The 72,089-nt window shown below is 29.1% G+C and overlaps 6 protein-coding genes across 9 annotated transcripts in view; 3 read left to right on the top strand and 3 right to left on the bottom strand.

The window, feature by feature from the left end:
* The first annotated feature begins 10,565 nt into the window (after positions 1-10,565).
* On the top strand, positions 10,566-14,765 carry LOC114186007 (pentatricopeptide repeat-containing protein At3g18970). Of its 3 annotated transcripts, XR_003604956.1 has the most exons (4): positions 10,566-11,088; positions 11,989-13,752; positions 13,846-13,946; positions 14,027-14,765. XR_003604956.1 is itself a non-coding variant. In XM_028073998.1 (3 exons), the coding sequence occupies exons 2-3, from the start codon at positions 12,341-12,343 to the stop codon at positions 13,850-13,852; spliced, it is 1,419 nt and encodes a 472-aa protein (XP_027929799.1). In that variant the 5' UTR covers positions 10,566-11,088; positions 11,989-12,340; the 3' UTR covers positions 13,853-14,765. The 3 variants fall into 3 exon arrangements, 2 of the variants coding, with proteins under 2 accessions (XP_027929799.1, XP_027929800.1); XM_028073998.1 differs by having other exon boundaries at positions 13,846-14,765; XM_028073999.1 differs by having other exon boundaries at positions 10,566-10,917; positions 10,999-13,752; positions 13,846-14,765.
* Positions 13,995-14,551, top strand: LOC114184737 (E3 ubiquitin-protein ligase PUB23-like). The gene is made up of 2 exons (XM_028072047.1): positions 13,995-14,041; positions 14,119-14,551. Exons 1-2 carry the CDS (start codon positions 13,995-13,997, stop codon positions 14,549-14,551), a joined length of 480 nt encoding a protein of 159 aa, XP_027927848.1.
* A 5,522-nt stretch (positions 14,766-20,287) lies between the features above and the next one.
* On the top strand, positions 20,288-22,146 carry LOC114185660 (E3 ubiquitin-protein ligase PUB23-like). The gene has a single exon (XM_028073523.1). The coding sequence runs from the start codon at positions 20,725-20,727 to the stop codon at positions 21,931-21,933; it is 1,209 nt and encodes a 402-aa protein (XP_027929324.1). The 5' UTR covers positions 20,288-20,724; the 3' UTR covers positions 21,934-22,146.
* A 6,940-nt stretch (positions 22,147-29,086) lies between these two features.
* LOC114185840 (E3 ubiquitin-protein ligase PUB23-like) lies at positions 29,087-30,710 on the bottom strand. Its single transcript, XM_028073774.1, has one exon. It carries the CDS (start codon positions 30,492-30,494, stop codon positions 29,253-29,255), a length of 1,242 nt encoding a protein of 413 aa, XP_027929575.1. The 5' UTR covers positions 30,495-30,710; the 3' UTR covers positions 29,087-29,252.
* A 6,954-nt stretch (positions 30,711-37,664) lies between these two features.
* LOC114184919 (BEL1-like homeodomain protein 1) lies at positions 37,665-42,941 on the bottom strand. Of its 2 annotated transcripts, none has more exons than XM_028072319.1 (5): positions 42,671-42,941; positions 41,244-42,134; positions 40,274-40,647; positions 40,096-40,156; positions 37,665-38,848 (listed from the first exon to the last, which is right to left on the bottom strand). In XM_028072319.1, exons 2-5 carry the CDS (start codon positions 42,084-42,086, stop codon positions 38,024-38,026), a joined length of 2,103 nt encoding a protein of 700 aa, XP_027928120.1. In that variant the 5' UTR covers positions 42,087-42,134; positions 42,671-42,941; the 3' UTR covers positions 37,665-38,023. The 2 variants fall into 2 exon arrangements, with proteins under 2 accessions (XP_027928120.1, XP_027928121.1); XM_028072320.1 differs by having other exon boundaries at positions 42,785-42,855.
* A 25,193-nt stretch (positions 42,942-68,134) lies between these two features.
* LOC114186022 (alpha-soluble NSF attachment protein 2-like) overlaps positions 68,135-72,089 on the bottom strand; it is a 4,263-nt gene continuing 308 nt past the window's right edge. The window contains exons 2-10 of the mRNA XM_028074015.1: positions 71,616-71,777; positions 71,110-71,159; positions 70,922-70,994; positions 70,413-70,492; positions 69,999-70,150; positions 69,400-69,559; positions 69,269-69,316; positions 68,960-69,040; positions 68,135-68,434 (exon numbers count right to left, since the gene is read on the bottom strand). Coding sequence (XP_027929816.1) covers positions 68,354-68,434; positions 68,960-69,040; positions 69,269-69,316; positions 69,400-69,559; positions 69,999-70,150; positions 70,413-70,492; positions 70,922-70,994; positions 71,110-71,159; positions 71,616-71,760 — 870 coding nt within the window. The 5' untranslated portion in view covers positions 71,761-71,777 and the 3' untranslated portion in view covers positions 68,135-68,353. The remainder of the gene's footprint in view (positions 68,435-68,959; positions 69,041-69,268; positions 69,317-69,399; positions 69,560-69,998; positions 70,151-70,412; positions 70,493-70,921; positions 70,995-71,109; positions 71,160-71,615; positions 71,778-72,089) is intronic.

The raw sequence follows: 72,089 nt of genomic DNA on the forward strand, positions 1-72,089 counted from the left end.
ACCTATCACCGTTCTTATAAAATTGATTTAATGAATTTAACAGAAATGATATAAGAAATTATAGATTCATATCATTCCGATAAGAAAAAAAACTTTTTTCTCCTTATTATTTAGTTTCTCTCTCATTTTTGTGTGACTGTAGGAAATCCACATCTGATATAGGAATTAGGTAAGAGAGGGAGTGAGATTTAATGGGTGAAAATGGCTTAAGCAGGAAGCAAAGGAATCAACTTTGGAAGAGAGCAATATGATTGGGTGGCAAGAAACCCACAATTCCACTGTCTGAGAGAGAATCTGACACTTATATCTATATTAATTTTAAACTCACATAGTTTAATCACAACGAATAATGTATGTGGAAACGAATGAACCAGCGTCATGTCTTTCTTTTTCCACCTCCTTTTCGTTACAATACTTGCTTCATTTGTCTATCATTCTGTTTCGAGTATGGATTTTTTTTTTTTTTTATTATTTAACTTTAAAATATTCTGATTTTGATATTTCAAAAGGTATTAAAAGTTTCGTTAATATGTTAATATTGAAAAGTTTTTTTTTTCTAATCTTTATAATTTTGCACTAAAATCCCTGCTCGTGGAAAAGTCTTTTGTCCAATAATCTAATATACAGATAATGATGCCAATACGTCCACAAATTAATAATAGACATAAAAGGTGCTGACGTTGATCAAGGCTTCATCAGAATAAAATAATACGCTATAAAATGACAAATAAAAATAACGTAAGAAAAATGAAGAATTACTTCTATTATTTGCGAGAGAATTTTTTTTAAAGGACCAGCCCGAAAGATGGCTGAAATAAATCAATGATATTAATAAAAACAAGAATGATTTTTCAGGAACGGGAAATATATATATATATAATTATATTAAATATTATAAGAAAATAAAATTTGATCTTTAAAATTAAATATTATAATTATAGTATTAAATAAAAAATAGTTAAAATACTAGGAAAATCATATTATATTTTACAAATGATATAGTAAATAAATTACAAAAAGTAGGATGATGATGAGCTTTTGACCATCCCACTCCCTCACCCACCCTAATTATTGATATCCAAAATGTATTTTTTATATGAATTTAGTTTATTTATTTTTAATTGTATCAATTCAATTTTTTAACTTTTATCACTTATAATTAAGTTTACGTGCCTGTGATCTTAATTTACTATTTATTTTAGAGTGTTAACGGTTTTTAGTCCAGTATCGAAGTTTTGAAAAAATAAAAATTGTATAAAATAAATTTGAAAGACGAAGGACTAAATTGATTAAAAATTTTAAAATAAACTAATTTTAAAATTCATAAATTAAAAAACTAAAAATATATTTAATCTTTATAAATTTGACTCTTTAGTTATCCTACAAGTTGTACTTTTATTGTGAAAACATATTTGTTTGTTAAGTACTCAAGAAATCAGATCTTATGCTTATTCTATAAAAAATTGGAATTTGAATAAACTTTAATTTGATTTTAAAGTATATATTGAAAATGACTTTCCATGTCATTTTTAATCTTTTCCACTTATTAAAGACTAAATCACTAACACAAAAAAGGCCTTTAACGTCATTCCAATAACGTCTGCCTAAAAAAAGTCCAACGTTAAAAATGCGTGGTGGCATTTTTGTAAATAACGAGACATTTTTAACGTCTGACGTGGAGCGGGCAGACGTTACTTAACGTCTGTTAAAAAATACCCCGACGTCACTCAAAAAAGGACGTCGGCCCCAGCTCAACAGACGTCCCTTGACGTCGGACCAGCGCGCGCCAGACGTCCCTTTACGTCGGCCCCTCCCCCCCCCCCCCGACGTCACTTAACGTCGGCCATAACACCCCCGACGTTAAGTTTCAGTTTATCTTTGCGCGAAATGCAGAAACCCTCGCGCTGTTCATCGTTTCCGCGAGAGTTCCCGCCGGCGACGCCATTTCCGACCCCCTCCAGGTGAGTTTCGAAAGGTTTTCGCCATCAAACTTGTTAGGGTTTGATTATGGGTTGATTTTACGCGTTTTGAACCGATTATTTTCCGTTTTCATCCCCATTTGCAAGCTTTGTTGTACGTGTAAGCACTGTGCCTGTACCCAGATTGAAATCCAGCCCAAACGAAAAATCTGACGCCCAATAGAGGTTGCTTGGGATGACATGAGTTGAGGACTTCAATGACACATTGAGAATCGAGATGTGGATGGTGAGGAGGGCAAAGCCGTCATTTCCGGCGGAGAGCAGGACGAGCTTCTCGTCGTAGAGGGATTCCGTGGAGGGGCAGGCGCTGGAGAGGCGGAACTCGCAGCCAAGGTCGAGAACGTGGAGGCGGAGGAGGTCGAGCGCGAAACGCGGTCGTTTTGGCTGGGAGCGGGAAAGCGTATGGAGGGTGGCGTGAGGAGGAGGAGGGAGCGGTGGTAGACGTCTGTGTTACCAGCCCCGACGTTGGATAACGTCGGACTCCCTAAAGACCGACGTCAAGTGACGTCTGCTATTTTTCCGACGTTATTTTGACGTCACCCGATACGACATCGGTGTTTGGGTAGACGTCAAAGGTTGAAAATGTCGGACGTTAAAATGCTTTTTTGTGTTAGTGAATTAAACACTAGTAGTTAAGATCAATTTAGATTCTAATTCATAAATCAATTATAATTTTATATTTATAATAAATACTATTTTAGATAAAATAATTTATAATTCATAAATTAGCATCTAAATTAGTTATATAACTAATTATTTTATGTATCTAGAATAAGTTAATATTTAATAATTTTTTTGTGGTCTTTACGTTTTAAAACCTGTATGACATTTAATAAATAGGACTAACTTATATATTATACATACTCTATCTTAAATAACATCATGTTTAGTATCAAATTTTACGATCTTATATAAATATTTTTTTGTTGTATAAAATTTTTACTTTGATAATTTCTAATTTATATAAATTTTTAGAAATTTGGGTAACATAACACTCAACATACCAACTTCCAAAATTAAAACAATACAATTTGCTGGCAATTGGAGTTCCTCAAACTCAAAATCAATATGTTAAAGAAACTAATCATTGAAAAAAAAATCAATATAAATCAAAATATATTTAGAAACTATAGAACAAACAATATTAAGGCACAATGTAAACTAAAAGTTTAAAAAATATAAAATTAAAAATTAAAGAGAATACAAGAGAACTTACTTTTGTACAAAGATAAACAAAGGAAGACATTGATGGTAGTGACACAAATTAAAGGATAGACATAAGTAGGAATAATATAAATCAAAGGTAAGTACGATGATGACAACATAATCCATGATAAAAGTGAAGAACAACAATGTTAGTTCAATGACAACCCATAATTATTAATAATGATGTGACTTATGGATATAGAATAACCTGATTGGAAAAAATAAAAGAAAGAAGAAATAAAACACACTGTTTTACAACTATATTTTCATTTTCATGTATAGTATAGATATTGAAACTATCATCGTAAATTTTATCTTAATTTAAAAAAAAAGCTTTGTACAATTATCAATAATGAATTTTATAACCATTGTGATATGATATTATTTATAAGATTTTTTTAACTAAATGTGAATTGAAATTCTAAAATACCATATTTAACTAAAAGTGAAGGATTAATTTAAAAGATCATTATTAATTTTCAATAATATTTTTAAAAAATTAAAAATCCAATAAATATAATTATTTTTAGAAACCAACAACTAAATATAAGAGATAAATTAATATTTTACCAAACAATCCCACAAACCCACAACTTTTTCTTCTTCATTCACCCTTCATTATCTTTTTCAAAACTTTCCATACAAATTATCCGAAATCACCTAAATAAAATATACATAAATAGTGACTAATGATTTCAAATCAATACCAAAGAAACCATTTGTGAGTATAGCTTGAAATGGATGGATTTGGACTTCACTTGTCAGTTTGTTCATTTTAACATTCTGGGAATTCGAATTTTTGGTTTTCAAGATATTCCTTGTATATAGTTTTTAAAATGATCGATTGATTCCGATAGCAATTATTTAGCAACTTAGCTTTCATATTTTTGCAAAAGTATAATGTATTTATTATTCACTATTCACCCTCTATAAGGTTCGTGGCGCTAATCAAACGTCCTAATTAATTAATTAATCAGTAACCAATTAGAGGGTGGAAATTAATTAATTAATTAAATTAACACCATTCGCGATAATTGGATTATTTTACATTAAGATTCCGTCAACCAAAGTGCTATCTTACTTAAACCTGAAAAACAGCTTAATTCACCCATGGAATTTTCAGCAATTATTTTTTAACCTATAAAAGTTGGAAATAGCATATTGTTTGACCTAGTCTTGTTTTGAAATTGCTATTCGTTATGGAAGTATAAAGCTAAAGTAGCATATTGGTCTTATGATTTGTTGTATTTTGTATCTTAACTTTCTTTTTGTTTTAATAATTTTGGTTGTTCTAGAAGTCAATAAACCACTCAATGCAAATTTGTGGTTGTTTTTGTATTATAAGTTATAAAAAATGTTTTTTTTTAAGAATCAAGATGTCCTTACAAGATTGTAATGTTTTTCTTTCTTCCTTCTAATAGTCTTTACTTATTTTTAGGTGATAATTTCGAGATGTATCTTATTAAAGTTGAGTAAAATATCATATCATATTATATATATATATATATATATAATATAAAATAAATACTAATAAGAAAAATTAAAGGAAAAATTACTTGATGTTTGCCTAAATGAAAGGAAAAGTTAAAGGAATAGAGACAATGAAAGATTATCTAAAGAGTATTTGTTTGAGTTATATTTAAGGATGTGATTGGGAATCCATAACAATGACCTTATATACCTTAAGGATCTTAGCCACAAACTTTAGTTGTATGTTTCCCGTTGCATTATTAAACATTATATATAAATGTTAGTTAGTTTTATTTAGGTAAATGCTTATATATTTTATTTTAAGTTAAAGAATTAATTACGAGTTTCAAATTATATATATAATTAATCCATGTCTTTTTATGATGAAAAAATATGTAAAATTGTTTAAAGTGATTCTAATTATAATTATTATATTTGTTATTCTTTTCAACTTTTTATTATTTTAAAATTTTGTGCTAATACATAACAAATATTTTTATTATTGTATTATATTTGTATATAATGTAATTTCTTATTTTAAAATCTAATTATTATATAGCCCTTCAGTAAAATATAAATTTTTATCATTCAATAATTTTTACGTAAGTCAACATGTTTAATAATTTAAAAAGATGAATAAATATGTGATTTTATACTATGTATTGAAATAAAATATATAATTTTTAATTGAAAATAACATGAACAGCACACTTTTAGAAAATAGAGCTAAAATTTAGTGAGTCCATTAAAATAAGTTTGTATAGAATTAAATTTCCGAGACTATAATTGAATGAAGACCTTTCAATAATTAATTAATTACTACAGGCAGATTGAAAAAGTCAACCTCCTATATTCTTATTCTCATTTTTAGTAAGAATATGCATAACTCCATTTTGATGCAATTATCTTTACTGTATTGTATTGTAATACTATAGCACGTATTGCGTAAGATGCACTCAGGAGTTGCAAGAGTATCGAAAGAAGGAACCAACAAGAAAGAGGCACATAACATAAGAACATGAAAAGTTTAGCCACAGAGCATGCATTACCTTATAATAAACAATTGCCATAAAAAGAGAGACCAATCGTTTTGGAAAATTGGTAATTGGAGAGCATCGGGTTCTGTCTCTGATTCCCACTTGCTCTCACTCTACACACACAAAAACATATTTAATCTATCTGTTGTAACATTAGTACCTACTTTCGGTGTCTTTACAATTTCTTTTGTTAATTTTCTTTTCCTCTTTATGCTTATTTTTTCATTTCCTCTCCCAATATCATGCATGATAAGACATTTCTTGTTATTACTAGTATGTATATGTGCACACTTTTATAGTAGGATAAGTACCTTTGCACAAAACAATAATCTTTTGTGTTCTTATAAACACCATGTATTGGTAGAATAGGTAGTGAAAGGGATGAGAGCCGAATCGATAGGATTGGTCATAACAAGAAAAAGCTTCGACGCAATGGCCACCTGTCAACATTTCATAGCTCTTCATATTCATGATTTTTTTAAAGAAAAGTTATCGAAGAAATATAATATATTAAAATATAAGTCAAACTCACACATAAATAATTGATATAATTTTCAACTCAAAATCGTACACAAAACATTTCAAATCATGAATATTTTTATTTGAACCGCCTTTTGTGTGATATTCTATCAAGAAAATTTTTATTATATATAGACTTGTCTCGGTTGATAATCAAAATTAATTATCAATTTTGATATCACTAATGAGTTTTTCGAGATAGGATTACCAAGGAGATACAATATCAACGAAACATGAGTTCAATCTACATACAAGGGATTGACACCATTTCCAATCCAAAATCTTAAAGACAATAAATTTATGAGTTTTTATCTTTGTATGATGCTCAACTTTTTCATTTTTACTTAATATAAACTTAGACCCACGCTTAAATTTCCAACACATATATATGTTTTGTTTAATCAAAGATTCAGGGTTAGTAGTGAATTGAACATGTTAAAGATCTAACTTAATTAAAGATAAGATCAATTTAATATATATAAGTGAAAATATTTCTCATCTTACATATAAACTTTTACGGGATGAGTTTGACTTAAATCCACTTTCTAATATTTTGGTGTCTATTATGTCACATGTTTCAATTAACTACAAATATTTAGTTTTACAAACGATAGATAGATATATACATAAGCGTGAAGTGAAAATTTTGTATATTATTAAAAAGTAGACTTTAAATCTAATTCAATTTCATAAAATTGATTTGTAAGATGAAGTTTGCACGCAATTGTATATTGTGAATTGACCTATACATTATACCAGATATAAATAGAGGTGGTTGTTAGTGTTTGATAAAACACAAATAAAAAAAAAGTTTAAGAGAAACACTTTATTAAAAATATGAGAATAAGAGTTTGTATACCGATTTATTATAAATTTGTATAATATATAGAATATAATATCATATTATATAAGGAAAAAAATAAAATCTAATATAATCATAAAATAAAATATCTCTGATAATAATAAAAAAAATAAAATATATAATATGTTTATAAATAAAATCAAAATCAGAAGAGTAACTCGATTTAAGCCGGACTATTGAACCCGAGGTGCAATGTCGTACATTGTTGGAGAATTGGTTTGGTGTAACCGTAGTATCTTTCGTACTCACTTATCAATAACAATATCTTTGATTACTTAGAGAGAGAGAATACATATAGAGATGTCATTAAAAAGTTTAACATGCAAGGATGCTATACTTCTGTATACACTTACGCGAGTCTGCATCCACTTTGTGGATATCTAGATTCACTAATTTCACTCACGTTTCATTATTTTGTTACACATAAACGTTTTTATTCAGAAAAGGTGGCCGACATTAAGAATGAATGCTTTTACCAAACATTATTTTATTTATTTTTACTTTTTGGGGTAACCAAACATATGCTCCAGTAAGCAATATATGAGGGCCTTGTCTTGTACGTGGAAAAAAAAGAAAACGAAAAAAGAAAATCAACAAATTTGTGGCTGAAACAGAGTATTATCCATAAATGCAACGTCGATTTTCCACCGAATAACAAGTATAAGACGTACCATATTCCGATATACTACTATGGTCTTACCTTCTTACACTCGCTGAAATGGTGGTGGATATGACCAATTGTCCACGGCAAAATCTAACAAAAATCTTGAACCTATTATATGTGTGTCTCTCAAAAATTATTCCAAACAATGATGTGCATGAAATGAGCAATTGACAAGGAACAATATATTTGGTAGCTGACTATGGATTGGACAAATGAAAATGGGTAAAGTTATGGATGGTACGAAGAGCAACATGAGGATGTGAACAGATTTGGTTGGATACTTGTCCTCTTAGTTAGGGTTGACTCAATATGGTTTTTTCAATGTCAAAATTTTTTCTTAGTGTTGTTGTAGTTTGTTTTTAGGGAAATTCAAATTTTTAAAACATAAAGTACATCTATACAATGGAGTTCTGTTGACACATTTATCTTCTATATCAAAAAATGCCTTTTAAAAGATCGAGTACAACTCTAATTTTTTGTTGAAATATTATATATAAAACAAATTTACATTATATAAATTATATAAATAGGTAAAAATTTCATAAACAATTTTATAAGATTAAGTTAAGTTTAAAATTTACTCCTAAATAAAAAAAGTAAAAGGACCCATCACTATAGAAAAATAAATCACAGATTTTTAAGGTAAAATAAGAATATTTAAAGTAATAAATATACTACTAGAAATTCATATATTACATGAAATTTTTCTTGCAAATTTGTTAAAAAAATTTGCAAGTTTTTCTGTCATTTTTTCTAAGAATCTTAATTTGCATATAATTCTTTCGTGGATAATTATTTTCTACAAAATTATAAAATTGATAAATATTTCTTACAAAATTTGTTACAAAAAGTGTTTTATATAAAATATTTTGCAAAAAAATTGGTAGTAATTTATTGGAAAATTTTTTTCACAACAAAATTTGTAAGTATTTTCTACGAATTTTTTTTTAAAATAAATTGACAGGAAATATTATTTTTTTAGTAGTGATATATATTTTTATAATATTTATTATAGAGTTTATTTGTCACTAAAACAATTTAACTAAAAAATATTTCTTGAGTTGTTGTCAAAAAATATTATCGCAGTTCATGATGACAAAACTAAACTTCACACTACGTGTTTATACGTGAAAGTATTTGTTATGGAATAAATAAACATTTTTACCTAATATTATACCATGTGAAATTTGTGGTTATGTTTATTTATCATATCTAGACTGTACTGTTAATAATATAAATTTATTCTGTAAATTTTGAATTTTTATTATTTAGAAAAACATAGAAATCTTTTACACGGATCTTTTTATTAATACAACACAGTTTATTTTTTGTTTAATATAATTACATATTCATTACTCAAATCAAGATAAGTAATTGAGTCAATTTACTACTAACATATGTGGTATAGTTTTTTGTTAAGTGGTTATATCTTTTACATCTATAAAATATATGTTTACTAAATTCATAGATTGGACATAGTTCAACTTTTTAATATTTATAAAAAAGAAAAATACATAACTTTTACGTGTTGTCATATGAAAATTTAGCATGAAAGGATTCATATTCATTTGTATAATGCTGGATTGCTGAGATTAGACATCACTTTTCTTTGTCTGGTGCAGTTTCTGTCTCTCATTATGTATGTCTGTTGCATGTTGGATACTCCTTAATCTTACAAGATCATTATTTTGGTTATAGCCCAAGACACGATGAGGATGTTGCAGGAATTTGGTTGAAGCTAAACCTAGACCATGCACTCAAGAACCTATTTTCTTATTATTGTGGTGGTAAAAAACTTTTTCATAAAGATTTTCAAACGAGGAATCTAAAGAAATTATATGATTTTTTTACAAATTAATTTTAATTTATAGAAAAATTAGTTTTATTTTTTCTAAAAGTGGTTTTGAGAAAAATCTTTAAAAACAAATCCCGGATATGACGAAAAAAAAAAAACCAACAAATTAATCATTATTGTCCGAAAGATGAGAATAATTAGTTACTACAAAAAGTTAAGAGTCCCAAGGTAAACAAATTTACTGATACAATACAAGTGTTTTTAAACCAATATGTCAATTTTCATATTTGATTATAAATTATTTAAACAATAAAAAACATTAATATCAAATAAATAGTTTAGATTAATAATAATAATAATAAATTTTAATAATTATTCAATTATACAAAATAAAATAGATGTTTTAAATTTTAATTATATCTTTATAAGCTTAAATTTATACAGTAAACATATTCTATTTTTGAAAAAAATATCATGAGTTTGTTTTTTTTTTATGAATTACTTTTAATTATTATCTTATTACGTAATTGTTACGTAACTGTATATGTCATAACGGTAGTATTGGTTAGTTAATATAAATAAATTTATAATAGGAAGATTTTTTAAATATATAATTGTATTCTTGTATTAAAAATCACAGTGCACTATTTGAATTCTCAGTCTCCTATTATCTTAATCAGACACTAATATTTTCTCCTTTCTCCTATTTCTAGAAGTGCACCTCACTCTCTATATTCACAATTACAAAAAAAAAAAAATCTCTCAATTATCTTGTTCATTTTAATATACTTTATTTATCTTTTTCTTTAATTTAATTTCAATAGTCTTTTTTTTTTTAAAATGAATAGTTAAAAATTGAGCATTATCGACTAAGTTAGAAATTGGGTCATAAGTTCATGAGAAGTGGAAAACGTACAGAGATTAGCCTAGCCCATTCTTCAATCTTCGCAAGAGTTTTGCTTTCTGCACCCAATAATGGCTACTGCACCCCATGGTAAAGGCGAAAAATGTCAGATTCTACCCTTCTCCTTGTCGCTGGTTCTGTGGGTGTGCACGAAGGAGCTGCTGTCCACTACTGCCGCCGCCGCTGAAATGCCACCGCTGGACCACAAATCGCCACTGCATTGCCACCGCTGACCGCTGAATCACCGCCGCCGCCCACCCCTGACCGTTGAATCGCCACTTCCCCCGCTGCATTGTTCTTGCCCAAAAACAGGTGAGTTTGTATTTCTTTTTGAGTTCTGGAATGTACGTTCCGGGAACTTTCCGGATTGATTAGTACGGAAGGACGAGTCGGGAACACTTTAGAAGCTACGATGTGCAGTTAGTAATTATGGAGGTGTAGAAAGCAAAAGCGTCTCGCAATGATCAAGCTCAAAAGTTCAGTAGGTTCTTCTGTTACCACCTCATTGTTGCAAGCCAAAACCCTTGTTATGTCTCTCCCCTGAATCTCAATTCTCGAACAGGTTTTAGTTCCTTTGCATCGTCTTCTTCATCCATTGCAATTCCTTGCGGTAACTAGCGAATTCTCATTAGGTACTTTGTACCTGACAGAGGTACTTTTTCTCTCTTTCTCCAATGCTTCTTTGCAATCCGTTGTTATTAATTACCACCTACATTAATAGTTCATTGATATGTGTGGGCTTGTTGATTTAATTCATCTGCGTTTCATAGTTAGTTAATATGCTTAATTTGATGTGTCATGATTAGGATTTGAAAGCATTCGTTTCCTTAGGTTTTCTTTATTTTCGTGATGGTAATGAGTCATAGAGTATAATATAGCAAAATCGGAAGCATTTTGAGTGCGGTGGAGTGTAGAGATATGTCTAAATATTGTCATTTGTTCTCATGTGAGGAACGAGTTATAATGTATTTAGCCGCGTGTGTTTTTTGAATAGAATAGTAAGTTATTGAGGGAAGTTAAAAGTTCATGGTAAAGTATCATAAAATAAGACTGCAAAATTACCTAGACAAGAGTATACGCAAATTTAATGTATATGGACAGAAGTGCAAGGCCCAAAAAGGCTGGGAAAAAGCACGTGCGATGTTCACTGCTTGAGTGATGGAAATTGCTTATTTGAATCTTTTTTGCTCTGGCTTGTCCTTTTGATTCATAATTAACTTGTATTGGGTTTGTGTTACGAGTTCAAGTGAGTTGGAGTCCTATGTTAGTTAGAAAGTAAGATGGACAATATATAAGTAGAAAGGCCGGTAACCTTATCATTTAAAGGTTTTGGATTGAAGACTGTCTCCTAAACTCTTATATGTGTTTGTTCATGACTCATTGGTGTCAAACCTCCTTACTATCCTCTCTCGAAAAACTTAATAGTTGGGGATGTTCTACATTAATTTGTTTGAATGGTAAAGAAATTTCAATTTGTGCTTTATTGAATTGTATATGGCACTAACTACTATGATCTGATTCTGGGGGTTTTTATGTTATTACTTGTGATTAGTTTGCTTACAAATGAAGAAATGACTGAGAAGCCTCTCAGCATTCAACTAATTTGAGTTAAGGATATTCTTGGACGAATGAGGATGAACTCCATATAGAAGCTTTTTATCAGAATTGGATAGACGGCCAGAGTGTTTGGGTACGGGGATGGTGATACCATATTTTTAGGGTTCTAAATCGTCGTCGTCATCTTCCTTTTAGTGATCTGCACATTAAACTTCTGAAGTTTAATGTTTGGCGTCAAATGAAGGTGAAAGGTTCAAAGGTGATACATATAAGGCTGAACTCTAACATCAAAATTCATCGCCTGAGCTGAGATTTTTAATATTCTTTTATGGGCCATAATTTACCTCATGCTGAACTGCCTTCCAAGGTTTAGATGTATTTCTTTCTTACATTCTTTTCCTAAAGTGTCCAAAAATATAAAGCAAATTCATGCCCAGTTAGTTACTAATGGACTGAAATCACCTGCCTTCTTGGCTAAATTAATTGAGCATTATTGTGGCTCACCAGACTCACACATAGCTAATAATGCACATTTGGTTTTCCAGCACTTTGACAAGCCAGACCTGTTTCTCTTTAATACTTTGATAAGATGTGTTAAACCCAATGATTCTATTATACTTTTCCGAGACGAGTTTTCTCGAGGACTCGTGTTTTTTGATGATTACACTTACAATTTTGTTCTTGGAGCCTGTGCTCGCTCTCCGTCAGCTTCAACGTTGTGGGTAGGTAGACAACTACATTCCTTGATAGTAAAACATGGGGTTGGGTCAAATATTTTGGTTTCGACTACCAAAATATACTTTTATTCTAGCAACAAAGATATTATCTCAGCCCGACAAGTGTTTGATGAAATGTCAATGAGAACCAGTGTTACGTGGAATGCTATGATAACAGGTTATTCTTCCCTTAAAGAAGGGAACAGGCAATATGCTTTCAATGCATTGTCATTGTTTAAGGACATGTTGGTTGATGTATGTGGAATTAAACCAACAGATACAACAGTAGTTGCTGTCCTTTCAGCAGTTTCTCAGATGGGTTTGCTGGAAACTGGTGCTTCTGTACATGCTTTTGCTGAAAAGACGTTGTGTACTGAAGATGATGTGTTTATCGGGACTGGTCTGGTTGATATGTACTCAAAATGTGGATGCATTGATAGTGCCTTGTCTGTCTTCTGGCGCATGAACCAGAAGAATATCTTGACTTGGACGGCAATGACTACTGGTCTAGCTATCCATGGGAAAGGAAAACAAGCCTTGGAGGTTTTATACAAGATGGGAGATTACGGTGTGAAGCCGAATGAAGCAACTTTTACTAGCTTTTTGTCTGCTTGTTGTCATGGTGGACTTATCGAAGAAGGCCTTCAATTATTCCATGAAATGAAGAGAACATTTAGTGTGACACCTCAGGTAAAACATTACGGTTGCATTGTTGACCTTCTTGGCCGTGCTGGAAAGTTAAAAGAAGCGTATGAATTTATCATGCGGATGCCAATTAATCCTGATGATGTAATATGGAGGATTCTGCTAAGTGCATGCAAGCTTCATGAGGATGTTGTGATGGGAGAGAAGGTGGGAAAATTTCTCCTCCAGTTAGAAGAATGGAGTCGTCCAGAGTCGGCTTTAAAGAGCGAAGACTATGTATCTCTGTCAAATGTTTATGCTTTAGCAGAAAGGTGGGTCGATGTTGAAGCTGTAAGGAAACAAATGAGAGCTAAGAGTATCTCGAATAACGCTGGTTGTAGCGCTGTTCAAATTGTCAGGTATGATACTAGTATAACTGTTATTATTGACTTATTTCTCAGTTTTATTGCTTTATTAGTTACTGATTTTGCTTCAAAATTCACATGATTCAGTCTGTAGAACAAAGACCACAGAAGGAGAATTTTGAGGCTGAGCATTTGAGTAAACCAACAGAGATTAACTGTTGAGCGGGATAATAGTACATTTCCTTCCCGTAAGTCTTCTCTTTTTGTGCAAGTATTTTCGAAGATGCCCTTGCAAAATGGAGGTGGCTGATCCTGTCCAATTACTCAGTGCCAAAACAGTGCTGTTTGTGTAAAACAGATTTTACAACAGGCTTCAAAGGCTGCATTGTAGCTGATTGTGGAGCTCTTTCCCTGGGGCAGAAACAGGATCAAAGAGGTTGAGCGTGGTGCAGTTTCGGTCCTCATTGAGCTACTTCTTTGTGCCTCGGAAAGAAGAACTTGTGAACTCATTTTAATAGCTTCGGATCAACTTTGTGGGTGTGCAGAAGGGCGTGCAGATTTGTTGAACCATGGTGCAGAAGTGGTCATTGTGTCAAAGAAAATTCTAAGGGTCTCTCTCGTGGCAAGTGATAGAGGGTTTAGAATTTTGGCCTCCATTTGTAGATATTCCGCCAATGCTAGAGTGCTCCATGAAATGTTGCAGGTTGGGGCTGTGTCAAAGTTGTGTTTGGTTCTTCAAGAGAATTGCAGTTTCAAGACCAAAGAGAGGGCCAAGGAAATACTCAGATTGCACTCCTCAGTTTGGAAGAATTCTCCATGTATTCCTGTACCTTTGTTATCTTCTTTTCCTTGATCTAATTTCATCATAGTTTCTAAGCTTTTCATTTTTTGTGTGTAGATGCATCTGATGATAGTGTCTGGTCCAGAGGTTTTGGAGTTATACAAATGAATCACTTAGTTATATGAGAAAAAAAAAAATCCTTAGATAAATTTTGTTAAACATTGTACTGATGTAAACAGTAGTATTAGTTAACTATAACTTTTTTTTTAACATGGGTATTCTTTGATTCAAAGTTAGAGATAATGTCTTTTGCACGAAAGAAGTTGACTTGATCTAATAACTTTTTTTTTTATGCAAACAGACTTCAAAGAGGAATTTTGTTTTCAATTTTAAAAGAAAATATTATTTGTTATCTCAATGTAATGTTGATATAGTACTTAACCATAAGTTGCTGTCAATTATTAGATTTCATATTTCATTGCCTAAAGGTTGGGTAGGGTAATACATTATATTTTCGTTAATATACTACATACCAATGCCACAATCAAAGGTAAAAATTTTACATTTATGTATAATTTTGTTGAATAATATCATTAACTTGGGCCTAGAAATGTCCTTACAAGTATCTTGTTCATTGTTTCTGCAATTTGGTTTCCTAAGAAGTCTTGCATATTTTTTTATTTGTGAATTATTATTGCTAAATGAAGCTCTCAGCTGTTATTGTTTCAAAACCCCTCTTGAATGTTAAAAAAATATGTCGAAATGTGGTTACGAGACCAACTCTTGTTCTCCTATCAAATGTAAGGACAAATACTGATTTTTTTTTTCTTTTCTGGTGAGATTTAAAGTTCAAAACAATAAATTCAATATTTTTTTACTAAATATATGGTCTAAGTGAAATATCTTGGACATAATAGATAAGTTGAATATAGCATAATTTAAGTCCATGATGTAGGACATGAAGATGGGCTTTTCTTCCGCATCCTTTTTTTTCTTCCTGCACCCCATAAAATTGGTAATTCTCAAATTAGTCTTTATTAAAAATATAATAAAAATCTTGCACGTTTTTTTTTGAATTACGAAAGTATTTTCGAAAAGTATCTTTTGAAACTCAACCCAAAAATACAAAATCATATTTTCAAGTATTTTAAAATATATTTTTTAATTCAGAAATACTTTAACGATATCTGATCCAAAAAAATATTTTTATATTCAAACAAGAGATATTTACTTAAAAAGATAAGTGTAACCAAAAACGAAATATTCAACTCCTAAGTGTTTACAAAAGTAGAATTGTTTTTTTTATCAAACTTGTCATTTTTAAAGATAAAAACATTACTTATTATATATCTATCTATAGAAAAAACTTAAGTGTGGTAAGGAAGGGACATCATCATTCATTTATTGCAAACTTGACTTTAACTCGTACTTTCTAGTTAAAATGAGAGGTTTTAAATCATCTGACTCAAGTTTAGTCTAATCGAATCTTTAATTTAATTTAATTGAATTAAACTTAGAGTTTATTCTAAAAGGACCTCTTAGAAGAAAAAATAAAAATATTTTTTTGCCTATTAATTTTTATATAAACCAATTTTATCTTTTGAAATTTAATTTTGTTATTTTTTAATATTTTTTCCCTGTGAAATTATTTTTAAAAATGTACTTAATTATATCATAATAGAGTTTAATGGCTTGTTTACTGTCTTCATACAGTAGTACCTTTATTATGTTGTGAAATAGTTGATGAAAAAAGCAGTTGTGTTGGATTGTCATTGTTTTGAGTTGCAACATTTATAGATAAGGTCATAACCATTTGAACTTTTCATCATGGTGAATATTTGAAAAAGTCCTAAAAAATAGAGTATTCTTTAGATGAAAGTGATGAGTTCGAAATTTGTAAAAAATATTGTATTTATGTGTGTTTAAAAATTCATAATTGTTCAATTGGTATTGTAAACTTAGTATAAAGTTCTATTATCGTAGTTAGACCAATTACTAAAATCAGTAAAAGTGTTTTTCGGCTCATCCATTATGAGGCAACATTTTATCAAATTTGGATTCTTTATTTGTTGTATATTGTTTTACTTTTTTACTGTATCTTTAACATCTTCTGATTGACACTAATGTGTATGCAAATGATAATTTTAGGCTTTCATTTTCAATTGAGCAATAAATCTATAGAAACAAGAACACAATTAGTAAAAGACTGTTGTCATATACTATTGTATTTTCTTCTTAATATCCATGTTGGATTTTGTAAAACTATAGCATTTTATTAATTTTGAATGCATGTTTTATCAAAATATTTTAGGCTTCTATTCTAAATATCATAACATCATAATAAGCTCATCCAAAAAAAAAAAAATGGGAGCAAACATCACATCATAATCCGAGATGTTAACTATTTAACAAGGAACTCAATAAAGTTAGGTCAGAGTAGGGCAAATTAAGCATGAAACAAACAAATAAGCGAGCATTCTAATTTTTCAATGTTTGCATTTCTATACTCAAATATGTAACCTCTTTTTATACGTATAGCTTGTGAGGGAATCAAATATAATTTAGAGTTTATATTAATTAGAATTTATTATGTTAAAAATTAAGTTCTCTTAAACCACACTAATCAAGTCTATTTTTTAGTTGTATAATATGATGATCAAAGAGTGATTGGATTGGTAGATAAAAAATGAGTCAAAAAAGTGGGTCAAAATATCATTATATTTTAATATTGTTGGAAAAACACATAAACAACACACTCATATTCTTTGATCTCGAGTATTAACAAATTTAAAGAGTCAGATATAAGTTTGAAATGTTTTTGACTCGGGACAAAGATTATCATACACTTAGAGCTCATCATATAGTTACTAACACCCACTTCCTTAATTGTTTTAGACGATATGAAACTTTTCAAGATATATTATTTTCATCGGTTAAACAAATATTTAGACTGCATTCACAATAACTAGATGACAAACTTTCAAGAAGGAGTTATTGGCCACCCTTTTAAGTGTTCATCCTGATTTTACGTACGAAAATAAATAAGAAAAGTAATATTTTAAAAATATAAAGAAATTCAACGGCTGTTATATGCAGCTGCAGGTAGGTTCCGATAGTTCTGACAGTGTTAATGCGTGTATTAATTTGTTAGCTTTCTATAAAATAATAAAAGAATGAAATTGTGGTGATTACGATCACGAGGTACACAGCTCACAGCAAATTCAGCAGAAACTGGAATATATAATTTTTGTTTCCTCATACACTTAGCTTAATCGCTGTTCTTTTTGACCATTCCCTCTTTCAATTTGCTTAAATTTCTTTCAATTTACACACAGTTCAACGTACCTATCAAATAAAATCACCTTAACACAAACAAACTGTCTCTATTCATTGCTTCACCCAATAACATCCACTACTTACACACATTTAATATTTCAGTTTCGGTTCACTTCAATATTTTTAGGACTGGGTTTTAAACTTAACTTAGCTCCACAAAATTGACTTATAAAATAAGATTTGCACCTCACTTATATATTATAAAGTTATTTTATCTTTAATCGACGTGAAACTTCCAACTATTATTATATCTTCAAAATATTATGATAAATGTTATCATAGTTCAATTTGTTTACAACAATCTAGTAAAAGTAAATGACAGTACTTGTAAAAACTCATTATTTAACAGTTTGTTCGTTGATTTTTTCTTATTTCGTAGCTGTGTGAAACTGGTAATCATCTTTGAAATGGTTTAGTCCAACGCTGCGCGAAGTTTCCAATGCCATGTGAATGAGGATAATCATAATTTAGCAGCACATGGATTTCTAGATCTGATCTTCAATTTTGACTTGTATAATGTCATAAACTTGTTTACGAAAAGAAAGAAAAAAAAAACTAAGAACGAGCAATCTTATGGTTTCTTTAATCCTCACCTTTTTCGAAAAGATGATGGGAAAATATTTTTGGTAGAAAAAGTTCATGCAGTTGTATCAATGCAAGCGACAACTTTATTAAAATATGCTATAACCTTATTAAGGAGTTTTCGTACCTAGAAAACGATAATGTGTGGTTTCTCATGTTTTTATTGAGGAGTGCGTGATTACAGTGTTTACGTGTTCATTTTTGCCGTTTTCTGTGTAAATGTTCGCTGCATTATCGTTATCTCCTTGAGTTAGGAAAATAATTGTCCAAATTCAAATCTTAGTTGTACATGTTGTATCTGCAAAAAAAAAAACAAAGTGTAAGCACTTTTGTTTATATAACTATTTTCTGTCTTGTGTGGATGCGAGTCTTTGACTGTATTTGGAGGCATTCACTGCCATCGATTTAATAATAAGACCAGATGATAGCAGTTGGGGCCTGCAAATTGCAAAAGGAACACCATGTTTGAAAACTAGTACAAAAAATAACATTTTTCTTTTGTACATGCGTGTGATTTAACAGATCGGTTAACTCATTATTTAATAAATTTTTACTACATTAGATTTTTTTTTTATATAAATTGATTGTGGAAATGTTGAATTTCTTTTCTAAAGAAGATTTGATTAGGAGAGATTATATATTTATGTGATCATTATCTAACTTATATTAAAAATTGACACCAATTTTGATCTAAAAACAATAAATTATTTGATTTTTTATATATTGTACTCAATTTTTTCATTTATATTTTATTAAAGATAAGTCTATTTTATATCGGTATACTTTTTTTGGTGAAAGTTCATTTTATATGGGTTTTATATAGTTTTTGTTGTTGTTATTATTGTTTTTATCATAAGTATGTGAAAAAAATGAATTAAAGATTCTCATTAGGTTTTTTAAAGATCATAGAAATATAAGAGATATGAAATATATATTTTGTATGGAGGAGGTTTTTTTCTTTTTATGTATATATAGATTAGAATGTGACAAAATATCAAATGTTTACATATATTTTATTTTTGATTTTCTAAATTTAAATAATAATTAAATATATTTTATCTTTATATAAAATATATTTCCAAAAAAAAGTTACTAAAAACTAATTTAAATAAAAAAATATTAACTAAATGTTTTTAATAAAAAATTATTAAATAAGTTAAAACAATTTAAACTGATATGATATGTTGCACACAAAAAATTATTAAAAACAAATTAAAAAAAAAAAACTATTAGAGTCAAACAATTCTCATGAGTTTGAACAAATTTCTACAATCTCTCTTAAATACTTCCTTTTTTTTTCAGCAAAGAATAAATTAAAAACTATCACTACCTTAATAAAGAATGAACAATAATTGTCTTGCTATTTGTACAAACAACAATTTTTTAGACAAATTCATATTTGATAATGCATTTGTAGTCAATTATATATTTTAAAGCCTGTAGTGTTAATATCTTACCCAACAATAAGACATTTCTCTATCTACAAGATCCTCCAAACAGTGACAGTTGAAAGCAAGATGTTAACTAACATCCTTTAGCTTTGGGCAATGATTTCTAATAACATTGTTTTTTGTTCTCTCACAATGAAACTAACTGTACAATAAATTTAAGAAATTTATGGTAGATGGATAAAGTAAGGGTAAAAAGGGTGTGAAGAAAAGTAAAAGTAACCCTTAGAGCTAAAGCAATTCCCAGAATCCCAGTTCCCAACACGTTTATGAGGAAACAATGAAGCAAAGCATTAATGGATGGAACCGAGAAAAGCGTGAGAAAGCATCCAATCATGGCAAAATGCATGAGCCTGATCAGAAGTTGTCGGCAACAACCATGCAAACATTAAGGTATTCTCAGAGATGTTAACTAATCTACCTAAATAATAATGCATCAGTGGAAGTCAAAACCCTCCATCTCAGGCTTTTTTTCTTAGCATTGCAATTTGCAACACCGACGTTAACTCCCTCAACACCTTACAAATACACCAATTCATCATTTATATATCACCCACATTTCGAACCTAATCGAAGTCTCTACCAATATTATAACACCTTTTCTCCTTCCCAAACATCGGAAACACACCCTTTTATTAATTCACTCTCAATTTCCGTGTGTTGACTTTATCGTTTATAACAACATCTATTAAAATTCGCATCTTCCTCTACCACAATTTTCATGACACAACTAAATGTGCCACAACCACAAGCAACTACTTCTTCTTCTTCTTCTTCTCACCGTTTCACAGACTAATACTGTCTCATCCTTCTTCTGACTTAACCAAAACATCAAAAACCCAACTTTTCTTTTTTCTTAGTTTTGCAGATTCCGTTTCCATGGATGAAATTGAAATCCCTGCTCATTTTCTCTGCCCCATTTCGCTCCAACTCATGAGGGACCCTGTAACTGTTTGCACAGGAATCACTTACGATAGAGAGAACATAGAAAAGTGGTTGTTTTCATGCAAGAACAGCACATGCCCCGTTACCAAGCAGTGTTTATTGGACCATGATCTCACCCCAAACCACACTCTACGCAGGTTGATCCAATCTTGGTGCACCCTCAATGCCTCATTTGGAGTTGAACGCATTCCAACTCCAAAGTCACCGATCGACAGAACCCAGATTGTGAAACTCCTCACAGAAGCAAAGAGGTTCCCCGAGAAGCAACTCAAATGCCTCACGAGGCTTCGATCCATTGCCTTCGAGGGTCAAAGGAACAAGGCTTGTTTAGAGTCTGCAGGAGTTGTTGAATTCTTGGCCTCAACCATGAAGCACAAGACAGAAGAAAACTCAATTGTTCTCTCTGAAGCAGCTATAGAAGTCTTGTTCCACCTTACCCCTTCCGAGGCTCAGCTCAAAGCCCTCATATACAACGAGGGGTTTCAGTTTATTGAGTCATTGTTGCACGTGTTGAGGCTTGGAAACTACCAATCCAGAGCTTATGCCACCATGCTTCTTAGATCGGCATTGGAGGTGGCTGATCCTATCCAATTGATCAGTGTGAAAACAGTGCTGTTTGTGGAAATCTTGCGCGTGCTGCGTGACCAGATTTCGCAACAGGCTTCAAAGGCTGCATTGAAGCTGATTGTGGAGCTTTTTCCGTGGGGCAGAAACAGGATCAAAGGGGTTGAGGGTGGTGCAGTTTCGGTCCTCATTGAGCTTCTTCTTTGTACCTCGGAAAGAAGAACCTGTGAACTCATTTTAATAGCTTTGGATCAACTTTGCGGGTGTGCAGAAGGGCGTGCAGAGTTGTTGAACCATGGTGCAGGAGTGGCCATTGTGTCAAAGAAAATTCTAAGGGTCTCTCTGGTGGCGAGTGATAGAGGGGTCAGAATTTTGGCCTCCATTTGTAGGTATTCCGCCAATGCAAGAGTGCTCCATGAAATGTTGCAGGTTGGGGCTGTGTCAAAGTTGTGTTTGGTTCTTCAAGTGAATTGCAGTTTCAAGACCAAAGAGAGGGCCAAGGAAATACTCAGATTGCACTCCTCAGTTTGGAAGAATTCTCCATGTATTCCTGTTCCATTGTTATCTTCTTTTCCTTGATCTAGTTTGATCATAGTTTCTATTTTTTTTTTTTCTTTTTTTGTGTAGATGCATCTGATGAAAGTGTCTGGTGCCAGAGGTTTTGGGATTATACAAATGAATCACTTAGTTATAAGAAGGAGAAAAAAAAATCCTTGGATAAATTTTTGTTAAACATTGTACTGTACTGATCTAAACATAGTAGTATTAGTTAACTTTAACTTTTTCTTTTAACATTGGTGTTCCTTGATTGAAAGTTAGAGATTAATGTCTTTTGAACCGAAGAAGTTGACTTGATCTAATAATAATTACTTTTTTAAGCAGAAAAACTTCAAAGAGAAATTTTGATTTCAGTTTTAGCAGAAAAATATTATTTGCAAGTTATCTCAATGTAATGTTAGTATAATATATAACCATAAGTTGCTGTCAATTATGGATTTCATATTTTGTTGCCTAAAGGTCGGGTAATACGTTATATTTGTGTTATTATTCTACAGTGATATTTTAACTACTAAATTTTCACATCTTTCTCTTATAATATGAGGTAACCTTTTCTAAGTAGTTTTGGAATATTGAGAATGAGATAATGAAAAAATGAAAAATCACTTAAAAAATAACACCTAAAATTATAAGAGAAAATTATCAAAATTTAATAGTCAAAAAATCATTTTCCATATTTTGCATACCAATGCCAGAAACAGAGGTAAAAAAATGCATCTATTATGTATAATTTTGTTGAATAATATCATGAGCCTTGAAATGTCCTTATAAGTAAGTATCTTGTTCATTGTTTCTCCAAATTGGTTTCCTAAGAAGTCTTGCATATTTTTTTATTGGTGAATTGTTATTGCTAAATGAAGCTCCCAGGTGGTATAATTGTTTCAAAACCCCTCTTGAATAGTAATATTAACAAAACATGTTGAAATGTGGTTAGGAGAGCAACTCTTGTTCTCCTATCAAATGAAAGGAAATACTGTTTTTTTTTTCTTTTCTGGTGGCGTTTAAAGTTCGAAATAATGATAAATAAATTGTAAAAGAAAAATCAATATTTGTTTTACTAAATATATGCTCTAAGTGAAATATGTTGAACAGATAGATGAGTTGAATATAACATGATATAAGTCCATGATGTAGGACAGGAGGATTTGAATAAAGCCCAAAACTTGATTGGTAGATTATTGGGCCCCAACTTAGTCAACCACGGGTCGGATTCGGAAAAGTATTTGGGCCCATAAATTGACCCATTCAAGCTAACCGGCCGTGATACAAAAGAGAAGAGAACCATTAGATACAGTTATTACAAGGATAACTTTCAAAATCTTCTTCTTCATTTTCATTATTTCTTCTTATCTAACAGACAATGATATTTTAGTCGTTAGAATCATTAAATTAAGGAAAAATAAATTATAAAAATAAAAATATCTTCTAATAGCTAGATCTAAAAGTAATTCTAATTTAAATACTCTTTATTTTTGTATTTTATTTTTCTTAATCGAGCTATCACAAATTAATTTTTTTTATATTTATTGGAAATTTTGAATTAAAATATGAAAAATGAAGAAGATGTAGGGTAATATTTCAAAATTATTATTGGAATAACTTTATTATTGTATATCATTTTTAAAAATTAATAGTATTTCATCTCTGAGATTAGATTGAAATAAAATAAAAAAGTCAGGATATGAAGTAACTCTTTTTTGTTTATGTCGTTAGGGGATTGATTGAGTTAATCTTATGTAAATATATTTTAACAAAAATAATAATAAAGGATATTTATGTACAAAACAATTATATATCAAGGGAAGCTTAAATGTAAAAACACGAAATATTCAACTCCTAAGGAACGTATAAAAACATTATTCTCTTGAATAAAAAAAAATTCCTTTCTCCTTAATGTTATGATCACAATAGCACATTTTTTAGGACGAGTGTTATAGAGAGGAATATAGGAGTTTTGATTGGGAATTTTAGTTAAATATAAACTGAATAAGGCATTCACTTTATGGATTTTTAAGATTTTCGATAATTTTAATAATTAGTGAAGTAATTACTTTGTGATTTATGTGATAATCTAGTTGGTAGTTATTTTTCATTTACAAATTTGAGGAAATAAAAATGCTTAACTTTTTGAAAAGGGTTTTGAAAAGTACATTTCTTTTTGATAAAATTTGTCATTTTAAAAATTTTTAAAGATAAAAATTTGAATCAAACATTACTTATCAAATATCTAGTAGAAAAATTCAAGGGTTGTGATATATGGTCTCATAAGGAATATGTTGTACTCTTAGTCCAAATTTCTGGAGGATGGGGTTAGAAAAGAGAGAAAAATAATAATAATGAATGATTATAACAAAAAAGAAACGAAAATTTAACAATTCTTAATATGGTTTTGTAAGAACAGCAATGCATTAAAGAAAAGTAAGATGCAAGAGATCGTCCATGGTTTGAATGGTGCAACCAAACGTTGACTAAGAAGTGTAAAAATATAATTTCTTCCTTTTTATATAATGGGACAAAAGTAAAGAAAGGGATATCATCATTTATTCCAAACTTGACTTTAAGTAGTACTTTCCAGAGAAAATTAGAAGTCTAAATGATCTTGTTTAGGTTTTCTTTAATCTAAATTTTAATTTAATTAAATTTTGAGTTTATTCTAAAAGAATATTTAGAAGAAAAAAATATTTAAAGAAAACATAACCATAAAACTAATTTATACGTGAACCAATTTTAACTTGTACAGAAATCAATTTTGTTATTTTGTTCTCCCAAAATTTATTTCAAAACTATTTCCTTGAACAATTGAGTTGATTATGAGTTAATCAGTTTATCAATTTTTTAATAACAATCAAACTTAATATAGGCTGAGTAATAAAAAAAAAATTATTGGACAAACCACTTTAAAACAAATATTTTTTAATAACTATAAAGTAAAAAAAAATATGACTACACATACATAGTATTTATATGATAAAATATTAATTATTTTTATTCAGAGTGGAGATAAGTAGGGTTTATCGTACTTGAAAATGTATGCATATGTTACTGAATCTAATTCTAATTGAGTATAATGAATAAAACACAATTTTAAAAAATATATAATTGGATTGAGTCTTTAAAATTGAGTGGTAGCAGCTCCCCTACATTAATTATGATTGGTTTGGAGTAATTTGAAAATCAAGAAAATAAAAAGTGGGAATATTTTGTTTAATGTAAACACGATGAATTTGAATAGGAATTAGTATAGTGACAAAATTGTCTTTTAAAAGTAATTTTTAAAAATATTAGTAAGACATTCTTAAAATAATCCAAATAAGACATTTATTCAATGAAATTTTTTAGATTCGAGATCATTTCAATAATTAATGAAGTAATTTGTTGCTATATTCGTGTGATAAAGTAGTTAATAGTTATTGTTGATTTTGACAAATATGAGGGAATAAAAATGCATAACTTAAAAGAAATGTTTTCAAAAAGTACGTTTTTTATCTAACTTTCATTTTTAAAGATAAAGTATTTGAATATATATATATATATATATATATATATAGAGAGAGAGAGAGAGAGAAAAAAACTTAAGTGTGGTAAAGAAAGGGCCATCATCATTCATTTATTGCAAACTTGACTTTAACTCGTAGTTTCTAGTGAAAATAAGAGGTTTAAATTATCTGGCTCAGGTTTCGTCTGACCAAATCTTTAATTTAATTTAATTTAAATTTTATTCTAAAAGGACCTTTTAGAGAATTTTTTTCTATAAATTAAAATTATTTTATGTATTAGTTAGTTTGTATATACAGTCCTTTTAATTTTTTTAATTTTAATATGTACACATAAACCAATTTTACCGCATAAAAACTATTTTTATCTACTTTTATAATATTTTTTCTTTGAGAATTTAAATTACTTTTCGAAAATTACTTAATTTTATCATAATTGAGTTGGATATCAAAATTATGTTGGAAGGTCAAGTTTATTATCATTGCTTATCTAGCAATCAAACTCAATATAACGGGATGATTAATTTAAAATAAAATCATTTATTAAAAAGTCTACCTCCAAACAAATAATTATAATATGTATTAATAATTATTAAGTAACGGCCATGTTACACAGTACATAACATGAAATAAAATATACAGATTTTTCGAAAATAAAAACATCAAATAAACATTTTGTATTATTCATATATTATGTAATCTAAGTTAAAGTTGGATTCATTGTACTTGAAAAAATAATGAACATGTTATTTAATCTAATTCTAATTAAGTATGATGAATAAAACAAAACTTACAAAAAATATAATTGGATTGAGCTTTAAGATCTGGGCACTACGAAGCTGTATGCATTTCTAAATAAGGCCATTTTTTTCATGCGGAAAATAAATACTAAGTGCTTATTAGAAATTTTATTTGCACAATATTTGTAGACTTTTAAAATAAAAAATCATTTAATTCTAAAATCTATTGCATATATGAAATACAGTATCTCATACTCATCCGTTTGGGATATATAGGTCAATTTGTTGTATTCCATAAAACAAAAAGTTTAGCTTGAATTGGCTATTTAAATTCATGATAATTTCCGTAAACGTTAATAGTTGAGTTAAAAGTATTATAAAAATAAGTAAGAAAACTAATATATCAATAAAAATAATTATATTATTTTAAAGGATGAAAATTATGTCATAATTTTTTATATAAATTTGTTTATATATTCGTATTAAATTTTTAGTGTCTCTTCCTATAAAAGTCTCACGGTGTGTATATATATATATATATATATATATATATATATATATATATATATATATATATATAGATTTGGTGAAGTCAAAAAAAGAAGTTCGAGTGTTTTATGATTCTGTCTACGAATCACCAGCCTCAGAATTGGCGTCGAATAAGAGCCATTAAAATTGTTGCAGATATCAATTCATTGACTACTTATAACAATACATCTATTTACATATATTATAATATATTTCAATTATTTCTCTCATACAACTCATCTATTTACATATAATGTAATATATTTAATTTAAATATTCTTTAACTTCATGCAATATCTTTACACTTATAACAATACATGTAATTGTTGAGAGATTTTTTTTCAAGTTCCAGTAGAAACTTTTTCACTTCCTTCTTAAAAGCTAGAGTACATGCAAAAATTATATATTTCGATGTTCAGGTGATTGAAGTTCAAGATGCATGTTATGGAAAAATAAAGGCGTATAAAAATGTATTTATTGGTACATGCTTTTTTATAAGAAGAAATACTTATCATAATAATTATTTCGAAGGGATTCAGTTTGTAAAATTCATTACATATCATTATCTTACAAAATATGTTTATGGGTTCTTTTTTCATATATATGCATCCGATACCATTTTCCTTATGCAATTGTGTTTGATAAGTCACAGTGATTATAAGAAAGTACAAGAGTAGGAACATCCCAGATTTCACCCTAGCCACTACAAAATAAGAGGTCATATAATTAAAGTACATATAAAACGCCACCGCATAATTGTTGAATATTAGAGTCAGATTTTGGTTCTGTCTTCCAAACAATTTATTAAACTTTAGCCACCATCTTTGTCATAGTTGTCGGCTTCCCATCATCCACCCTTAACATACTCAATCAATGAATAAAACAGAAAAGTCACGACTGTATCCAATTACTACCAAGTAACATAACAGAAATTATTGAACCATTATTATGATTCCGACTAATTATGTCATGTATCATTGTTTTTTTTATATATATATATATATTAGTTGAGAAATGGACTAATGTTGCTATAAGGACAATCCCGCAATGACATCCATTGATTGTCTCATGACGAAGATTAAGTGGGTTCAGTCACAATCGTAATGTTTGAACGGTTAGCAAAAATTACATAATGGTTAACAATTATAACTTTTTTACTAGTGATAAGCGTTCAATTCAACAATTGGTATCAGAGTTAAGATTTTGTGTGACAATTACTAAAGAAAAGATTATTGAAGGCCAAGTCGGTCGAATCACAATCAAATCGTTATGTTTGGATTGTTACACTCTTAAATAGAAAGAGGTATACCTTCATCAAATCGTGGTGATCACTAACAACTACAATTTCTGATCTAGTACTAAATGCTTGATCTAACGTATTCTGGATTCTAAAACAACATATTTGGATAACTTACATTGAACTTTACATGTATCCAAGGACCAACTAAACCATACTTGTACATATATAACATTTTAAAATTACAAAAAAAGATATCAATGGATTCAATCAGATAACAACACTTGCATATTAATCTTCAACAACTTAAAGACTCTTATGTATGTTGCATTTTTTTATCAATGAAAACAAATTAAATTAATAAGATAACTGTGTTACCTCAACCCATATACACAACATAAAAGAAAACAAAAAAATGTTAGCACTTATGGTCTCCTCTCCTATACCAAGTCTATTGTGCATAAACCTTACATTCTCATATATCACAAAAGTTAAAAACATTATGTGTCCATACATACAAAGCAATTCCAGATTTGACCACAAAAAGAAAAACATGAAAAAACAGATGAGACATCCAAAATCTAAGTCACTTTTGATCCAATACTGACAATTATTTCTTTATGTATCAACCAGTAGATACTTCATTCATACTTATTTCTTGGATTGGCTACCTAAAAGCCATGTTCCAACACCCTTGGAAGCTACCGCATACATATTACAGAACATAAAACCAAATCCACAATACCTCTATTTGAATTGAACCTACACGCACAAGTATGTGAGTCCAACTTACTTGATTAAACATATCATAACTTGAATAAACCTAACCTTCTACAAACAGATGAGCAAGTTTTAGCTTAAACATGGACATCTAAAAGACATATTGTTAGAATAGTTTATCCCATAAGACTCAAATAACTTATAAGTGCATTGTTTGAAGGCATGTGATTCGGTTAAAACACCAATCAGAGTATAAGAACATTGTTATTTTTGGATACTTAGTTGTAATCCATGCCCAAATCGTTATTTGAATTAGGATAAACACTTCTTCCTCATCAATTCTACCGTGCCTAAACATAGAGTTATTCTTATAATTCCATATATTTCTTTATATATGTTGCATTCATTAAGGTCACCAGAATTTGACAACAGTTCAAAATTTGTTCCAAAAATGATCTATCATTCTACAATTAAACTGGGTTACCACAAATGATCGATTCAAAATATGTACACTTGACTTGATACAAGCTATGTATATAGATTATCGAGGCATAAAGGGGGTATGAAAACAAGCCAGAAATACTTTTTAGAACAAAAAAGGATTTGAAGCTTCAATATCTATCACCTTCGGAATCTGGTTAACAAATATACTTGAATACAGGGAGAATTATTCCATGTTTTGGAGTGTAGCCTGAGTACACCTCTTGCCTTTTCTTTCAAATGGGAAGCACAATCTGCTTGCAGCACCATGCAAAGCTTTGACACAGCACCAACCCTCAGCATCTCTTGCACGACTTCGTTAGACGCTGAGAACTTTGAAATCAAGGAAAATATATGAAGAGCTCGATCATCGGTGGTTGGAGAAACCCTAAGGATCCTTTTGGAAACCACAGCAATTCCTGCAGCATGCTGCAGAAACTGGTCTCTCCCATCAGCACAAGAACACAGATGCGCCAAAAGTATGAACACCAGTTCTGTTAGATTCTTTTCTGGGTTTTCAAGTGCAAGTTCAACGAGCTCCTCCACCGCACCAGCTTCCACTATCTTCGTTCTATTTCTCCCCAAAGGACACGTTTCTATAAGCACATGCAATGCAGATTTAACAGCTTGCTGAGAGAGTTCTCTATTTTTCATCACATTCACAACCACTCTGAAGAATTCAAACCCTAAGTTCCCTAAAGGGGTTGAATCTTTGGCTTCAATTGTCAATTTCAATATAGGTAATGCTTCGTTTATTACCTTGAGGTTGTTCTTAGTTTGAAGCTGCAAAACCCAAGTCAACGAGTTCAGAAAGTCAAAGTTCTGACATACCAAGCGCTTCATGTGGTTATTGTCCACCACATTGGCACTGCTCCAAAGCAAACGAAGAATCCTCAGAGCCTCCTCAACGCACGACGTCGTTTTTCCCTGCGTGAAACTCTTCGTGATGACGTGCACCATAGCTTCTGCAACACCCGCTGAAGCCATACACCTTCTGTTCCTCTCGTTCTCCACTGCAAGGTTATGCAACTTCTCCATTGCGCTTTGAAATCGTGGAGAAACTTCGAGATCCTTCACGAGCTTCTCAACGTTGGCATTGCTAAGAGGGGATTTGGGTGTCGGAATCTGATCAACACCGTTTGCTTCATTCGCTGAACACCACGCTTGGATTAGCCTCCGAAGCGTGTGGTTTGGGGTTAAGAACTCTGCGTTTCGCGGCAATGGTTGCTTTGTGATTGGACACGTGCAATCTTTGGCTTTCAGCAACCAGTACTCTATGCTTTCTCTGTCGTAGGTTATGCCCGTAACGGTTGTGACAGGGTCCTTCATGATCTGAAGCGAAATGGGACAAGCATAAAACTGAGGAATTTCAATTTCTGTCATCGTATATCAGATACACAGTATAAGAAATATGATATGTTTATTTCTTTCTGGTATATTGATAATCGAAGAAAGAAAAAGAAGTAGAAGAAGAAAAGGGTTTGTTTTCTTGGGTAAGACAAATCGGCTCTGTTGAATATAATGTTCAGAATGAATGATTCTAGCTAGTTGTTGATATGTGTTGGCCAGCACAGTATTAGACACTTTTTGATGACTGTGTTTTTTGTGTGGATGAAACTTTATGACTTTGTTTTGTTATCTTATATTATGTATATATAATTTGGTTTGTGTTTAATTTTCTTTCTTTTACTGGTCTAGATGCTTGAACATTTTCAATGGTGGGTTGGGTGGTCAAACCTAGCAGTAATCGTTTGAAAAAATACACTATGACGGTGTTCGAATTTTAGACGCATCAACATTTTGTCTTTCTCCCTAGAAACTATATATTAGATAATTTTAAATTATTATTATATGAAATTAGATACTACTAGAAGTTTAATAAAGAGTATTCATTCCTTAACAAATTTCTTGAAATAATATTGTATATTGACCATGAGTCAGTGATCCATTAGCGGTTCAATTGCGGGTGAAACATAATGTTCAAAAGATTTTGTTAGGATAAATTTTAACCTAATTCTGATACCATGTTAGAAGTGTATTTTAAATCTAATTCAACTTCATAAAATCAGTTTGTAAGATAAGAATTACACTCACTTTTATATCATAAATTGACCTTATCTCTAATTGACGTGGGATTTCCAACGGTATTAGGTTTTACATTTTTATACTTTTCCGTTAAACATTACATTTTAGAATGAGCATTTTCATGTGTGTGTTGTAAGAGACTTGGTTACAGATATGATATTAAAAATCAATTAATATATTATGTTGTGATGTCAAATGATGCTACGAATGAAGTTGGAGGCCACTTGTTAACGTTGGCGGCTTTAATAGTGCAGCTTGATGGGTTGATTTTGATAGTGACATAATTTTCAAAGGAGGAAGAGATCTACAGAAAAAAAGAAAAAAAAACGAGGAAAAAATAAGTTTGAATAAAATAATATGCATGAATCATAATATTTATTTATTTATTTATTTTATTTGGACCCAACTTGCAGAGTGAGCTATAAATAACGCCGGCTTGCAACTAAAATTAGTGAATGGAACTTTCAAAGATGCGCAAGATTGAGTTTGAATTCAAACTTACGTTAGCACGATTCTTTGTCTTAAATATTCAATATTTTATTTTTTATTTAATTAAAAGTTTATTATAATTTATCGGTATGCGTGATTGTTCGTCTTAACTATTCATTCATTTAAGTTTAATATCAAGTTCTATTTATAATTTATCAGTACGATTATTTTTCTTAAATATTCAATCATTTAATTTTTATTTATTTACTATTCAATATAACATTTTATTATTATTATTATTCTTATTATCATGATATTTGTTCTGGGATTAGTGCATGACTATACTTTGTTTTATATTTTACATTAAGTTAACATAAAATAATGTAGTTTACCTCATTCATAATTAGAATGAGGATAGGGAGAGAAAGAGAAAAGAAAAATGAAATTTCATATATACTTAGCAGTCTCAAATTTCATAATTAAAGTATGAAATTTCATACTTTAATATTAGTTTAAAAAATAAATTAATTATTAGAAAAAACTATACACCTATGAACTTTATATCAGTTAGAATTTAAAAAGAATTTTAAAAAAATAATATAAAAAATAGTTTAATACTATTTTTCATATTTTTGTTATTTTTATTGTATTTTAATACATTTTATGAACCTTATGATTTTCTAATACACAAAAATTTTAAATATAGTTTTCTTCTGAATAAAGAAATTTATTTTAATTGTAATTATATAAAAATAATATCAAATAAGAAATGAAAACAAAACAAAATCAGCAAGGTAAGAATGAAGGTTGTGAACTGCAACGGCTACGCTGCTACTTACAGTACAGTAGAAGAACTGTGAAAGTTCAATTTCTAAAGTATATATATATATATATATATATATATATATATATATATATATATATATATACTAGTGTAAACACAGGCGCTATCGCGCCTGCGTGTACACATTTTTCGAATTATATTTATAATTGATGATATTGTAATGTTATTAAGTTAATGAACAAAATAAAAGTATATTTATAAAAATTAAAGTGAAATGTATGGAGAAAATATGAAAAAAATAATTGTTGATGAATAGTATGAGAAAAAAGAAAAAGGAGATAAATAAATAGTTTTATAAAAACTTGTAAAATTAACCGTTAATTTTTAAAAATTTAATAAATAATTAAATTGTAAAGGGTAAAATTGGAATTATGAAATGTGGACACAAAAGAGGGAATCCCCTTTATATATAGTTATAGATATATATATATATATATATATATATATATATATATATATATATATATATATATATATATATATATATATATATATATATATATATATATATATATATATATATATACTCGTAAGTTTCTTGTAAATTAGATAGTTTTTTTTAAAATATTTTGTAATGATAAAATAGAAAATATATATTAATAATAAAAATAATGTATCTTAAGGTTAAGGGTTCTACTAATAATATTATTTTATTTTACGAGCAGGTAAGGAAGAAAGTGGAATGAATTAGGTTAAATTTTATTGAACAGAATATGATCTGTTTCCTAACTCATTTGTTGTAAACCTAACTTATCTATTTTATTAAGACCTTCTCGTAAGATCTTTTTTAACCTTTTAATAAAGCTTGCTATTTGAAAGTCTAATTTGAGAAAGTCTAATTTGAATTAAATCATTTTAACAGGTAAAAATCCATCACGTAAATTAGATAGAAAATATATCGGCCAAGTCTTATATGTAGATAAGCATGTTTTCTTTTTGGGTAGCCATAAAATTTAAACTTTTAAATGAACTAAGGAGTGCATAGTCTTAAAATATTATTATTATTATTATTATTATTATTATTATTATTATTATTATTTACTTAATAAAGGTGGCGTGTTAAGGTAATATATATTCTTAATAAAAAGTTTGACACTGTTGACTAAATAGATTTTCGAAAAAAATACTAAAATGACTTATTTAATACGAAAACTGGACTTGAAGTATGTAGCATGTGTTTCAATCTAAGTTAAGAAATTCAGTTTAGTTTAACTTAATTAAAAGCTAATAAAAATGTTGTAGTCTTTAGGTTCATTAGAACAAGAAATTAAATTTGTTTTACCGGATCTGAAAAAGTAAGCCAAATATGTTCGTGCATTATTAAATAAACATTAACAATTGATTTTGACTATTTCAATTGAAAATTCAAATACATTCATATGTTTTGTATATTTAAGACTAACATGGTATTAGTTGTATGTGGGACCTAACTTATTGTTTTCTTTATCCGTGACTTTCTATAAAGTATTGTTAAATTTAGTTAAATTTTAGGAATGTTAATTGAAGAAATAAATTTCAGTGCAAAAAAATTTATTTCCAACTCTTCAATCATGCACTTTAAAACGTAAATTAACTTTTAATTGCTTATTAATTCGAAGTGGTGTTGTTTTCAGAGTAAGTTTCTTTGATAAATTATCAAATATATTTTATGGTTGTAGTTCCTTTAGTTTTTATTTTTTTTTTCCCAAAAGGAGTTACCTACGTCATATTATCTCATTGTTCAAATTTTTATCCAAAGTATTTTATAGGTAAAAAATAAAATAAAAATTTATTGGGAAGTAGAAAGTTAAAAATCACTAAAAGACCAGAATTTATCATAATGAAACACATGTTTACATGAAACAGAAACAAAGTTCAAATTTGGGTCTTTCTTCATGTAACTTTTTTCTTTCGGCACCCCATAAAAGTTGTAATTCACAAAATACTTCTTTTAAAATTATAATAAAAATCCCCTCTAGTATCTTATTTTTAATTTTGTTTCTATTTTTTATGAGTTTATTCAATTTAATTATAATTTTCCTTTTTCAATTTGATATCAATTTTTGTTAATTTTGTTCAATTTAATTTTTTGCTAACATCGTTTAAATAATTAATGGACCGTAAATATTGTATGTCACGTGTGTTAATGCTTTTCTTAACATTTTTTATTTTTTAATTTTTAAAAAATTAATAATTAAAAAAATTTTATATGTCAAGTGTCAATATCAATGTTATATTCAATTTTGTCTCTATATTCATTATTTTTATTCAATTTAGTTCATTTTTTTAAATGGAGGAATTTTGGTTCTCCATCCCAAATGAAACCAAATTTAATTTTATATAGGTGTTATATTGATATTTTATTAAATATTTTTAATATAGGGTTAGATTTAGTTTCAAAACTAGAATCAAAACTCTTAAAAGTGGAAAATAACACCATTAGTTTAAAATTTTGAGAAGTTAAAAATAACATGACATTTTTAAAATTTTAAGGGTTAAAAATGGAGAGTAACACTACCACTGTGTCATTTTTAACCTCTTACAATTTTAAATCAATGATGTTAGCCCTCATTCTTAACATTTTCATTCAAATTTTAAACTAATTGTAAACATGAATTAAAAATATTTAATAAAAATGAGAATTTTAATAAACATACGAGTATAATATTGATATAAAAATTAAAATTATTTTCAATTTAGAAAGGACAAAATTGCTACATGTAAAAAATATATGGAACCAACTTTAACAAAAATAATGAATATAAAAATCAAATTGATAAAACATTGACTGTGACATGTAGTATTGATCTTGACATGTGGAATTGACCTTGACACATGATGACTTGACACGTGAATTTTTTTTTAAATAAAATAAAAACTAAAACTAAAAAAAAAATAACATAAACTCACACATTGAAAAAAAAAAATCATGACTAAACTTAACAAAAATAGTAACTAAATTAGTATTTAAACATTTTCTATACTTTTTGAATTGGATATTCTAGAAGAAATTCCTTAATCAATTTCGAAATCCTTAATCTGAAACATAACTAAGGGAGCAAAAAGGAACACAGAGTTATAGTTCTCTATAAATGCCAAAGTCTCCAAATAACTAAGGGAGGAAAAAACTTGAAGAGAGAAAAGAGAGAATGAGTAAGGTACAAAACAGACTGGTGCAAGAAGACAAAATCTGGTGCAGAAAGAAACAGCCTAAAATTTGCAGTTTCAATTTCAATGGGGTAGTTTACCCCAGGACCCAAAACAGACTTTTCTTCCTGCATTCTGTGAATATTAAATGCATCCCTATTCTACAATTAAAAAGACTAAAATGCTATTTCACACTACATTAGGTCATTGGTGTTGCTACGTATCATCATCACTGTTACCTTCTTTGGAAGGAAGAAGAAGAAAGAGAGCAAACAAATAAATTAAACATTTGAATAATTTAAATATTATTGAACAATATCTAATTTTTAAAAAATCAAATTTTGAATATATATAATTAAAATTAATAAATAATTTTAATGAAAAAAATTATAAAAAAATATTAAAAATTATTAAATAGTTGTTGACGATGGATTACAAGTCAACCTACTTTAATTCCAGCTCAAATTATTTTGTCTCGTAGGTTAAATCAGTCGTATTCAATTTATTTCACGTATAAAAAAATTGAACTTTTTTCAATCCATTAATTACTGTGGCTCAAAAATTTGAATATATTTTACCATGTCTAATTTATAAAGAATAAAATACTCATTTTCAAACTAATGGGAGTACAGTTCGAAATTATGGAGGTACAGAAAGATAAAGCCCATAAAACAACTCTAAAGATCATGAACAAAGGACTAAACTTTGGCTGTGATTGATCCAGTTACGAACCCTCACACCCAACTTTTCACAACTATTTTGTGTTTCGTTTTTTTATTGTCTTTTATTGAGTTAATTTTTTTTCAACCCATTTTCCATTATGATGTAATCCTTTTTACTTCTTATATATAGATTTTGAGAAATATTATTACCTGTACAAAAAATTATTCAATAATTTGTCCATGAGAAAAGAGAAGAGAAAAACAAAAACGAAATTTGAATTGTAAAACAAATAATGCAATAGAAAAAGAAATAGATATTGAGGTTGTAAAAAGATAAAGTTTTAGTTATAATAATCATAGGCCCAAAATATTTTAATTGAAATAATAGGATTTTTTTCATATTTGAATCTCTTTCATAATTACACATCTTTAATCAAACCAATAAAGAAAATAAAATGTAATATATATATTATTTTCTTTATTATATATATATATATATATATATATATATATATATAACATTTTTTATGTGTTTTGAAACAATAGAAAAACTTATATTGGCCACCAAGAATAAGATAAAGATATTCGTACAGAATAATGTAAAATTCAGACGGAAAGGAAACCAAATATATGTTTAATATTTTAAAAGTTGAACCTGTCAATACCATTATGTATTTATCTACTTCCTTTTTAATAAATTTTTCTAACCTAGCATTTTTTTCTTCTTTGTTTTTTAGTGAAAATTAAATACGATAGTAAAAATATGTTTTTTAAAATTAGACAATTTATTTAGTTTTATATTTATTTTTCGAAAATAAGTTATTAAAAATAATAGAAATATTCATATTTATATTATATTAGAAATCAGAATATATACATAACTTATTTAGATATTGAGATTTATTCTATCTACTGGTTTGAGTTACAACAGAGAAGTGTTATCATACAGTGAAGTTAGGTTTGAGTATCAGATCCACACTTTTTTCTTTTCTCCCCACTATATCACTGTGCCATGCTAAGAGGTGCCAACAAGCCAGGTGCTTTCTTATGCCCCACACAAAAATTATTACATACTTGGAGAATGCATATGTTTCATGTATGAGATTTTAGAGTCTTTGCAACAATTCAGATTATTAACACTAAATTGAACTTAACATAAACGACCTTTGCTTCTATCTTTGGATGGAGTTTTATTGTGTTTGTTTTCAAAGTGTTGACTCGAATTCTCATACTCTATTATGAGTCAAAATATCCTTATACTCCCTCTCATCCATGGCTGCCACTGTTATTTCATCATTCAACCACTGTTTATGTACAGAAGGCAATCCAAATAACCACATACATACATACATATATATATATATATATATATATATATATATATTTAATATCAATATAAATCAATCATGAAAAGAAATCATCAATCCTTCTGCTGCATCAATACCATATACAATATATAAATATATACTCCCTCCCCAACTTTATGGATCCTATAATTAAGCTAACTTAAATTTCTGAAAGTATAATCCTATACTACTATCAATCTTTACAGGGAGCAAGCATCCCCTCCCATGCCAGGAATTTCAGTATACCAGAATCAAGCTACATTTCCATGTGTCTATGAAAACAACATATATATACCTCTCAATTTCTTTTCTTGTGCAGCAAGCTAAATCTTCTGCCAAGTTAACAAGTCTTCAGAGAAATTCAACACTCATCAGAACTGAGATTTTTCTCATAAATTTTCCAATATTTTCTACCAGTTCTTAGGCCACGAAATCAGGTAATAACTGAGCAACAAACCTCTTTCTGTTTTGAATGTCAATGCTCTCATAAGTTGTTCCCGAGTGAGACGAAGGTGGAGTGTTGATAGAACAAAACTCGTTCCCACTCGTTCCCATCTCAAGTCTCCTTCCCAAATGAATATTCTGTGAGAGAAATCCATGCGGAGTTCCTGACATAGAAAGGTTTTCATTGTGGGGAAGGCCTAGTGTGAGAGAAACACCATTTCCATGGAACCTTGAAGCCAGTTGCTCAGTGCTGACGTTGAACCTGTTTCCGATGTCTTCCATGGTGAACGCTCCAAAACCCCCACTATGGTTTGCATTGCCACTCATCAAAGGGTATCCATCTTTGTGGTGCCTTTCAATTGCTTCTCTGGTGTTTGCATGCTCACCAATATTGTGCTTCATTTCCATGTCCACTGAGAGGATACTACTTGGAGAGTTTTGCATTTCAGAACTTCTTGGTTTGTTGGGACTCGTATGCACCTCGGATGATCCTGCAAGATGAAAACCGGAGTGGGATTGAAGGGACCCTCCCATAGGAGACATTGAAGAGTTTGCTGAGATTTCATTTGGAGAAGTGTTTTGGTTGTTGAAGCTATCTTGCTTTGGTTGAAGATTGTCTCGTTTAATGGCTCCTGATTCTGGTGCAACATTTGCTGTTGATCCCAACTCCTTGTTCAGTTCTTTCGATCTGGTGTTTTCTGAGCCGTTAGCTTGTTCATGATCTTTCATTTCTTCCATGTACATTTCTTCAACCATTGGCTTCCACAGCCGAACCCGGGCATTGATGAACCAGTTTGACACCTGCATTAAACTTGTCTCGTATCAGAAACCTTTGATTTTCAGATTTACTTTTGAATTCTTTAAAAACCAAAAAGAGTATAAAAAAATAGCAGTATATCACATAAAGAATATAGTTTTAATTTTATTTGTAAGTTAAAATAATGAATTTTGGGCAGAAAGGAAATACTGATATGTTGTTTTGGAATATTGTCATGGGAAAATAGTAACTTTCACCCTATTTTAGAGTGAAAGAAGAAAATGTCAGAAAGAAAGTAACAAATTGACAACAACAAGAAATAAAGTGAAAAGAAGATAAATAAGTAAATAAATAAGTACTTTAACAAATATTGAATTATTTGATAACCTATTATTTATAATGTATTATTACTAGAAAAAAAAATGTTTTTGTAGTTAAAAGAAAGAAGGGAAAAATAAGAAATATAAAGTTGTCGTATATGATTTTTCTGGTTCATATTTATGTTTGGAATTACCTCATTTATTAACATATTGTTCGGTATTTTGAAAGGAGATCACGGGAAAAATATAACACCAATAAGACATGAGTTTATCTTTCACAAAAAAAAATTGACACTTTTTTCGACATAAAATCTTAAGAAATAAGTTTATGAATCTTCATCCTTGTATAATATTATATTTTTTCATTTTTTAGTCAACTTAAGAATTAGATTGATACTTGAATTTCAAATAATTTGAACTGATTCTAAAACACCGTCATTCAATTCTCAACATGAATTTTATTATGTATGGATTGTTATAAATTGAAGTAAAACTACACTCTCGGTTTAGATTATTATAAAATGATTTTTTGACAACTTTTTTTTATTACAATTTGAAGTGATATTCTATAATTGACTTTTTATCTTTTTATTTTTTTATTTTTTCATATTCTAAAATTATTTAGAAAATATGATCTCATGTGGGAAGATAAAATTTTCAAAATTGTCCAAATATCATTCTATCAAGTAATTTATGATCAAAATCATCCACCAACACTTGATTACCCGACACCTAGAAAGAGAAAGAATAAAGGGAGGGCATTGTTTCCAAAAATAATATAAATATAATAGATATTATTATTTAATGAGAAAAAACGATGGGTGAATGTTAATAAAGCAGTTGATAAATAAAACTGAGTATTTAAAAAAAGGTAAGAAAAAAATATGGCTGTCTGAAAAAGCTTAGAAGAAAAAGTAAGTATTTTTGAAACTCAACGGTTGATGGTGTTTGATAATTTTGATGAAACATACCTGGCTTCTAGCCAGTCCAGTTTGTTTAGCAAGCATGACTTTATCGGAGTCCTTTGGATAGCTGCAGGTCGCAATTAGAAGCAGTGATAAGTTGAAACGAAGTGTATGCAATAGCTAGAATGAAAATACTTGAACAAAAGAAAAGGGTGATGAATTGTTGCAGAAAGATGTAACATACGGGTGAAGAAAATGCTCAAAAAGCCAAGCGCGAAGAATTGAAACGGCGCGTTCTGGCAAGCCTCTTTGTGGCCTCCATGCATTGGGCTGAATCATTCCTAGCTGCTGCAGTGCCCTTTGTTGCCTGAGATGGTGATCAACATATCTCAGCCTTGACCCTTCAACTTTCACTCCCAAGCAATCATCTTCACCCAATGTCTTGCTCGTGGCTTTGATTTGCGCAGAGATTGCATCTTTAAGGCACCGGAATTGCTTTGAGATAGTCCTTAGGGCAAGGGCAGTGTATGATTTTGCAGCTCCATAACCCGCAGCTTGCTCAAACGATGATACCACAATTTGCATTTGGTGGTGATATTGCCTGTACCTTTGTTCCACCTGCAAGTAAATAAAAGATTAGTCAGAATCATATGTGATCATGCAGAGATAGTATACGTAATTAAAGCGTATCAGATTAAAAAGTCAGAACATGAAACAAGAAATTGGACCCTTATGTTATGAGTTATAGGTATAAAGTTTGTAACTTTGCTCAATCTGAATGAATAAAGGGATCTGGCATGGATAAATGCTGAAACTGACCCAACTGGGTCCGAACTCAAATTATTCTCTGACAGTACTCATCAGACCAAATTACTTTTTTTGCCAGTTTACTTTCCTCTCTACGCATAATTTCAGGGCACACGAGAAAGAACTGAAAACGAGAGACAGCATTACTGTCAATTTCACTGACCCTCTGCCAGTGTCACATTCTTGATTATTGCCTCCTCCAAAAGCTGAATATATCGTACTACAACATAATTTTCCAATTACTGAATCACCAACACAGACCGAATGACTGACACAACCAAACCAATTACTTAATTATAGTACTTTCACAAGATCAAACACCCACACAGACATATATATAAGTGTATACGCACACTATTGCATGACAAATAGAAAATCACTGTGCGTAATAGTAAACAAATTATTACCTCATCGAGCATGTTCACAAGCTTCGACTTCTTCATCTGAAGTTCTTGTCTTTGAGCGGTGCTGAGTTCGACCACTTGTTTCCCTGCACTGTTTTCTCCTCCACCACTCGAGCCATCGCCACCACCAGCACCGGAATTATTAGATTCTCTACTCGCTTTCACCTTCTCTGAGAACTTTTCCTCTTTGTAGATTCCTTTTCCTACGTTAACAACTTCATCCAGAAGCTCCTGCGCGGCTTTCAGATACTTCGACCCCAGAATCAGGCCGGAAACTCCTGTCGACGCAGCCGACGACGGCGAGTTCCCGGTTCCGGCGACGTGGCCCTGTCCGGCAATATCAAGCTCGCCAGAAACTGACCTGAAATTCGTTTGCTGTGAAGAAAGGCTGAGAGACAACCCCTGCTGACTGGGCCGCCGGAAACCGCCACCGCCGGAGCTGCTAGAAGGCGTTCCAGGTTGATCAACCCCCGAGCCCCAGAGGTTATAGTGAAGGCGAGGGGCGGCGGCGGAGGAGGCCACGCCGGAGAAGCCGTGGAAAGCGGCGATGTTTTCCCCGAACAACGACGGTCGGGTGTGAGCGTGGTCATCGGAATTCCCGGATCCGAGGATGTTTGCGACGCCGTGAATCACGTGCTGCTGCTGGTTGGGGGAAGGCGACACCGGCGGCGCGTGGGTGAGAGTGGCGAGGTTGAGCGCGTTGGTAGCGTTGGAATTGACGAGAAGTGTTGGGTGGTGCGGCGCGTCAGCATAAGGTACGTAAGATGGGTTCATAAGGTAAAGCGTTTGCAAGCCATCTGCAGAAGATTGAATCTCCGAAGTGCTTCCATGAAAGTACGTCGCCATGTTACGCTTTCCGTTCTTGTATTCTACTTTCTCTCTCCCTCAGTCACACTGTCACAACACAACAACAACAACATCAACAACAATAACTTTCTATTATTAGCCTTTCATTTCAATTCATCATATCCTGTTCCAGGATCTCTATATATATTCTTTTCACTTCGATCTTGATTAGCCCATTATGCATGTATATTGCAAAGCTATGTTGGATTAACACACAAGCTTCCTCCACCAATGTTGGGGCTTTAATTAAATTAAATTAAATTAAGGTTCTTGCTTGTTTGTTACAGATCCTGAAAAACAAAAGATAAACAGACATCCTCGGAAGCTGTGCCAGTGAATCCTAGTAACTGAGTACCTTAAATTTGGCAAATCAATCGGGACAAGTAAACAACAATTTAACATGCGTGTGTGATGGAGGAGGTGAAAAGGAGGTTGTATCCTTGGATGATTGTTGATGGAAAGTGAAAAGTGATGATGAAATGAATAAAAAAAAGATATAAAACTTGAGAAATGGAAACAGATCCTGTGGGAGAGGAATCACATGAATATAGGTGAGAAGAAATTAACGTTTGTTGTGTTCGTACCATTTGGTGAATTAATAAATGGATTGAGGAAGATAAGAGAAGAGAGGAAGGTAGAAAGGTGCTATCTAGATAGAGAAAGTGTCCCTCATGTGAGAGCTTCAACTTCAGCTTCACCTTCGTTCATGGCTTCTTGATTGCTCCTGTCATCAGTATTCTCTGCAACTCTCTGTCTCTCTTCTCCAAATGGAAATTCTATATATATATATGTAAAGAAAATTAATATTTAAAATAAGCAGATGAGTGATGAGTGGTGACTGCTGAGATTGTGGTCCTATTTATTTTAGTAATAATGTTAATTAAATAGGCTTAACATTAATATCCCTCTAATTGCTTTTATTTATCAACAATAATTGACAGTTCAAAAGTATTTTTCTTGTTGTGTTGTACACGCTCAGATCTAGCGTTTCTCCTATATGCGTCTTATCCTCCATACTTTTTCAGCCTTTGGTAGGTATAACAGGTGATATTTTATGCTATACTTTTCAATTCACAAAAATTATATTTTTAAAATACTATACCTTATAAATCTTGTTTTTAACACATTTGGTTAGTAGTTAGCAAGTTTAGAAAACAAAACAAAGTCTATTTAATTAAAATAAAATAACGAAAAAGAAGATAGGTAGAAGTACGTAATAGGAGTAGAGGTTATTGAGTAAATCTCATATTTTGTAAAAATAGAAAATATTTAGAATTTTATAAGAGTGTATATTTTATAAAAAAAAAATGTGTAAAAAAATATATCCATTATCTTTTAAAACAAACGTAATTTAAAAATAAGTAAATGAGGTCAAAATGACATTCTAAAATTCAATCATAAAATGAAATAAACACTTATATATCACAAACATGTATTTGTCACCTTTTTTTTTTCTTTATCTAATTTTTCTTTTCTTTTCAAACCGCATTACATTTCTCTTTCTTCTCTCTTTTTCTATCAAGCCTCAAAGAACTTTGAGTGTGTATACATATTTTATCCTAAAAGAAAACTCCGTTGACATAGTGCACTTTGTTTGATTAAAAAAACCAAACACTCCCATCAACTCCAAAACACACACTTAAAGAAAAAAAAAAGTGAATTTAATTAAGATGTCACGATTACGTACACCTTGTTACAACTTTATAAACAGATCGAGTGACATAATTATTGAATCCCAATAGAGAAATTTAAGTAAATAAAAAGAGTAGGGTAGGGTAGGAGGTGAATGGGTTAAAGAAAAGGAAAGATAAAGCCATAATAAGGGTTGCTCTTGAACCTTCACGAAAACTTAGGCATGAATATGCTCCAATTTCATCATATCTAGACCTATAATTTGACCTAGTTTCTTTTAATCACACACTCATTTATTCTTCTTAGATGAAAGTAATTTAGCAATAAATTAAATTTATGTCTAAAGATAGTTAAAAAAAAAGCAAACTAGCAATGTGGTTAAATAGGTCACTTCATTAGATTGGTAGAACAAGTTGTGTGGAATTATTTATATGCTTTTACAAATACATGCAAATAATAATAACAAGAAGAAGAAGTAAAAAGAAAGATTTAAAAACAATAAAAATAATAAAACGAATAAAACTTGTTTAATACGATTCTTGAGATGATTTTGGCACAATTATAAGGCCACTCAATAATCTGACTTGGAAGTAAACACTTACACTAGTTCGAAGTGCTCACACTACAACCATGAAATGATGTGTATATAATTAATTACTTTACTATTATTCTTATTACCTTTAAATTATATGATTAAATTGTAATATTTATTGATTGATACATTTTTTTTGGCATAACAACAGTAATTTACTAAATATCACATTTTTAAAATAAAAAGTTACTAACTAACACTACTAAAAAAACTCATATTTTCTGTCAATTTTGTTTTGAAATCTTTTTCGTAGAGAAATTTTTTTCGTAGGAAATACTTACAATTTTTTTTGTGAAAAAAAAAATTACAAGAAATTGCTATCAATTTTCTTGCAAAATATTTTGTATAAAATACTTTTTACAACAAATTTTGTAAGAAATACTTGTAAATTTTATAATTTTGTAAAAAATGATTACTCACCAAAAAATTATCTGCTAATTAAAATTCTTAAAAAGTGACAAAAAAAATCTTTTTTGTAATTTTTTTTAACAAATTTATAAGAAAATTTTTAATATGATAACTTTTAGTAGTGTAATTTTTATACTATAGTTAGGATGTAGTTTCTATCTACCAAAAGCACGATATACTACTAGTCAAACAAATTTTAGAATGCGGTTTATTTGAACAAAATTAAAGTTTTATCTTAAATGTTAATATTGAATTATTATTATTATTATTACCTTAATCTTTATGATGCAAATTAGTTACGTAAACTTTTAATTTCAGTTGAAAGTATACTGTAATAAAATTTTCCCCAACTGAAAAAAAAAATGGATCAACCATCAATGAACAACTAAAAAAGTGTTTCTAATTAATAATTTGATTTCTCGATCTCTTCTTCATTGGATTCAAATTATTATTATTATTGTAAGTGGAGGAGGTTGTATTACATATATGAAGATTACGTTAGAGACTAATTAAGGCACTAACTAAACATGTGTCACATATGTGAAAAATAATTACAGTAATGAATATAATAAAATGGTATGAACTAGAGAACCGTCCCCACAAATGTTGCACCAATGAATTCTTATCTTTGTTTGCAAAGGTAAAAGAAAAAGTTGGTTTCAATTAATTGGCGCTGTCGGTCCCTTTTAAATATCCTGCTTCTAATTAATTTTTAATATTAAATTTTAATAATTTTCTCTTATAAAGTAGTGTCTTTTAAGTAATTTTTTATTTTTTTTCATTTTTAATATTCACAAAGTTCTTAAAAAAATTTACACGTATTTAAAATTTTGATCACTGAAATAACATGTAATTCATGGGAGTAGACGGAACATTTTCTATCTTAATTTGCAATGGAACTCTCAATAATAATAATAATAATAATAATATCTAGAAATGCATAGCCAGAATAATGTTTATGACCAAAATTTTCTCAAATTTATACAAATCCTCGCCCATTTTCCACGATTAATATGTATTTCATCATTAATTTAGGAAATATGAAAAATATAATTAACAACGCAACTTATGGCCAAAAAATTTCTCCCCAACATATTCTATCCCTATTTTTTTTTTATAATAAAATTTCATGATTTCGATGAAAGTAATTCAACGGCAACTTTGTTTTAACCAAAACTTAAGAAAAAATGTTTACAGAGTATTTTTTTTTTTATTCGTATATATGTCATAGTGCCACCAACTTTAAATACAACAAAAAGGAGAAGAGTTAATAACTTGCAAAATAAAACTAAATAAAATTATGCAATTAGAATAAAATAAGTTAAGTTGTATACTTTTCTGATAAAAAAATGATTCCGTCTATCTTTATTTGAATCATAAAAAAAAAAAGGATATTAATAGAATAAGGACCCAATTTTTATCCTTAATTTTACAATTCATAGTAAAAAAATACGTTCCCTAGAAATTATAGATTTAACGCATAAAAATGAAGACAGAAATTCTTATTTTTAAATCACTCGTGAAATGGTTTATTTCCTTTTTAAGAAAGAATATTAAGTTAAAATTCCAGCAAGATTAGGACTAGCATATAGAGTTCACAATTGATCTTGAAAATTATAATTTTATTAAGAGAAGGAGTATGAAGAGAATTATATTCCATATAAAAATCAACATCCAATCACAGAAAATTTTGCTATCATGATTGGAATTTGACTCTTGTAAAATATAAATATAAACACTGATAATTTAAATACATTCCATATCAAGAAAAATATTCTCTCACACCATTTCGTTAGTTGAACGTACGAATGTCAACGGAGCGGGTAGAGTACGGATAATAGCTCCCCCGTATCCTACTGCTGGATAAATATTTGTCACGTATTCGTACCCATATCCATTGGGTATCCGTTATGCGGGTATCCGTCTATTTTTTTCATATCCGCGGGTATTTAGGGGTACCCGCGGGTATTTGCAAAATTATTTAAAAAATAAATATTTAATCATAAATTCAAATAAAATAAAATAAAATACATCACTGTCATAAATTTTAAATAAAGTTCTAATAAATTCAAGTTAATACAAGTCCAAATAATTGTAAAAATAAATATAAAATGACATTCAACACAATGGAAATTCTTTAATTAGTGCTTTGATCAACAAACCCATTCACCTTCTCTGATTGAATACTGAAAAATAAACAAAACAAACAAATAATAAACCTCAATTGTCACGTGTCAAGTATTCTTATTTTGATTCCATCATTTGACAACAGACATACCATCAACTTCATTGTCTATATAAGGTTTGATGTATATGTCCAATTTCAAAGAAAGGAGAGAGAAAAATGTCAAGGGGTAAGTTTAGCGGGTACGGGTATCCACGGATACGAATACTATGATACCCGTACTCGCGCCATTAACATGCAGGTATCAAAAATACCCGTACTCACGGGTAACGGATATCCATTTTTAATATCCATTTTTTACCCGTTGCGGATTTTATCCGCGGATACCTGCGGTTAAGGATTTTTTTGACATCCCTAATTGAACAATAACTATTATTTGATTCAAAAGAAAAAACGTGATAATAAAAATAAAAGTGGTAAGCATGGACAACAAAGGGTCATATGCGAATTTTATTATTTTATCTTTTATTTTTACAATAAAAATTCATTTACATTATCATTCTTGTGGATATACAATTTTTATCTAATCTTCATTTTCACCGACTAACAAGTATATCCATATAGACATATCACTACCCATGTTTTTACTGTTCCAAAAATTAATTAAATTATTTTTATAAAATAAATCATAATAAATAAATTATAATATCATCAAAATATTCAATACTAAAAGAATATATTCTGTTTTCTTCGGGATATAAAATATTAAGAAAAAATATTATACTTATATAAATTTTAAATTAGTGTATCAAATAACAATTACAAAAAATTCAAAGAACTATAAAAATACTAAACAATTACGCATAACTAAATTTTATAATAACTAAAACATTTGTTTTACTTACATATTTTTATATATATATATATATATATATATATATATATATATATAAAAGAAATAATAGATATGCTATGATAATTGAAATTGAAAATTTTAGTTGCTAACATATCATATACCTTCATTGTCAAATATTTGAATAAAGATAAAATAGGTATTGAATTATAGGTATAGTGATGAAAACGGGAGAAATGCGTACATCGTCCTCATAATTTAAAAAATTGGATATTACTTATACATGAATGTGAGAATTTTTTGTCAAATTAGTTATATATTCAAATAATATCTACATAGATGAATTTATTTGTCACACGCAAAAAAAAAACATAATAATTTACAGAAGAAATTTAATTATATTTTATTAATATACCTCATAATTCCTTTTACATTTCTATCATTTTGAATAAAAAATATATTAATTATATTATTTGGTACAACATTCGTTTAAAATTGATGTAAACTTTTATAATATACTAGAAAAAAATATCTTATTATTATTTATTTTTGTACACTATTTAAAAAAATAGTTTAAATATTTTTTGTTTACTATTCAAATATTTGAATGCTGCATTATGTATATTGACATGATATATAATAAGAAAATGATAATAATGAACTGAATGAAAAAAAAATTTCAATTAGCGAGTACAACAACGCTTATGTAAATATTTTTTAAATATGTATGATATTATATTAATGAGTATTGATATTATAATGTCATTAAATTAATATACAAAATAAATTTATATTTATTAAAAGTAGCGTGAGAAGAATGAAAAAAAGAAGAGAAAACAACTTTATAAAAATCATGTAAAAGTAATTGTTATTTTCAAAAAAATAAAACAAATACAAAATTTATTATAAAGAAAAAAATAGAAATAATAATTGTGAAAAAAATTGAATATAGTTATTTATATTTAGTTATAGTTATACAAAAATGTGATTTTTTATACTATATACATTTTGTATTTATATTATGTATACAATATTTTTTAATTCATCTATTATATTATACGTATCTTTCATAGTCTATTACCGTTTCTTCTATTTTATACTTGTTAATGATTTTATACTAAGGTACACGTAAGCATGATTCCGTTGTATATAATGTCTCAATCTTTAATAAAGATAAAACTGTTCTAATTTAATCAATGATATTAGTTGGAACGTAGACTTACAACTGTATCAATTTTTTAAAATAATATTTAAATGTGTTAATAAAAAAAAAACCATCAGTGTTTTAATTCAGCAATAGCAGGAGAAAAAAATGTAAATGACAAAAAGCTACAGTATAATGTGTTTGATATTTGTTTGAAATGGTTTATTTCATAATGGGATTATAATTAGGAGTCTTAGTAATTTAATAAGATAGAAAATAATGGTGAAGTTAATGTGGGGACTGAAATAAGAACTGGGATTTGGTTTTAATTACGTGTAAGAACTTGGTTAACATCACTTTTTAGTGACAAATATCTGAGAAGAAGATAATCAAAAGAAGGAACCCTTGTTGAAAAAGTGCATGAGAAGAGATGACTCAAAACACCATACACTTATCCCATTATTTAATATTAGAACTTTCGTTTTGGATACCCATCATGGCCACAACCTCCCTTTCTCATTTTTCATTTTTTAATATTATTTACGTATCTCTCACTCATCATGCTAATTTTGCACCACCCAAATTTATTTATGTATTTCTATAATGCTTTTTTTTTAGTATATCCAATTATTTATTATATCTTCTACTCTTTTTTCTGAACAACACAATTAAATCGTCACATCTTCACTATAAACAACATGAACCTCCACCATTGAGGATGAACTCACACAAACCATCAACAAAGAAAGTCCAGAAAGAGAAAAAAAAATGATTCACAATTGTAATGGTTTTCATATGAAAAAAAAAAATTAGATGTGTATAATCCTATGTTTGTAATGGTTTCTCAAGTTATGAAGTCTATGAAAATTTTCCAAATATTTTGTTATTGCACTTTTTTCCTTTGTCGTCCAATACCTATTTTATTGATAAGTAATTTTCTTAACAAAATTTGATCAACCACTTCTTTATTCTTTCCATGTATAAATATTTCGAAGTTTCTTCCCTCATAATGCCCACGAGTATATTGAATTGAAACTAGTTTAGATATATCGATTTAATAGTTAAATAAAATATCAAACTCACTATACAATCAATAATTCGAAAATTTCATTTCACATAGATACAAATCTTTAAACATATAAATTGAAATGAATATTTTGAATGATAATGTTTTTTTTTTCTGTAGTACGAGGATTTTGTTTTTTTAAATTAACATCATATTTTATTCAATTAATTTTCATTATTTTTATAAATTAATCTCAATATGTTTTGAAAAGAAAATGTCAACAATTAAAAATAAATTTATATCATGATATGAAGTATTTATCATAAACCTAAAATAAATTTTATACATTTAAAATTATTTTCTATGAATTTTAATCACAACAATTTATATATTAAAAGTAATTATCTATTATAATTTTTTCTTGTGCTTACTACATTTCTGCTTGTACATAAAAAGTGTTAAAGAGAACTAAGATGTCATATAGCAATAAAATAGAAATTTTGATATAAATTTGCATTAAAATAATTTAAACACATGTTTTAATTATTTTTACCATATTTGTAAAACATATCAACATTAACTTTCCTTGGTTTGAGAAAAGACAGTAACTATACATCTGAGAGAGTGTATTTTTAAACCATTTTAAGAATGTTGAATGAAAGTGTTCCACTTTGTAGTAGAAAAATAAAAGGGAAATGCATTGGTAAATTAGATTGAGGAAAAGTTTAGTATAGGGATACACATAGCTCCATTGTTAGGCTTTAACCACTATATGTGCTTTTCACCCTGATTTGATACACTTGATTAGTAATACCTCCATTTAAATGAGTGCTCCTTCAACCAACCTATAGTGACTTTTGCATGGTGGCCTAAACAATCATTGTGTTATAGGTCCACAAAAAGTGTCTCCATCCTCACTAGTCAATTAAAAAGAAAGAAAAACATCTGGAAAAGTTATTTTATCTAACTCATCTTTTCCACAAATCTATAATATGTCACTCTTATTATTACTATTTCCCCCAACTAAGTAGACCCATCAAACTCATACTATTACTTATCATATATACCACTCTAGATCTTATTAATAATTTGTTAATAAATGAACTTTAAGTGTAATTCAACCTTACAAAACCGGTTTACAAAGTGGAGTTTGTATCTATTTATATACTGTAATCTAATTGATGTAGGATCTTCAACAAACACCCTTACACCGGGACATATACATATCGAACGTGAAACTAGATATTAATTAGCAGTCCAATTGTGAGCGAAACAATATGTTTAACAAACAACAAATTTCACTAAAATAAACTTTAACACATCACTTTAATATCATGTTAAGAATTAGACTTTAAGTCTAATTTAATCTTACAAAATGATTATTAACATAAGGTTTGTACCTACTAACATAATGTAAACTCATTTTGTCTCTAATTAATCGATGTTTGATCTCGGACACAGTCCATATATATATCCTTCAACCATCAACTTGGATTAGTGTCATGTAACTATTCCATTCATTTTGTTACCTTGAAGTAAATGGGAAATGGGGGTAGGTGATGAGTGATGATATATAATGAGAAATTCTTAGGTGATGTTGGAGCATAGTAGAAAATTTTTTTCTTTGTAGTTTCTAGCAATGAATATATGATGAGAACAAGATGAGAATTAAATGGCATTTGCTCCTCCGACAGTACCTCAAAAGGAGCAGTTGTGGGCATGGACCACACAGGGTAGTTCTTGGCATGGCTCATTCAATAGCCACAAATTGTGGGCCTATTTATGTGGGTGCGTCAATATCACACGCCATAATGACAATGCCAAGAGCCTCCAAACACGCAACTATGTATATTGTTTCGTCTGCTTCTCCCCCAATACATCGATCCACCAACACTATTAAACCCTTCGTCCCTCTCATCCCCCTCCAAATACAACTATTCCAAACCTTTTTCTCAATAAACAATATATCTTAAAATAATCTGCTTCTGGTTATAAATCGTAGACAACAAACTCTCATTTGTGACTGCATAGTACCATTGCGGCTCTGCTTTGTTAAACAAATATTTAAGGAAAAAGAGATATGTATTCTAATGCGTTGGAAGTATGGTAAGTATATAAGTCGGTGTAAACCTCACTTTACAAGTCAATTTTTGTAGAATTGAGTTGGGTTTAAAGTTCACTTCCTACTCTAGTATAATCAAAGTTAAAACCTATTTTAGAAAGATTTGATATTTGTTCAACCTATTGTGCCACCCGTTATTAGGAAGTTTATTGTTTCTTGAGCCTGTTATTTCAGTCGCTATCAGATCACCCATAATATCTAATTTCACGTTCGATCTTACTTTACAAGTCGATTTTGTAGAGTTGAGTCAGACATAAAGTCCAGTTCTTAATATAATGTAGAAAGTCAATACATGTTAAAGATAAACCCCCCACCAACTTACAAGAAAGATTATAATAGAAGATTTTGTCCATGAAAACTTAGGTCTTTTTCCTGTAGCAAAAACTTTGAATTGGATCGATCTGAACAGCGAATTAACCAACCACTGTAGTGATCACCCCTTTAACCCTATAGTATACGATATGAGTTTCACACCTAGCTTGTCTTGAAATGATTGTATATTATTGAACCACGCCAGCAGAATCAATTCAGTTTTGTCCCTTCCTACACCAAATGGGGTTGCTCATACCGAGTAACGCGGCTGCGGTCGTAGGTAGCGGGCCATATCTAACACCTTCATTATTGACTTCCAAAATAATGCACACAAAACTCAAATTTTTTTTTCCTGAGAGAGGTTAGAAAGTAACAAAGTAATGTTATTCTGTAACTGAGGGAAACATAACACAGAGATATGTCAGAAAGATACGCGATATAGTAAAGATATGTTAAAACATGATCTGCATATAGAAAGTGGTTTAAAGAATACGAAAATTATAGAGAAAATGACTCTCTTGCATTGCATCTTAGAGTCTTCTTCAATAGTTATCGGATGGAACACGAATAATTGTGAAGAAAAAAGTTGGTGATAGAAAGAATAAAAGAACCTATACTTAACACTAGTCCTCGAATTGACCTAGCTAAAGCCAAGTGCATGGGACAGGGAAAGGTGTCCCTCCTACTGTCCTTGCATGTTATACATTTACGACCTTATTTTACAATATTATAAAATAAGAAGATGATACTCGTAAAAAGATGGTTGTAATGGAAGAAATATGTAGAAAAGTAAATTATAATATTGCAAAAGTGTTGTTTTTTCCTTGTTGAAGTTGTACAAGTAGCTTTTTTGAATTACCCAATTGGAGAATCGTAGTCAAATTGTAAAAAGGGGGAAAAAAGGTGCAAGAATATCTGTAAGGTAAAATGGTACCTTTTGAAGGAAGTCACATAAGTGTACTATATATATGGTTCCTGATCAGTAGTGAAATGAGAGGAACGAATCAGAATTCGTTCCACACCAAGTCAAATTGTCTTTTCAGTAAATGTTAGTTATAATTAAGTATAAAGTTTCAAAGCCATATTTTATATATATATAATTTATTAATGGGTTGATGTTGAAATATGGGTGATGATGCTAACTCATCGGAGTACCCTTCTTTTGCTTTCAAGTTTCAACAATAGAAACTCGTTTTGCAGCCAGAGTTGTTCATGTCCCACACGAGTTCAATACAATTTTATGGCCACAGTACTTTCATGAAGTGGAACTAATAAAATCCTTGTATCTTCAAATCTTGGCAACTGGAGGAACTAATTAAGAAACTGGCTTTATTCCCACACCTTTCATGAAATTGATGGGGTCGACGGAAAAGTTCAGGTTGCTCCAATTTTCAATTTTTAATACCAAACCATAAATGAAAAATAATGCATGTGTATAAAGTCCAATCTTACATTTGTATACATCAATTATAACACAAACAATTTTACATATTTTTTCACAATTACATTTTACATAACACCAATTTTTTTACATTCAAGGAACCTTTTTGACAACTTATCCCAAGATGATTTCCCTAAATCACTCCAATTGTCCTTTAAAGATCACAACCCTACAAAATAAGAGCAGTCTCTCAATTTCAAACCCTAGCAAACTCTTTTACTAAATCGACAAAGAAAAGACATTTTTTTTTTTCGCAATTGACTTAATTTAATCATATAAATTTGACAAAATTGTACCATGTAATTTGAATTCACTTTATTTGTAAAATCTTCGACAGCAGACAAATTAAAACTATGAATTAGACAATTAATTACTTAAACATTAAAACATACACTCGTAACCTTAATCAGAAAAAAACTCAATACACTAGACGTAATTCAAACCGATTTCATTTATGCTTATTTTAAGTTTTAAAAGAAATGTGATTTTTTTGTCTAACAAAATTATTTGTTGCGACGCATCAAAATATCATTGAGTCTCTAAATAATTAAGCTTAGTTTTTAATTTGTATTAAGTTTATCCGGTTTTAATTTGATTATCAAACAATGAGTACACAAATAACATGATTTATCTACGTTCATCTCCCAATTAGGGGTCCAATTTAAAGTGATGTCATTGGTTACTTCTCCTATGGACCAATCCGGGCATCAAAGCACGAATGACATTGCTAAAATATGTGTGGTCAATCCAAAATCACATCAATAAAGACATAAAAAATGGAATATCTTGCATCACTTTACACAACAATTCATATGAATTAAGAACCACCAATAACACATAGGAAAAACAGGATTTCTTTGATATCTCTTTTCAACTGAAATTCTACGCACTCATCAAATGAATTAAATCAAGAAGCCTTTTCCGAAGTGGAATTTGCGTTGCATCAACTTGGTACTATTAAGTAAATCTTCTCCCTCACTCCTTTTCGTGAACTCGTGACGCGCGTCATGGCTTTCGAAGATTTTGAGGTGGCCGAACCCTCCCTCGCTACTTAGGCAGTGTCATGTTTTCTGACAAGATAGCGAGACTTTGTCATCTAATAATTCAAAACCTAAGTATAAGGCGAATTTTATCTTATCATTTATGCCCTCAAAAGATGTTGATGTCCCAAGAATTTTAAATCACACCTATACAAAAACCCACTTCTGTTTCTTCAAAATTGTTAAGATTAAATCTTTTCCAACAATTACACTTACTTATTACCCTAAATAATATAAACAATTCACATTACGTTTAGCTGCTTCCTGTCACTGATTACGACTTCATATATTCCATCGTCTGCTCTCTATATAGGTCTCTATTATCACACATCTCCACCACCTTAAAACAATTGTTTTTTCATAAATTAAGAGGAATTTATTCAAAATTCAAAGAATAGTATAAAATTAAATCGTGTATAAATAAATGTGATATTAACTTCAATTAAATTTGTCGTAACTCATGAACAGCTTAAGCTTTGACAGCGAGGCTCTTCGAGTTTTCGTCTCCATGCAAAGACGTATATATACTAGATGCTTGTGACGTATAAATTATATAACTTTTATAATATTTTATTCCGTCTGATATTACATTTGTCGAAAATAATTTGTATGAAATAGTTAAAAAGAATGTATTAAAAAAAATAAATTTGAGATGGAGACGTAAAAACTAGTAATGAATATGGGTGAAAAAGGTTAGAAGGTGATGAAAAGAGAGTACAGGGGTGGTACCTTGAAATAATATTCCTTAGCGAAACAGAAAGAGCGGTTTAGATGTAGCCACGCTTTAAAACGCACTAATGAAAGAGGTTAGGCAAGTGAAGCGGGTCCCACGCTATCCCCACGTGCCAGCTACCGTGACTTTTCGAAAGTTGTTGGACTTTAGACAAAGCGGTGGGTCCCGCAGCTTAAAGACATCGACACGTGTCGTTTCATCAACGCTTGCTCTATTTGCGGGCCCCGGACTCGATAATCACTTCTTAAACACGCGTCCACTTGCGACCCGCTCGCCTGAGTGCGGGCCCACCGTAAGATTCGTGCAACTCGCGCGTGCGGGTCCCGGGGATCATCAATCAGAGCATAGTGTGTGAATCCGCGAAATTCATTGGGACCACGCCGCTGTATCATAGTCAATGTTGCAACCAATGAATGAGGTCGTTCTGGGGCCTGGAACTGGAAGTGAAAGAAGAAAAAAAAAAACAATTGTTTTTTCTGTTCCTTGTTTGTTTCGAAGAAAATGATAATTTTAAACGAATATTTTTTTGGATTATCATATGTCATTGCTAATTAGTTGAGCTAACGTGTTATGATGAAGATTTTTGTGGTGCTAAATTATGTAATGTAAATGTCCGTTAATTTAATTTATATCGTTGAAAGTTTCACATAAAAAAAAAGTTAATTCATAATATATATATATATATATATATATATATTTATTTATTTATTTATGGAGTTAAGTTTGATTTAAAATCTACTTCTAACATAATATTAAAATGAAATTAGAATTTATTAACGAGAGTTTATTTTAACGAGTTTTCTTAAAAATTTTTGAATTAGGTTATGATGGTACAAACATATATAGTTTTGGGAAGGAACGGCGGGATCTCTTTCTTTTTTTTATTCTAGGAAAAAAAATGAAATTGCAAGGTGTTCTTTTTTCTGCCTTTATTTTCGAAAAACACTAACACTGGACTAATAGTAACGACAGAGTTTTTAATGAGATTAAAAATAGTTCTTAACAAAATTGTATGAAACTAATGAAAATGATTACAGTTATTTATATATAGTCAAAGATTAAAGACCAAAACAAAACCCCAAAATTGGTTGGAGGACCAATTCAAAATAAAAGTATAAAGTTAAAAGCATTTCAACATTAACTTTGCCCAAAAAGACTACAAAATGATAATAAATAGTTGATTAAGATAGATGAAGATGGAAAAGGTCTATTCCTATAAGTATACGTTATTTATATTTACAAGTTCCACAACTGACATTTTCAAAATTAACTTATATATATACAAGTTTTTGGATTCCGTAAATAGTGTTTGTGTGTGTGTATGTATTCAATTCGTGAGAATTGTTGATAATCAATTTGTATTTACATTATAAGTTAGAATATAATAATATTTATAAAGAATTTTCCGCATAGGTTTTTTATTAATAAAAAATAATTTTGATCTAGGTTTCACAAAAATAAGTTTATTCACATATAAACTAGTTTTTATATTTCAATTTTAAATAAATAATTCATTTGTTGATTTTTAAGAAGAAGCAAATTTGATTCCGCCATAATAATTTGATCTCAATTCTTTTCGAAATTAATTAAATTAATTATGTTTAAAATTCACCAGTACATCAATTCAAAATACATAAAATAATCACTATATTTTTTTCTTCGACATCTTTCAGTTTAGTTTTGGATCATCAGTTGACCCTACGTTCGCATTAACATTAAAAAAAAAAATCAACATGAAACAACACCTTGTGTTGTGATCAGCTAGGGTTTTCAAGGTTGTCATTCATGCATTTCAGTAATTAAACAATTTTATAAATAAGAGAACTAAAATTGTCCTATTTAATATTGACCCAGAACAAGAGTTGGTGAATGTGTTCAACTAAAGGTGCTTTTATTGAATTTTAGGTTACTTAAGACACGTAGGTGCTTGAAATCTGGTATATAGTTGAAAACCAAACAATATAAATTCAGAAAAGTCTGTGTTGAATTGTATAATAACACAAATTTTATTAGTTAACGTTTGAATTTGTTAGATTTTAATATTTTTTCTAAATAAGATTCTCAGTTTAGAAGTTTATAAATATAAATATTAAATTAAAAACTAACCTTTTACGATTGAATTAAACTTGTTATACACTTTTTTATTGGACATGAAAAAGTAGAGAATTATGTTCCTTGAAATAAAATAAATTTGGTTTTACTAGGTTCCTTGAAAAGAAAGATTATAATACGCAAGATCATATCCGTTTCCAAATCTATCTAATTTGTCTTGTGACATTTCTTATAATGTGCATAAGTTCCAAATATAATATTATATTATAAATGAATCCCTTTGTGAAAGTAAATGTGGGCCATGAAAAATTGTGTTGGTAGTCTAGTTTTGTGGCATTATCCACTATTTATGGCATTTTGTATGTTTGAATTATATGTACATTGATAATGAAAGTTGAAGCGACTGCAACCTGAAACTTTCAATGTTAAGAATTCTGTAACTTCAAATAACTACTCACTTTCAACTATCTGTATACGTATTTGAGTTTGACAGCCTAATTTGTAAAACTCTTGTATCTGGAAATTGGAGACAGACAAAACACACATATATCTATCTATCTATTCAAAATTTTAGCAAAGTTTAACATGGACTAATATAAAGATTTAATAAATCTTTAGAATGCGTAATAAAGATTTGTTCAAAATATAAGTGTGAGTTAAATCTCAGATTGAGTAGAATAACAAAGAAGAATATTATATAAAAATGACCGATAAATTTATTATTTTAAAAATTTTTGTTGAGAATACTATCAATTCATTATGTAGTTGAGTTATACTCTTTTTAGTATTGTTTCTCTACGTAAAAACTTCATCTCCATATAAACTCAACAAAGGCGTGCTAAATTAGAGAATTTGTAATTTTATCATGGCAAATTGTATTATAATTTTATCTTTGAAAAAGTTATATAAAAGAATCTACAATTTTATCCATATAAAAATTACATGAAAAAGTAAAAATTGACGTAATAAATAATAAAATATTGTTGTTAAGTATTTATAGATATATAATTTAAAGGTTTTTTAAATATATTATAAAAAGTGTTTTTATTATTATAAAAATTTAAAATTGGACCTTTAATCTAAAAGTTCCTTTTTTTTTCAAAAAAATAATACTCTATAAAAAGAATATTTTTAATATTATAGGTTGTAGTATGATACATGTTTGTTTTACAAGGACTTAAATTATATTCTGAGTCCCTGGTAAATGTAGGAATTATCAATCACGTCTTATTAAATGTTTGTGATCCAGTGACTTTCTAAACTATGCTACCATTGGATTTTACTACTAAAGGTATGGCATGATAGTTACTCTCATTTTACTTAAATGTCACCATATAATATTTTATTAGATGTGACTTTAATGACAAAGATCTCTTTTAAGATATTTAACGAAAATTATTTTTAAAACAAATTAAAATTTAAAATTAGAAGATAAAAAATATATAAAATATAAAACTAGATATTTAGATAATAATAAAATTATGAAATTATTGAATATAAAATTAAAAAGTATAATTTTATAATTTTAATTTCATAATTTTTAATCATCTAATTTTACAGTTAATGTCTTTATATTCTATAATCAAGCAATTATAAATTTATAAAAATGTAAAATTGTAAAATTAAATAATTATATAATTATGAAATTGTAAAATTAAAAAAAAAATTATCAAATTATAAATTTTGAAATCATGATATTATGACGTTATAAAATTATGAAATTATAAAATATAAAATTATGGATTGTAAAATTAGATAATTAAAAAAATTGAAATTAAAACTATAAAATTATATTTTTCTATTTATTTTTAATAATTTCAAATTAAAATTTGAAAAAAATTTCAACTCAATCCAACCCGAACCTGTGATGAATAGGATTGACTTACGAATTTCAATCCATTTTAACAACTTATCTAATTTTATATTTTATTTTTTTATCTTTTAATTTTATATTTTTAATTTGCTTTAAAAGTAATTTCCACTAAAAATAAAGTAAATTCTTGAAGGAGAGATTCCATCATTAAAGTAGATCTTTTAGTGTTATTTAATGATATTTAAGTAAAATAATAGTGTAAGGTAATACTATATCTTATAATTAACAGTAAAATCTAACTACAGAAACTTAATTAAAAAGTTTTAATATTTTGAACACTCGATATAGATATCAAAATTTAATAGAGACTCGACATAATTAAACTTTTTATAAGTTAATATGAAAAATATGATGCTGTCCTATTCAATATTTATGTTTAGAACTCTGTGCGTGATGCCAAAGTTGATTGTTTTGTTGAGTTAGTGTATTTGGAGGTGAATTGAAAATGATATTTTAACAAGATTATTGTCAGTTTGATTGCATAATTTCAGATATACTTCATGTAATTTTGTACAAACACGTCAAATAAAATGCATATGACTTTGTAACCCAAATTCAAATTTAGTGTGATGATGTGACAAACAACTATAAGGAACAAGTCAAACAAATGTTGGGCAACTTCATTTACCACCACGTATGGAAAAAATAACGTTATTCTAAAACCATATTAATTTGTTAATATATAGTTACTTTTTATATTATTGATGCCAATTTGAATAGATAGTACGAGAAAAATTATTAACATATGTATAAATACATATTTTATAAGTAATTTTATTATTAGAACATAATTGGTAATCTAAATTTGAACAATTATAAGTATATAATAAAAAAATTAATGTGTAATTTGATATTGTTTCTAAATTAACAACGAATAAGCTATAACTTAAGATAGTGTATAAACTTACCAAAATTTCATTCATTATAATGAGTTGTATGCATGTAAGTGTTTAGTTTTAATAAAATTGTATATTATTTAGATACCTGTATATAAGTTTAATATAAAAATCATTAAACTTGTCATTTTACATTAAAATAAAAAATATGGAATAAAGAAGTTACAAAAAGTGGAATATAACATAATTGTGTTTTGTTTTTTGTATGGAAGATGAAGGAAATTAAAAAGTTTATACTAAGCTCCAAATTTACAACTCAGAAAAAAAAATGAAAAGAAAAGATCCAAAATAAAAGCCAACGATTGAGTAGTGACATTGATGCTGAACCACATTTGAGAAAACATTCACTACAAGAAAACTCCAAGCTCTAAAATGGTAGCTGAGCTTCAAGAGAAAACCCCATGAGAGGAAAAACTCCATTATTGATCACCAAGCTGACTGTCCAAGCTTGGGAGCAAACACACTCATGCAGGAAACCACTATAGCTAATCTACTTTGATGGGAGCTACAACAACACTTAAAATTTCTATAAATATAGATCACGTCTATGTTATTTTCAAGTTGATTTTCTAAATCATTCTAGAGAGAGAAATTCCATAGCTAGTTTAGGTTCATACTGTATATCTTTTGTAAGCTATGGAAGGAGGAGAGCTACCACATGTTCTTGTTGCATACGTTATTATGAGCAGCTAACTTCTTCCTAAATTCGGATTGAATGTAATTTTTAAACTCTCTGTATTGCACTTGGTTATATTATGTTATTGTTTTACGTGTTGGCCAATGGTTATTTGCAGTGGCGAATTATAGAAGAGGCAGTGAGAGGGGCCATGGCCCCCCAATATTTTATATATATATATATATATATATATATTATATATATATATATATATATATATATTAAAAATTAAAATTTTTAAATTATTAATATTATATTTAGAAATTAATGGAAATTAAATTGTGTATCTTTTTATTTTTTTAAAGCACAACATTTAATGTTAATAAATAATAAAACATAAAATTAAATACAATAAAGAATAAAAATATTTAGGTTTAATTATTTTTTGGTCTCTAGTTTCATTAAAAAATGTCAAATTGCAACTAAACAATTGAGACTAAATGTTTTGATGACCAACTTGATATTTTTGAAAACATGAACCAAACAAATAATTAAACCAAATATCTATTAAGATATTTTTTATTTTCTTTCTCATTGTCTCTTTAGTTTTTTAAAAAATTGTACTCATCTCTCACTTTCATATTTTTGCTTTTTGTTATTTAAAGAAAAAAGAAGTTAGATACAAACCCATTCTTTTTGTTCTCATTTGTCATTCATTTACTTTCTTACTTGGAGAGAAAAAATGTAACTCTCTCTTGTCTCATTGGATAATGAAATATTAGTTTAATATTCATTAACATTATTTTTTATCTCACGGATTTTTGTATATTCGTTTTTATGAATATAGAATAAAAAAATATTATATATTTTTTCATAATCGATTAATTATGACTTGATTATAATATATTTTCTTTTAATAATTATGTTTCTCAATTTTTTATTAGACTATTGTAAATTATTTTTTAATATTATTAAAATAATATCTTCATTTTTTACCCATGATAAGAGGGAAGCTATTGGTGAGGATGAAAACAAGATAAATTTTATTTCTTCACATATATTTTGAAGCATTATATTAATTGTTCAATTAGATGAGCGAAACACTTTACTAATGATTCAATCTAATAATCAAAAAATTATATTACTTTGACCCCTTCAAAATATTTGGTCAAGATCCGTCACTGAACATTTGATTTGCTTTCGTTGCTTTGGTGACTTGATCAATCATTATACCTCATCAACATTAGATAGTAGTGAGAACTGATATATTGTTTAGATCCAATCAAATCTTCTAATGTTTGACATATGACAGAGATGGATATGCAGCTTTAGTTCAATTAAAAAGATTTGTTTTATTAAACTAAATCTATGTAAATACACTCTTGTTAAGCTACAATTAAAGGAATGCACATGCTAGATAAATTAAATCCTCAGTCGAGACTCTGGATGTTAAATTTATATATTTTAAAATAAATTATTATAAATAATTATTACATAATATAACATATATATATATATATATATATATATATATATATATATATATATAATACAATTTCATCTTTATCTATCGTTTTTCAAAAGATCAGTCGTTAAAATTATTATATTAACATAATTATTATATTATAAGATGATATTTATATACTATACATTCGTCTTATTTTTAATTAATATCAATATTATAAGATGAAATTTACAACACTTAGTTTAAATTATATTTATCAATACGTCTGGTCGACGTATTCCGTTGATTAATCATGTAATATAGACTTTTCATGCACCAGTTCAATCATTATTGGAAATTTTGAACTTTTTCGTTTGTCTCGTGTTAGGTCATATCTTTCTAATCAAACAAGAATTATAGCCTTAGAGTTCAGTTCACAAATTTCTGAAAAGTATGCAGATTCATACCATTTGGCATTTCACTTCCTGTAAGGTAAATAAACATGTATATTAATGACTAAAGTAAAAAAAAATATTCTCAATTAAAATATTGATGATCGAGATTATAAATAATTTTAAAGTTCACTGTATATGTATTTAATTTTATTATATATTTATTAATTTTCTATAATCTATGAATTTAAACGTGTATTTTAATTTTAAACTATGCATTTAATTTTATCATAAGTTTACTAATTTTCTAATCTAGGAATTTAAACATATATTTTATTTAAACTACATCACCAGAAGAGTTCAAGTCCACTTGTGGTACTTCATATCATTTTTGATAAATTAACCCAAGTCTTTCTTTGAATTATATATACGTATATCAGAAGATTGGATGGTGTACTTATAACGTTTGCAAATATAGTTTAATTACTTAATTTTTCTTTTTTGAGATGGAGCTTTTAAAAAAAACAATTGTGAGTATTTCAAGATTCAGCAAATAATGTACGTCAAATTTAGCTCTTGATTAAGAAACTAAAGTCAACACTCTTATATTCTTTTTAAAAGTTAATTTAAATATATTTTTTCCATGACGCCCTAAAACATTTTTTAATAATAGATTTATGATGAAAATTTTGAATATTTCTCAAATTTATATCCAATAATTCTGTATCATTTATAAGTTAAGACTAAAAATAATTTAAATAATATTTTCTTCCTTTAATTCTTTAAGACATTTTAAGAGAATAATATTATGATAATAGTTTCATGTTGAACAATACATCAAATAGGTCTTACTAATACTATTTTCGAGGTCGAAATACTAAACCTCTTTTTTAATGCTTAAAATTCTGCTATGTGTAATGCATATTCTTCCTTCGAAGCAATATCGATAAACATGCATGTCGGTGACTAAAAGTTAATAAGATTGTCTGCAAAATAATGAAGTGTAATAGGAAAGACATTTGATTTATGAAGTTGTTGTACACTGTTTTTTATCACTTCAACTGTATTCACAGTAAGATGTATCACTATTCAATGGCATGAGAAATAAAGCAAGAGAAGTTGTGTCATTAGGAGCACTTAAAAGTTTTTGGATAAGCATCCAAGACAAGTAACAAATAGAAAGCACATTCTTTTTTATATAATTTATCTTTTCCTTTTAGCTTTTTCTCATTATCATAATTAATACTCACCAATACTCATGCAAGTAAAAACTTAATGGAAGGGATTGGAGTTGATGCTTACATTATAAAGTAAAGGGGTCATCACTTGCTTTCGGATTTTCTTTCTTAACTTTCAATTACCAAAAAAAAATGGCCATCTTGTTTTTACTTCTTTTCTATTTTCATATAAGGAAAATCTTTGAAAATAAGAACAAAAGAATATTTTTATAATTAATTTTTGGGTTAAATATGTTTTTTATCCCTTAACTTTCAATGAATTTTCAAAATTAGTCCATTTTAAAAATTTGGACCAATTTAGTCCTTCATCTTTCGAAGTACGTGGATTTAATCCTTTTAATAAAAAAATTTTAAGTGTATTTGACATTTCAAGCGCATTTTATCATAGTATTTGACTTAACATTAAAACAATTCAAATTCAATCCTGAAATATGTACGAAACATCAAATAAAGTTAACAAAATTTGATTAATATGACTAAATTCACGTATTTCAAAAGATGGAGGATTAAATTGGTCCAAAGTTTTAAAATAGACTAATTCCAAAATTCACAAGTTAAGGGATTAAAAACATATTTAGTCATTAATTTTTAAACCAAAATATAAAAGTATTTTTTTCTCCACTAAAATTGCATTACAAAATCAGCGAAATTAAAAAAAAAATTATATGTGTGTGTATGATAATAGAGCTCTTTGTTCAATGGTTGCTATAGCTTTATTCTGTGGTGTGTAGAGCAACAATATTGATGAATGATGTTGGTGCGTGAACCTATAAAGTTGTATTTATTTAAACTTGGAGGAGGAAAAGGCTCACAACTTTCGCTTTTCATTTGAAAGAAACTTGACTTGTATTGTTTTCCACGCGTAATGCGTTCTGTCAAAATCTTCATTTCTGTATATATTTAGACTCCAATATATAGTATTTTCAGTACAGAAAAGCTTAGCTAGCTATGAACCTGGTTACGTGGAATGAAATATGTTCCGGTAGCCGATAAATCTCACATCGCTAGAGAGTCGAAGTGAAGTGAAGTTTAAATATTCCTATCTCCTTCTCCTTTTAAGACGCCTTTTAAAAACAAAACCGTGACGAAACTCAAACATTTCAAAACGGTGACTGCCGGACAAACTTGGATCGGAATCAGAACAGAATATTTTGAAATGATGATGACGACGACGTTTATGAGAAACATGTTCAATACCTTAATTTTAATATACAGGAATTGTTACCAAAGGAACTTATAGTTTTTACCATGTCTGGAACTGCCTAGCTGTATTGTTCTTCCTCAGGATGAGATAAACATCAACTTGACACACCAAATTCTTTAAGGATGTCGTTTTCAACCAATTGTTGGTCCACACATATATATGTATATATATATATATATATATATTACACTGAATTGCTTAAACTTTTACAAGTTTGTCATTTAGAGAGTTTTTCCACAGGCCTCTGGGTAGGTCTAGTCAGAAATATCAAATTTCAGTGACCACTAACATTATTTTAGTTCCAGTTTATGGATATTGAAGGTGAAAGGACGGTTCAAACGTTTTATATGGTGAAGATTCCGTCTTCTACCTTCACGAACATGATGATGTGTGTATATAATATATGTTTTTTAGGGTTTAATCATTCATATGATTTGGTAATTACGTTGGATGAGCGAACATATATAGCATGGGAAATGCGAGTAGGGTTTGTTTGGTGAGTTGTTGTATATTAATTTCTGCAAAAAGAAAAGGATGTGACTTGAGTGATAACATAAAAGTTGTGATATAAAATTAGTGTGTGAAAGATAGTGTTGGAATTCCGTAATCAGACACACACCACATCAAGTGCGTATATCCTGTCACGTGTCGCCACACTATAATAGGTTTTGCTTCACAAAGTGTACACAAATGTGTATCAGCCACTCACAACATCATTGTTTTTGGTCTGCTAATCAAGATATGTGTTTATATTTAATTGCTCTGCTTCTTAATTATCCTTTATGTATCTATTCACAAATCAAGATGGTGTGTGTTACGTATGAATTTGGATTTTTTACTGGTTGTTATGTAATGTTCTTTTGTTATACTTTTAAAATACACGTGCATTGATTTTTGAAGTTTTAAAATATATTAAAAATATTTTTAAAATACTAAAATAGAATATTTTTAATGTTGAGCAAAGGATAATAAAAAAAAAATTCATCAGAGAAATTGGACTCGGTGTGTGTATACCTTTCATTTGTAACATTATTATTGTTGTTGTACGTATGTATTGTGTCTAACAGATTTGTTAGTGTAATGGCCAGTATTAATTCGGCTGGGTTGGGTGAATCTTTTAAGCCCATTTTTGTATATAACCAAAATTTTGTACTGGGCTTTCGGTGACTCTTTGCTCAGACCATTACTTCATGCACTCCTATGTTTTCTTTACGCGTCACCATAGTCCTTGAAATACCAGTTGTGCTCCTTATTCAAAGAGGGGTGGCGGAGCCACAATTGGTGAGAAAGAATGCACCAGGTGCAGAAGATGGGTTTTAATGGAGGAAATGAGGGAGAATACATTTAAGAATAGATTCATTTATCTTTGCATAATGCACTTCAAAAAATAGGACATTTGAATAGCATAATTCATATGTTTTTTAAAGATTAAATATGTTTTTAGCCTTTAAACTTTAATACATAACTAGAATTCGTTTATGGATTATACTTTGATCTATTTTGATTCTCGGTTCAAATGTCAATATAAATTCTGTTTGACACGTCAAAAACAAATCAGCATAATTAAATTAAGATAATTATATTCATTCATTTCTAATGTTTTTAAGAACAAAAGTGTATCAAAGTTTGAGACAAAGACGAATTATAATATCGCAGCAAAGTTTGCACCATTATAAAAAAAATATAGAGATTAAATTGAGACTCTGCCACGTGACGGTGTCACGTTACTGATATTGCCATTTATAAAGAACTAATAAAAATGACAAAATTGCATCAATTTTTTATAAATCATAACCAAATTGATAAAAAAAAATTGAAAAACCAACTTGAGATTTTGAAAAAAAACAAAAACCAAAAAAACAATTAAATCTAAATATGTAAATAAATAAGTTAAGTTTTGTGTAAAACACGCTATTTATAGAAAGAAAAAATTGATGAATTGTGGATAACAGAATCATCTTCCTAAATATTTTTAATATTAATCATTTTATACTAGAGGTTTTTACAATGTAAAATAGATTTTGAACAGTTTGAAATGCATAAAGATATTTTTAGATTTTTGGTTAAACTTCTCTGTGACCTGCATAATCAGTATATCAACACATCAATTAACTGTGACGAAGTTGAAGCAGCCAAATTGTAGAATTTTAAAGAAAAATGTATATTTTTTGAAAAATAGTTCGTTAGCCTAACCCAACCACTTCCAATGTGCCACTTATATACTTGGGTAATGAAAGTTCAGCAAAATTTTCTATTCACCTCCACATTTTTCTTCTGCTCCTTTATCGATATAAAATTTCTTTTTTCTTTAATTATACAATCTAAAAGCTAAAATTATTTTTAAATTTTATTTTTCAGACTCCGAATCTTATTTATAATGTAACATTTTACACTTATGTTTTATGTGATATAAAACATGTTCAAATGATAGTGTTTTACAAAATAATGATATTAAACTTATTCCTTCATTAAAATCATACGTGTACAAATTGGCTGACTAGTTTACATTAACATGAATATAGCCAAGTATATATAAATAATTCATTTTAATTGTTCTATATACAAATTTAATATGTTAGTTCGCATGGTCTCAATTAATAACTAAAATAAATTTTTAAACATATGTAAATTAAGTTTTTTTAATTGCCACATAATATAATTTATTTAATTTTTTTCACAGTATAGATTCATTGCTATAAAAAATAATCATAATGAATAACGTTTGATTTTGTTTCTGAAATAGTAGATACCAACAACATAAACGATGAGCGTTGATTTACTAAGCCAATAATTTTAGGCATAAGTTGAAAGATTTACCAAGAAAAATAAGAATTGTGCAAATTTATTATTTTAAGATTTCATATTTAAGTTGCTTTATTAGTGCTAAATTTTCTGAATCATTCAGAAGTATGGGGTCGTAACAAACAATTACAATCTGTTACAAATAATATATTAAAAACTCATTTCTTGAATTCAGTCAGACCAAATCAATATTGAAACCAAAGTACACTCAAATCAAAATCAAAAATCAAAGCAAGGACACTCAGTAAGTAGATGTGTAAAATGAACAACTGAAGAGACATGTATGGTACATCTGTAAATCATCAAACAATAGGTCCAACCACCAAAATAATGAAGTATACTTCAAGTAAGATCATCCTCCTCAAGTTCTTTCGCTTTCAGCTTTTCCTTCACCCTCAAAAGAAGTGTGGTCTTCCATGAATCCTACACAAGTTCATGGCCAATGTTCATGAGCAACGGACATGGAATGAAAAAGAAACAAAATACAGCTTTTCCTTGGTTTTCTATTGACATATAGAAGAATCGACAGGGAATTTGTGGAATTTGATGAAATGAAAAGAGTGTAAGCTCAAACCAACTACTTCAGAAACACTATATTGCAACTCATCGCTTTGACTCTTTAGTTGAACATTTTATTATGGCCAAAAACAACAAATACTTTTACCGCATAGTCATGTTGACATGGAAAAATCCTACCAAATTTGGTTACATATTTACATATTATTTTAGCAATGGAAACAAGACTGCCTAAATTCAAATACATAATTTGCAGTAATTGAAGAGTAGAAGAAAACGAAAATTACACTATAGGTAATCAAATAGAGGTTAACTTTCAGGGAGAAATTTAAATGAGGTGTAAGCTAAATGAAAATATTTCCATATAAATTACAGTGGAAATATTTTTTGTTAAACACTAAGTATTCCTATTTTACAACTTTTGGAGCTTACCAGTGGGGTCATGCTATCAAAATCCTTCACAGCATCAGTAAACTTCCCCACATCTTCTTCATCAATAGCAGCAGCAATATCCTAGCCACCAGGATTGGAAAAAAAAATGTCAGCATTACATCTGGGAAATGTATGGCTGAATCAGTAAAAAAGTATTCATAATAATATATATACATATGCATATAATAAGTACCAAAACATAATAAAACATATTTATGCAGAAGGCAGTTCGAAGAAGTCCACATATTCTTTATATAATCTACTTGGCCATTAAAATTTAATAATGATACTCCTAAACTAGTCACCTACCGCCAACAATCTACACTCTCGTGTTGACGAAAATGTTGGATCCAATTCCTGCAAAATAAATACATATCCAAAAAATTGAGCAACTAGTAATAGGTCCCGTCTCCAGATTCAAATTATTGAAAAACTTAGACCTGATATCGTTCCAATGCATTGGTTATAGCAACAATGTCCCCTTTACAGAGTTGACAGATGCCAGCATTCAGCAGGTGTCCTTTAACACCGTACTTCAATAAATTGTTGCTGAGGGATTGACGAGCTATATCTTCGTAAATCTCAATTGACTTTTGATATCTGAAGATTATCAAATGGAAACAGTTAATATTCAATTTAACATAGCAAGAAGGTCCGGATAAAGTTCCTTCTATTTAAAAAATAAAGTTACCGTTGTAATTAGAGCAAATCATACACAATAACATGTGACCTATACCAGATACAGCAATGGACTGACTTTTGTTCATTCCATGTACCTAAGTCAACATATTATGAATTGTGGAAAGAAACATGCAAGAATTCCATTAAGATAATAGGCCATTCCAATAAATTCTCAGTGACCTAAGCTAACCTGAGAGTAGGTTGGACAAAAAAGGAACTTAAAAAAAATACCCGAAACATTGTTTCAAGAAAAAAATACTATAAGTTCTAACCAATTAAAGAATGAATCTAAGTTGAAGAAATATAAATCATCAATATAATAATATTGATACAATATGCAGAATATACAAAATCTTACTGTTCTAACTGAGCAGCAAATTGAGCAACTTTTTGTTTGCATTGGTTCGCAGTAGTTGTCACCTCTTCATTTTGATAAAAATCAGCCGATTTTTCATAGTAAACAAGAGCTTTCTCAATATTCTGTTCAGACTCATACAATTCAGCAATTTCCTGTATTTAATTTGTAAACAAGTGAAACCAAGTTAAAACAAGATAACAATAACTCCAGTAAACTCATACTTCAATGCACTTGATTTAAAATCGATTTGCATAAGCTGGGATATGAATAATTTATAAACGATACCAAGGAGAAGGGATACCAATACATTATATACAACAGATAGCCAAATATGCGTTTTCTAAATATTATGAAGCAAAAATGTGTATGTGTGCATGCGTTTGTGCTTGTGCACACGCTTGTGTATATGTATACCTTTAAATATCTAGCAGCCATAGAGAGTCTTCCAATGTCACAGTAAAGGTTTACAGCACGGTTTAAGCAAGATATAGCCTCTGTGTTCAAAGAGAGAAAATCGAACTTTAGTTGTCTTCTAACTAATTCAAGTGAGGAAAAACTAAGATAGGCTAAACAAGTTTTTATTTGCTTCTGTTTAGGATTGTAATTGTAAGTTCCAATCCAATATGCCAGTTAATTTTAATATGCCTTACACAAAAGATAAAAGTATGAACCCCCTACTTAGAGCTTATAAATACAAAGTCGGTGTTTTATTTATACATATGGAAAGATTGAACAATGAGATAACAAATATGTTTCACATATCATTTGTCCAAGCATAAATGCCGCAACTGATTTATATGATTTGTATTGATGTCAATACAGAGAAATATAGAATCTAAAAGGAATTGGCCTTGCTGTGGGGGAGCGTGATATTCGTTTAAATCAGAAATCACAAACTAGAGAGAATCTTAGTGCATGCATACCATTTATATTAGTTTTCTTGTAGCAATGTGCAGCGTCAACATGGGCCTGTGCAGCTTCATGCTTGCTTTCAGACTAGAAACAAAAAGACAAGACAACAATGTCATTGCAGGCTCCATAGAGAACTAAAGGATGCAAAAGAGATTCAACACTATAAACCCCACCCCAGAACCCCAACCATGAATGATACCTTCAAATGGCAATTTGCTAACTTTAGGTATGTCCCCCCAGCTCTGTCCCCTGAGAAATACCACAAAATAGATCAAATCAAGAACAACAAACAAAAGAGCTATTCACTATTCCATCCTCAATTATAAAGTTATTCAACAAAATAAAGCGAATAAAAAGTCATCAATGTAAAAGTGAAAACAGTCACAACATAACAGAAAGAGTATGGTTAATCAGTTGATCACAGTATCAACAAACTTCTTCTACAACTCGAATTTTTCTATTCGAGTAATTGATCAAATGGAAAAACAGGTAAAAACTATCCATCCAGTAAAATCAGATAAAAACTAATTGATTAACGAGAGTTCAGCATTCGGAATCGGACATCGAACACCTAAAATCAACATTCGCCGATTGTACTAATACTAACAACAATAATAAAATTAGCGTCTATGTCTAACTTAATCATCGTATAACTCTAAAACAGAATGAAATTAGAAAAAAAAAATAGAGAGAAAGAGAAAAAACATGATTTGGCAAGCTTGAAGGAATTGGCGGCTTTCTCGAAGAGATCTGCAGCATCCTCGTATTTGGAGCCAAACAAGGCCCAGCCACTGAGCTTCTTCTCAGCTTTCTTCTCGAATTCTTCGGCCTTCGACACCTGATCCGCCATTTTTCCTCCGATCAAAACTGCAATGGGTTAATTAAGAGAGTTAAGAGAGTTGCAGAGAATCATAAGCTAAAGAAGAAGATATAAAAGATATTTATTATATTAGACTGTGTTGACCACCAAGTCCAAAACCAAAACCGCAAAACTAAGAAACAAGAAAAGCAGCGTAAGGATGGGTTAAGGAGAATTATCAATTTTCCCTTTTCGAGAAAAAAAAAACGTTTCCTCAATAGCTTTTGGAGCAGTTTGGGCTTTTTTCTTCTATGGTACACATCATTTCCGAAATCCTATTTTCGGATTAGGGTTTCTCTTTTTCAGTTCTTAGATAGCAT

This window comes from Vigna unguiculata, chromosome 5 (assembly GCF_004118075.2).
Source record: "Vigna unguiculata cultivar IT97K-499-35 chromosome 5, ASM411807v1, whole genome shotgun sequence".
NCBI lineage: Eukaryota > Viridiplantae > Streptophyta > Magnoliopsida > Fabales > Fabaceae > Vigna > Vigna unguiculata.

What these genes read in the sequence shown, in the direction of transcription:
- LOC114186007 (XM_028073998.1), top strand. Translation starts at nt 12,341, where the DNA reads ATGCTGAACTGCCTTCCAAGGTTTAGATGTATTTCTTTCTTACATTCT.
- LOC114184737 (XM_028072047.1), top strand. Translation starts at nt 13,995, where the DNA reads ATGGAGGTGGCTGATCCTGTCCAATTACTCAGTGCCAAAACAGTGCT. An exon ending in CTCAGTGCCAAAACAGTGCT is followed by an intron (nt 14,042 to 14,118) that starts GTTTGTGTAAAA and finishes TCCCTGGGGCAG; the next exon opens with AAACAGGATCAAAGAGGTTG.
- LOC114185660 (XM_028073523.1), top strand. Translation starts at nt 20,725, where the DNA reads ATGGATGAAATTGAAATCCCTGCTCATTTTCTCTGCCCCATTTCGCTC.
- LOC114185840 (XM_028073774.1), bottom strand. Translation starts at nt 30,494, where the DNA reads ATGACAGAAATTGAAATTCCTCAGTTTTATGCTTGTCCCATTTCGCTT.
- LOC114184919 (XM_028072319.1), bottom strand. Translation starts at nt 42,086, where the DNA reads ATGGCGACGTACTTTCATGGAAGCACTTCGGAGATTCAATCTTCTGCA. An exon ending in TTGTGAACATGCTCGATGAG is followed by an intron (nt 40,648 to 41,243) that starts GTAATAATTTGT and finishes ATTTACTTGCAG; the next exon opens with GTGGAACAAAGGTACAGGCA. An exon ending in TTTGAGCATTTTCTTCACCC is followed by an intron (nt 40,157 to 40,273) that starts GTATGTTACATC and finishes TGCGACCTGCAG; the next exon opens with CTATCCAAAGGACTCCGATA.